The sequence below is a fragment of the Diadema setosum genome, chromosome 2 (assembly GCF_964275005.1).
Source record: "Diadema setosum chromosome 2, eeDiaSeto1, whole genome shotgun sequence".
Lineage (NCBI taxonomy): Eukaryota > Metazoa > Echinodermata > Echinoidea > Diadematoida > Diadematidae > Diadema > Diadema setosum.
Window position 1 is genome coordinate 31,813,505 of NC_092686.1, and position 72,089 is coordinate 31,885,593.

The 72,089-nt window shown below is 38.7% G+C and overlaps 2 protein-coding genes across 2 annotated transcripts; one reads left to right on the forward strand and one right to left on the reverse strand.

The window, feature by feature from the left end:
- Window positions 1–13,313: 13,313 nt before the first annotated feature.
- On the reverse strand, window positions 13,314–44,978 carry LOC140246267 (F-actin-capping protein subunit alpha-2-like). The gene is made up of 8 exons (XM_072325728.1): window positions 44,756–44,978; window positions 36,756–36,819; window positions 34,252–34,303; window positions 25,356–25,419; window positions 23,515–23,721; window positions 21,444–21,523; window positions 20,340–20,496; window positions 13,314–18,600 (listed from the first exon to the last, which is right to left on the reverse strand). Exons 1-8 carry the CDS (start codon window positions 44,789–44,791, stop codon window positions 18,397–18,399), a joined length of 864 nt encoding a protein of 287 aa, XP_072181829.1. The 5' UTR covers window positions 44,792–44,978; the 3' UTR covers window positions 13,314–18,396.
- Window positions 44,979–55,549: 10,571 nt separating this feature from the next.
- On the forward strand, window positions 55,550–64,049 carry LOC140241774 (peroxisome assembly protein 26-like). Its single transcript, XM_072321528.1, has 5 exons — window positions 55,550–55,916; window positions 58,878–59,012; window positions 59,460–59,752; window positions 62,796–62,942; window positions 63,952–64,049. Exons 1-5 carry the CDS (start codon window positions 55,657–55,659, stop codon window positions 64,047–64,049), a joined length of 933 nt encoding a protein of 310 aa, XP_072177629.1. The 5' UTR covers window positions 55,550–55,656.
- Window positions 64,050–72,089: the final 8,040 nt, after the last annotated feature.

A 72,089-nucleotide genomic window follows, 5' to 3' on the forward strand; every position in this document is an offset into this window, starting at 1 on the left:
AATATCAAATGAACACCATGTGGTGTCATTTTTGAATTAACACCAGTACAGTGTCAAAATAACACCAGGTACAGTGTCAACTTAACACCACGAAGTGTCAGGTGAACACTTTTCAACACCATCACAGTGCATTTCTAACACCTGTGGGTGTGGTCCTTTATTGAAGTTTGATCGGTGTTAGATTTAACACCCGTGGTGTTAGATCTAACGCCGATGTTTTTACAGTGTGCGAACAAGAACTCAAATGAAAAAGAATGAAAATCAGCGATCGGGGGTAGGTGGGTGACGGATTGTGAATCGCGTTACATACGGGGCTGGAGTCCGTTTACGTCCTGCTTCCCCGGCCGGAACCAAAGCAAAGGTGAAGGGTTGTTAGACTGTAGCATGGAAGAATCCTTTTCACGTAGTATGTTTGAAACTGTTCATTCTTTTTTTTTTCATTTTGCTCAAAACTTTGGACGCTTTGAATTATGAGAGAATAAAATTTAATATGAATGTTTCTTTATTTTCGTGATAATAATAATAATAATAATACATACAATTTCTATAGCGCCGTTCTCCACTTTGATTAAATGCTCAAGGCGCTTTACAACTGTACATCAAAGCAAACAGATTGAAAATACAAGTACATCACAGTAATAGAAGATGATGAAGAAGCAGAAAAAAAAAGACATGAAAGTCTGTCTTCAAAAGACACTGGTCTTCAAAATGCACTGCTAAACAGATATGATTTTAAATTACTCCTGAAAGATGTTATAGAGCTTGAGTCTTTCAGCTCACGAGGAAGTGAATTCCACAGTGTTGGTCCAGCGTGAGCGAAAGCTCGTTCCCCCCAAGATTTCCTAGAAAACGGAATATGTAAGAGACCTGAAGTTGAGGATCGAAGAGTTCGTGAAGGTTGGTATTGACGAAACAAACAAACATTGTAATCAGGAGCTGTTCCCTCAATAACATGATACACCAAAAGAAGTATCTTAAACCGAGATACATATACATATTCACGCTATAAAGTGTCGTATATAGCGCAAATATTATGGGTGTAAATTTTCGCGCTGCGAAATATTGGCTCTGATTGGCAAGATGTTTGCGCTGTCATTGTTCAACGCATTTTTGTCAATAGAGGCACGAGGAATGGCAGCAGGAAGTTACTATGCACGACATTTTTTTAATTTCAACAGACACGTCTGTAGAAATCAATCTTACAATGTAATTTACAACTTCTGATGACAATAGGGAGGATATAATAATGATTGACACCGTGAAAACATAATCAATTGGGGCAGGATTGCCAAGTCATGATCGCATGCACGCTTCATTATTCCTGTCATAACATTATGATCGATTGCGACTTGTGGTTTTTCCTCAATCATACTCTATTCTAATTCACATCATCACGTGCCAATGTTTTCGTTGCATGCATCAGCATTGATCAGTGGGGTTTTTTTTAACACGTGAAATCTTAACTCTCGATAACTTTCTTAATAATAGATAATATTTTTTTCTTATAATTATATAGGATTTTAAAGAACTATATCATGATATCCTCCTAGACTTGAATATGATGTGTCCTGAATTTTAGTGCCGAGGGGTAGGGGTTTCAGTACAAAATTATGGAGGATATAATAGTCACTTGAACATATCAGCATTCGTTAGCATTATGACATTCATATGTAAACCGCAGTCCCATTTATGGAACCAGTGTATACATATGACTTAGTCTCATGTAATCAGTTTCACGTGAAGACCGTATCAACTGAGTATAAGATTATTATCATGTGTAATGAAATGGCTTTACTCTTGACAATAAAACGTGGCATTCTGATGCATGTATGCATTATGTATAGTTCCCACATGATAAGCTTTTTTGTTCGGATGTAATAGCCATTGTTATTTCACAGGTCAATTTACTGCGTATTCGGGTTCATGGATTGCCTTTTCCCCGAGAACCTGTAGTAATCATATTCAGCTATGGAACTCATCCGTTTAATCTCAATGCCTTTCAATACCAGTAATCCACTTTTTTACATACACAATAGTAATGTTACTTTGTCTGGCGATCCGTTAGCAACCATTCTGGTTGCCAGGGACAGCATTTGTCATGAATGTATATATAGACACTGAATGGTCGGCAAACTAATCTATGCCAAGAATCAGACATTTTCATGATTTTTATGACAAGCAGTTAAAAAAAATCGTAACAGTATCATGTTATCAAAAGATGATCTTATTTCTGTTTGGAGGCGTAGATGGCGGTGTTTAGAAGCTGCTCCTATTAAAAGATCAATATCTCTTTATCTAGGTACTCCTAACTTGCTCCCACTGCCACTTTGTTACGTGGCTCCTGCTGCTCCTTTGGTATGCTGGAGTCCCAACAACTGCTGTAGTTGACCAAAATGTGTGTGTGTGTGTGTTATATATATATATATATATATATATATATATATATATATATATACATATATGTATATATATATATATATATATATATATATATATATATATATATATATATACATATATACATATATATATATATATATATATATATATGAATATATACATATATATATATATGTATGTATATATATATATATATATATATATATATATATATATATATATATATATATTTCAAGCAACTTAAAGGTTACGGTTATACAGAGAGATGAGATACTCCAGTTATTTTCCCCCAATTGTTTACAGAGCTGCAAATATGCCTAGATGATTTATTTTATTCTATTTCATTTATTTCAATTCATTTCCAGCAAAAATGTAATTACAGTAAAATATATGCATAACCTTAATCATGGAACAGGCTGTCATCGAGCATGGGCACAACTGCAGAACAATAAACACAATCATGTACAATGTAACTGCATGTGTCATAATTCTTATTGTTATGATTAATAATGTTAGGCTCACTGCTGTCTTAAATATTTCAGTAATGTCATTATTAACATCATTATCATTTACATCGTCATTATCACCATCGTCATTATTATTAGAATTTTGATTTTTTTGTTACATTTTGCATTTTAAAGAAACAAACACAATAAACATGTGCTATGCTTTCATACATAGAGAAAAAGAAGTTTTGAAACAAAATAAGATTCTACATAATTGTATACATCAGTATTTGCATCAATACATTATATTGTATGATGCATACTTCATAATCGTCGACACTGTTATTGTTGGTATCATCATTATAATCGACATTATGACTACTACCGTACCTCTATTACTAATTACTAAAACTTGTACAATCATTGTTATTAGTTCTTCTCATCGTCATTATTGTCATCATCGCTATACAATCATTCATAATTATCCTGTACCTGAAAAAAAAAATACCTCAAGACAGAGAAAAAAACAACAACAACACCATAAGAAGTGGAGTAACAAATGTAATCTGGAAGCTTTGTAGTTGTCGCTTTATTTCAAGAAGAGTGTTTATAAAAAGTATAATGACTATGAAATTTTGTCATATTCTAGAAAGATGTCGGTTTCCAGTTTTACTTTTTGTCGTTTTGTTAGTTTGTATGCTTCTTTGCTTTTCCTCGACTTCACATCCGCTCGCCAGCATAAAACTAGTTTATTCTGTAGACCCAACGTTTATTGTTTGTCCAACATTGAGGTGGTATACAGTCTTCCCCCACATTGAGACACAGATTCATAACATCCATCCGTCCTAAACGGACTTTAACTTTGTATAGGACATGACGGTAGGATATGGCGCGTGGTTTTAAGAGGAAACTAGTTTATATCCCGACAAGGCTGGTGGAGTGCACACAGTGTATTGCGAATTTGTTTTAACCTCTCTTTTTTTTTTGTTAGTGTGTGTGTCATTGAAAGACAGATTACATCACTTCCCTTCCCAAAGCCAGTTTTGTCAGCCATGGAATGAAAAATAAACTCAAACTTGGGGGTTTCCACTGAAGTGGCGTTTTGTACTGACTCTTCAAACTAACGATCAGACTCGTACGAGCATACATCTGGTTGCAGAGATCTGCAGTGTGTTTTGGTGGAACTCGCCTTATCAATTTCCTTTACCAACATAACTGCGATATCAGTAAATGCTGATAATTTCACCAGACGTATTCTCTTTCGAAGGGACAGTTCAACCTTCAGCCCAATCTGGTTCTGCATTTCACCCAACGCCTGAATTTTTCTGCACGACCGACTGTGAAACATGGCGCTAGCTTCCGTGTTAGGGGGAGGCATGTCGTGGTAGAGAGGTGAGTAAAAACGCACCGTAATATTAGATTCATGCAATTCATCCTGCGTTGTTTTTTTTTCCTTAATAGGGGATGGCTGGTGTATAAAGGTGGTATGTGTGATACAAAAGGCTATTGATATTTGATTCAGTGTACAGTACTACTCATGAAAGGGTCAATATCTGTGTTGCAAAGAGACTCCAAGCTCCCTTATACGGTTATTTCTCATTCTAGGATTGAAACATTATGTCAAACTGTAAAGGATATTTCTACATACAGAGAATATGAGTGGTCGATATACCATAGCAATGCTGTAGAACTTTTCCCGTATAGGTACTTTCCTTATATTTTGTAAGTAACGGAGTATAAAGTAAACAAAATTAAACGGGAGAAAGTGGATTCCCGTTATGACGTATTAAGTCGTCGATGCGGCACTGGTAACAGAATCTGACATGTAATGCAAATATTGATCGGATTTCATTTTGGCATTCCATTGAGTTTCGAGATCATAAAAACATTAGTCATGAATGAATGAATAAATGAATAAATGAATGAATGAATGAGTGAATGAATGAATGAAATGAGTCATGATGAAATCAATGCTGTAGATCTCATTTGCCAAGTATGTCCTATAGACACAAGTTCTCCTGATAAAGTGATAATTTTCACTCGAGATGATAATGTGCCTCTGTACTCAGTCCATTGTTAACAATGCAAAATCCCTCTTTGTCAAGTAGAGTCTGGTCAATTAAAGGATGCATTCAGCTTGTAAACTCGATGAAAACAACTGAAGAACAATATCACGTAACGACCGTAGAAAGTAACTGGCTGATCATCTGAAATTAATGTGTTTATCACAAAAACTCTTTCGTGCAACTTGATGGAATCATGGGGGCACATAAGCGAGGGGTTTCTACATCTTTTCAGAGAGCACTCGCTAAAAGTGATTGTATTATCACCCTGACTATTCATCACCTTCCTGTCAAAATCATGAAATATGTTCCCAGTTGTATTTTTTTTTTTCGTATTCGAATAAAGATATTCAATCTGAAAGAGAAAGAAATACATGTACAGTAAGAAGAAACATGGGATTGTCCATTCAGCTGTATTTGCAAAATACGACTGATGTTCTTCCACGGGGGTTTTTGTTAGTCACGTATCTGTTCGCCGGTTTCAGAGACATCTCGACTTGTACGATATCATTAGTTTTGATTGCTGTTGAAGTTGCAGGATGGTGCATTATAAAAACACACACACAAAAATAAAACTCCGAGATTGAAACAGAAAATACACACAATAACATTCAATCCGTTAGGTTATGCTTTCTTTCTCTTTTGTTGGTTTGTTTTTGTCAATGCAGTGACGAGCATTTTTTTCCTGAAAACAAACAAATAAAAAAGCAACTTATTCGTCATGTCGGAAATTACGTTTAGCAGATTTAGAATCTTTACTGCAAAGTCATCCTGTATTTACGAACTTGTGGATACGATGGTAATGTAATATCATATCCTCTTATGTGAAAACTATTTGTATTCAGTCTATTCGTACGTTACGAGGGAGCCTCATTTTGTGTATATGCGTATGCTTCCTGTTATGATGATCGTACTATGTTGGTATTGTGATTATTGTACAAATCGCTTATGCTACTTTGCAGTTATAGTTTGTATTATTTGGATATTGATTGATTGATTGATTACTTTATAGTCCACTCTGGAAATTCTTTGTACATTGGATATCACAACAAAATAAACATTCAATGCATCACAGGTACACCACAGACATATCACAGATATACGCGTAGGCGGCCTACTTGATATTAGCTCAAACCAGTCCGTAATGTGAAAAAAAAAGAAAAATACTCATTCAAAAATGTTTCATTCAGTGAAACAAACTGATGACAGAACATGGAGAAATATGTTTTTGGAATGCATGTGCAGCTTATCATAATCCTTTCCATATTAGTTCCGACTTCCAGTTGTTTTGCTGGTTGGGAAACATTGATGTGTACACTACGTAAAAGATTACAGGAGAAATAATTAATGAAATCATCGTGATGTTCATTATTATTTCACACTGTATTTTACAAAATGAATAATTTCATTCTTTCAGAATGGTCCGTTATGAGGAAGAGACAGGCGTAAAAAGGATCACGAATTCAACCATGTCGCGTACCTTTCAAGAACGCATGTACAAAATGCGAAGAGATTTTGGGGAGAAAAATACAAAACACATTTTCAACCCATGCTGGTGCAAACATCATGGAATACAGCCTGAATAATTAAAGGGATAGTACAGTATTGGTGGAGATGAGAATTGGGCTTTTAAATTTTTGCGAGATACCAAGAATTTACATAGTACAGAGCATACCATTTTAAGAGGAATTCAAAGTTTATTTGATGAAAATCGGGTTTGGAATGACTGAAACATCCAAAAACAAAGTAAAACAAAGCGATCGTGATAAAGTGTGGGTCCCACACTTTAGTAGAATCGCTCTTTTTTGATATCTCAGACATTTCAAAACCAATTTTCATCAAATAAACGTTGAATTCCTCATAGAATTACATGCTCTTTCATATTTCATAAGAGGTTCCTGATTATCTCATCAAAAATGTTGGAAACCTGAAATTAGGTCTCAACCAAAACTATACGATCCCTTTAATGTAATCATCACGATCCCGCTGGGCGCACACAGCGTAAAATAAGTTGAATAATGCATGTTACTCTACTTGCACCCATGTTCAGAAAAAAAAAAGTAACAAACGTTTTAATACAATGTGATTTTGTTTATTAAAATTTTATACTGTGTTTCACAAACAATATTTTCATTCTTTGAGAATGGCTCAATACTCGAGGAAGAGATAGGTCTAGAAAGGATTACGAATTCAACCCTGCCGTGCACTTTTTACGAACGCATGCACAACACGCGAAGAGATTTTTCGGAAGAAAAATAAAGAACGCGTTTTCAACCCCTTCTCGTATTTTTTTATTCTTTTGGTATCAACTCACAAATGATTCCTTTTTATTCTTTCTCAATAAGTAATGATCCATTTACTTGTGTAATAACAACGCAAAGGCTGCTCGTAAGTTTGATTGATTGGTATGTGATTCCATGCTTATGTTTTTCTTTTCAACGTGTTTTTAGTGACGGTACGATTATAACGAGGAACCGGTTATAACGAGACAATATCGGTGGTCCCACGGACCTCGTTATAAAGGGGTTTCACTGTACTATACTTAGACAATACTATTGCTACTCCTATACTACGACAACTTCTACTACTGTTGTTGCTAATACATTACTACTACTACTACTACTACTACTACTACTACTACTACTACTACTATATCCTACTGACTGCTACTACTACTACTACTACTACCACTATTACTGCTACTACTACTACTACTGTAGGTTTTCCCATCCATTTTCGCACTTTTGTCATTCAATTTCAAAGATTTATTATTCAATTTCGTCCCGAGAAGCAGGTGGAACGCAAATCCTAACTTCAATTTCGTCAATTGTCATTGTGATCGTTTTTCGTCAAACATTTTCGAAGACATAGCATTCACAATCGTCAATTTTCATTCAAATTCGTCCCTCCCGCTGACGGATCGCAGAATGTGAAGATCAAATTCGTCTTTGTTCACACAATTTCATGAATTTTTAATTCAAATTAGTCAGATGTTGTCGATTCTTTATTTTGATGGTAAACCAACTTTAAGCCGACATACTTTTAGTTTCTCTCGTAAACTGTATCGTTACACATTATTCCCTAACCATTTGCTTTAACAATACACAGAAAACAAGACTGCCAACGAAAATGATTGAAGGATAAACGACAGTCAAAAGTCATTACCCTGGACAGTATGTCAGTGTCACATTTTGAACTTTAACTCCTAATGTTCAGGTTTTCGCATCATAATGCATGAAGCAAAGTTTAAATTTTGTACCCTGGAAAGCAGCAAACATAATTATGTTATCCATTCTTTGATATTAAACAGGCGATAATTCTACACTTAAATTTTGTCCTTAATCATGTTTGCCTAGAAATCATTTGTCAGTGTTTGCGTTTGCGAGACGGCGGTATACGTACATGTATGTTTGTATCAGAGTGTACTCGGATTGCTTGTGTGTATGGGGGGGGGTACTTAGGTGTATGTTAAATCCTGAATGTAAAATGTGTACGTTTACAGGGACAAAAATACATGCATGACTTGAAAATTACACCGAGTAGAGATATGAGACGAATATGAATGAAAATTTAACGAAAATGATTGACAAAAGACGAAATCGATCCTGCTGTTTTGAGTGCTGCGAGTGAGACTGACGAATTTGAACTGTAAATGACGAAAATGTATGCCAAATCACTAAATTGAGTGGACTTTCTTTGAAAATGAACGGCGAAAGACGAATTTGAAAGTAGGATTGGCCTACTCTCGACATTCCGCGACGAAATTGAAGTAAAAATTTGTGAAATTGAATGAAAAAGTTTGAAAATGAATGGGAAAACCTATACTACTACTACTACTAACTACTACTTCTACTACTACTTTATACTACTACTACTACACTACTTTATACTTCTGCTCTTACTACTATTATACTACAACTACTCCTTTACCTCTATGTGCCTGTATATTATTATTATTTTACTGCTCCACTGATATGCAACGATTTACAAAACCAGTATTTATACCCTGCGTCTCTCGTGAGATCTTCAACTCCTTTTCTTCTCCCCACCCTCCTTCCTAACAATCTTTTCTTTAATATATCATTATCCAGGTGCAATGATAGGAAATGTGCGATTTCAGTCTGGATCAGGCCTTCCATCACACACTGAATCGTTCTACGTCGTTCGGCGAAGATCAACGAAGATGAATGGCGACGCAGTACGGCGGGGTAACGGCCACCGAAGCGGCAGTCCTACGTGTCTCGCCGGGTTCGGCATCGGACTCTTCGTCGTTGGTGGCGTGCTTACGGCCGTTGCCGCCACCAACAGCAACTTTCAAATGTATTTGTACACCATGGGCATCGCGCTCCTCATCAGCGGTTTCGTTATGTTTGCGGTCGGCGTCACGCAACTATCGGCAGCTGGGAGAAGAATGAGGACCGAAGGTAGACAAGGCCCCTCGGCAACAGAGGCTGGACTCTCATCGGCGACTGGTCCCGCTGGTCCCGGGGCAACTTTCATCGCGAACCAGTCCCGACTGGACATGCCCCCAAGGTAGGGAAATGAAAATGCGGATGATAGACAGTTGATATTTTTTGAGTCGGTATAGTATACATATCCACACAATTTTCTGAACATGAAATCAGAAAATATAAACATGTGGTTTCTTTACACATTCTTTTCCCTAGATATTACATGTATAATGTTTTCACATGACAACAAAGCACTTAAGAGATTTCCTGATGAATCACAGTGACAAGGAGGGATCAATTACAATCTTCATTTTTCAGTTCCAACCTCGTGATACAACATATTAGTGTCTATCTCGCACTGTGATTGGCTATAAGTTTGCGCGTGCATGAGACACGACTTCTCTCCCCTATCAACAAATCACATCTATTGATCCGCGGTCTCTGTTGTAAATTGTAATGCCTTGCGTCACGTCGATATGTTTGCGCACACAAACATGTAATGCAGTTTCTTCTTCTTTCCCCTTCTAATTGCATTCCCATGGCAGTTATCGCTCGTCCCGCCTTTTCATAGCGATCAAAGATGACGACGAGGAGGAGCCGGAGGAAGGGGAAGCGCAGCGATCTCCGCCCCCGTCGTACGGCGACATCTGCGAGGGAACGAACGCCGTGGAGTTCTCTGAAGACGAGAACAGACGTGCGCTAGATGAGATCTCTTCACGCCAAGCTCCTTCTGCAGCAAATTCTTAGAGGACTATCTGGATCTGGGTCTGGATCTGGATTGATTGCGCTGAAAAACTCTGTAGAGAGAGTATCACTCTGTCTCCGCACTGTGATGCAATGTGTAGTTAATCGCAACGGAGGTATGGCGCTGGAGCACATTTTTAAATATATCAAAAATTTTGATCTGTTTTATCTTTACATAGCAGTTCGTTGCAGTCTTTTGTTATTTCATGAGAGAAAGAGTTGGCGAGTAAAACAGCGCAGGCCCTAGTTATCAGGATGACATCTTGGGGATGGCATGCTTCTTGGTGCTTAGGCTGGGTTAACGTGGTCCTCCAGCTAGAGGTCGACGTCGCCGCCGTGTTCAATCGTGTGAAATGTTGCCCTTTTGACGATCTCCGCGATTATGGAAAAAGAACTCTTTGATCAGTACCACGTCAAGCACTTACACAATGATTGACATTTTAATTTCCTTATGGACTACAGTGCACTCCAGCTGTATAACGAACACGGTTATAACGAAATTCCGGTTGCAACGATGTAAAAATTCAGGCCGCAACATTACCCGCTCTTTGATTTTTATTGTGTATTTGTTCGGTTATCACGAAATTTGGATATAACGAAAGAAAACTGCCGGGGGGGGGGGGGAGCCACTGTGTTCCTTTCGTGTGTCCTTCGGGTAAACTTCTTCGGGAAGATTCACATCTTCGTGTAGTCTTCGTGTGTGATTCGGTTGCCATCGTGTTACCTAGATTCTGTGGGCATCACACTTGTTTCGGCCGTTGATTAGCTTTTGACCAATTTAGGGGACAACAGCGCACGGAATTGAAAAAAAAAAATATAATTGTGTCAATTTTGGGACAGTGTGACGAAACCCTTTACCAGCGGAAAGTATCACGTCGATAAAAAGATAGAAACGAAACACAATAATAAGATATGTTAGCTCTAAGTAGATAAACTGGCCGCGTCGACCACTCTGCCTCCACCTTGCTATGAAACGACTGGTTCGCTTTCAGTAACTTGTTAACAAATCACATTTCATCCGCAGTACGCACAAACCTGTTAACTCTTGTAGACTCTATTGTGGTGGGGGGGGGGGGGGGACAAATGCGGCACTTCTTTATAAGTTTGCACGATTGTGTAGTTGTATGTATATTGTATTACATTGTAAAATAAATACAAGATAATCATTATTTTATATCCGTGTGTGTGCGTGTGATGGCAACTTACCAATTGAGGCCTTTGTATATTCGTGCCGTCATTATCCTGTCTTACGTCGCAGGTATGTGTGTGTGTTGTATGTGTGCATGAGAGAGAGAGAGGGAGGGAGAGAGAGAGAGAGAAGTGGAAGTAGAAGTAGTAGTAATAGTAGCAGTAGCAGCAGCAGCAGTAGTAGTAGTAGTAGTATAGTAGTAGTAGTACTAGTGTATACTACTAGTAGTAGTAGTAGTAGTAGTAGTACTAGTGTATACTAGTAGTAGTAGTAGTAGTTGTCGAAGTAGTAGTAGTAGTAGTAGTAGTAGTAGTAGTAATAGTAGTAGTAGTAGTAGTGGTGGTGTGGTAGCAGTAGGAGTAGTAGTACAGTAGTAGTTGTAGTAGTAGTAGTGGTAGTAGTAATCATAGTAGAAGTAGTAGTAGTAGTAGTGGTGGTGTGGTAGTACAGTAGTAGTTGTAGTAGTTGTAGTAGTAGTGGTAGTAGTAGAAGAAGAAGTAGTAGTAGTAGTAGTAGTAGTAGAAGTAGTTGTTGTTGAAGTAGTAGTAGCAGTAGTAGTGGTGGTGTGGTAGTAGTAGGAGTAGTAGTACAGTAGAAGTTGTAGTAGTGGTAGTAGAAGTAGTAGTAGTAGTAGTAGTAGTACTAGTAGTAGAAGTAGTAGTAGTAGTAGCAGTAGTGGTAGTAGAAGTAATTGTAGTAGAAGTAGTAGTGGTAGTAGTAGGAGTAGTAGTAGCAGTAGTGGTAGTAGTAGTAGTAGTAGTAGTAGTAGTAGTAGTAGTAGTAGTAGTAGTAGTACTAGTAGTAGAAGTAGTAGTGGTAGTTACAGAAGTAGTTTTTTACTGTATATTAGTAGCATAGTTGTAATAGTAATAGAAGTAATGTAGTAGTTGCTGCTGTTGTTCGATACACACACATAGGCAGATGCACTCACACTCACGAGCACACGCACACACACACACACATACACACAGAAATACATAATTATGTATGTATACAAAAACTGGTAAACATATATTTCCATATAAACCCATAAGCCTATCCACAAACACACATACAATGTACACATTCACTCCCTATCTCATTCCTCATAGCAAGAGTTTTTACAGCAGTTTGAAGGACAAGTTCACCTTCATATACATATGGATTGAGATAATGCAGAAATATTAGTAGAACACATTAGTCAAAATTCAAAAGAAAATTTGAAAATTATGAATTTTTCAAGTTTTTGCACAGTCACTGCTTGATATGAAAAGACTACTACAGTGTATGATGTCACATGTGTAGAACGATATACGACAAAAAAAAAAGAGTATTCGACAAAATTTCATTTTTTTGAAAAAAGTACACATTCCTTCCGACTCGTTACTGATGTATGCAAAGGGCAATATTATTCCCTCTGCCTTCTGAAAGAGGCAAGTCACGTTCTCTTGTGAGAAAAGTGAAAATATGTTGATTTTCTTTATATTTTCTTTAAACTGTTCTACCATGTGACATCACAAACTGTAGTAGTCTTCTCATCCAGCGATGGCGGCATTGAAACTTCAAAAATTCATCAGTTTTGAACGGACTGTCCAATTTTCCTCAAACTTTCACTGATGTGTTCTACTAATATTGCTGCAGTCTCTCAGTCCTTATGAAGGTGAACTTCTCCTTTAACCCTTTTGTGTACTTTCAATGCTGCTTGGCATGCTACACCCTAGAGCATTGTACACAATGTCCACAGTCCCTGGCACACAAAGAGTTAAAAACAAACAAACAAACAAACAAACAAAAATCAGGGCCCTGTTTCATAAAGCTGTTCGTAAAGTTACGAACAACTTACGAACGACTGGTGACCAGTTCTAACGTGCTATACTTACCAGAATCTCAATAATTCAGAACAAGAACTGATCACCAGTCGCTCGTAAGTTGTTCGTAACTTTACGAACAGCTTTATGAAACAGGGCCCATGATTTGTTCGTGAGATATAAACACAGATTACACACACAAGATGAAATGAAAAAAGGGAAAGGTGACAAGATTCAGTTTGTGTGTGGTACTCTTGATCTCTTTATTTCACTTCCCATGGATGATTTCTTTTCTTCATAGCAAGGCAATTTTTTCTTTTTAGTCTTCAATGCACTACATAACGAAAGCCCTACAATAATTAAAAAAGAAAAGAAAAGAAGAAAAGCGGACAGCCTTGCACTGGCTACTGATCCATACAAAGCTACACAATATATAATACACTTTATGGTGCTCATACAAAATCAAGGAGTCATATATATAATAATAACTATATATTCTTGGAACAGATAAACATTGCAAACATGTGGCATGACAACAGTTCATTGAGATTAGTAGAAGTCTGAAGAACATATGATTTTTTTTTTCTTTTGTTGCTGTTTCCTTTACATCACAAAACATTAAACTCTGCATGTGCCACAGTAATTGATATCAAGATACTTACGGAAGCATCGATTAATGACCATTTGGATTACATGTACAGTATAACCTACCATCTCACTTGGTATGCGTGTGCGATTGCATGTGCATGGGTTTGTACAGGAGACAAGACAACGCGGACAAGGGGACAAAATAAATACCGAATGTCCACATGCAATCTCACTAGACGCGGCTTGCACATCGACGGAAAAGGTACGCGCGGCGGCTGGAAGCGGGATGTGCAATTTTGTCCACTGACACTTTGATGGTCACACAGCTGGTGTGATACATCCATTCTCACAATCAATTTGACGTCAAAGTGATTACGCACTTTTCCCCTTTGAAATGATTTGGTCACTAAACAACATACGGCCAAAAATAGAGAAAGTTAAAAGATTAATCATAATCACCATGAAAAAAAAGAGTTGATATGTACTTTACATGCTACTTTGGTGAGACAAAAATATCCCACCCGGACCTCTGAAACAAGTAACCACGTTGTGCCAACGTGGCCCTGCAACTTCTGTTTGAAGTCTTGATTACTATAAAGAATATCACTTTTCTTCTTTTCCTGTCTGTTTAGCAGAACTGCAAAACTATTTTGAGCAAATAGTTGGGATGTCTTATGTTTTGTTTGTTTCTTTCTTTCTTTCTTTGTTTTTCTTCATAGTAAAGATTCTTGAGGTCTGGGGTCACATGACATACAAGTCACGGTTTTGAAAATTGGCTCTCAGAAAGAAAACTGTGAATTCAAACGGGGCCTAGGTCGCTAGACCATGCCCAGTATGAGCTGTGAGTGGTTATTTAACCGACCCATCACAAAGCTGACAAATCACAAAATCTGAAGGGAAAAAAAAAAAGATTCTATGCAAAAAATGTTCCTGCTAGAACTGCTGTGTGTGGATTCCAAACGCTACCACATGCTTGATGTATGAGAAGGGCGGTGCCCGCTGGTGACAATTTTATCTTTCATCCTACAAAACAGAACATGCTTTGATCAAATACATACACATATTACCCCCACCCTTGGAAAAAAAAAAAAGACAAATGAGGTTTACTGTTTCACACATATATCCATGCCTGATGCGAAGTCAGTCAGTTCCAACATGCATGCGTATCCTGGAGAGTTTTGCCTACAAGTGCGCAGTGACAAGCTACCGTCCATATCAACCTGCTGAGACATGACTGCACTTCTATACTGGTTAAGTGGAATGCTGATTTGGTAATTGAATCGCTGCCTCCGTAGGGAGGCCTGACGTGGAAACAGCTTGGGCAATGTATGTGGGGCAATGTATGTGGGGCAATGTATGTAGGTGGGGGATCATATGGATGTACACATCCATAAAAATGTGCACAAATATGACGGTAAAAAGCAGTTTTTTCCACTAAAGATACATTACGCAAAGCTAATGGCAAAATGCAGAGCTGATACACAATCATTTACTTTGACACCAACCCCACCCCCCTTTTGCTTTCATCAAGCCCTGTCAATCATTACATTGAAAGTGTTAGAACAAATCTATGCCTGCTTTCATTGAGTACACTGAAACATTTACAAAAGCAAAACACTCATAAATATACATATTCTTGTGTCTCTACAGCAAACTTGAGTCACATATAAGTTGCAACCTGAAAGAGAGTGAACTAAGTTCAGAAAGGGGTTTTAAGAGCTCCTACATCGGTGCTGTGAAATTGGAAACGTCTTTTGCCCACAAGAAGGCAGATGACACTCCCAAATGGACTCGCATCCGCACTGACGACCAGGACATAGAATTACAGGGTTTGAAGAAAAGGAAAAAGTATGTCCAAAATAGTCTAATCGTATGAGATCTCATTTGCAGGGGATTTGTAGGAAGGCGTATGGAAAACATGGAGTTAGAGGTCCAAGTTGAGTTGGTAGAGGCATCATGCATTGGCGAAAAAAAGAAAAGAAAAAGAAAGAAAGATATACATGTAGTAACAGAATAGATGATACTGTGTCCCAATAAAAATGTGAAAGGACATTTGGGAACTACTTTTAGTTCTATTCATGGACACCACAGTACTTTCGGACAAAAATGGGCAGATGCTCGTCAGGGTGGCACATATGTTTTGAACAATAGACATAAGAAATACTAAGGGCCTGGAAAAAAAGAGAAAAGAGAACTTCTACCTCAAAAAGTCATGTAATTCTATAGCATAATCACTTGGGTCATCGAGTATTTGTTAGTTCATACTAAAAAATATAATAATAAACAAACCCACCCATTAAAATACAGACTGTGAAGATATCATAGCAGTTTTGGAAGTAAAGGTAGTCATTAGCAGAGGTCTTAACATGACAATGTTTAGTGCAAGTGATGTCTCCTTTTCTGTATCTTCTGACAACTAGCACAGCAATATAAAAGAGATGTTCAAACTATTGTCATATACATCTGCTTTGCTCTTTGCCGAAACAAATCCTGATACCAATCTCACTTTTTGCCAGAGTGTAAGGAATCGCAATATGTATTTCAAATGTTGTTGTTTGCTGTGCGTCTGTGGGAAAATAAACACAAAAACAAAAACAAAAAAAGACAGGAGAAAAAAGGTAAAGGATCCCAGACTGTTGAAAAGGCAAGTATGTAACTTACAAGATCTGCCTTAGATGGTACAAAAACACTGACACTAAGCTTCCAATGCAAGCTGCTCACATCAGTTTTATGCAGTGAGGATATCATATAGCTCCATAGAAGTGACATTCCTTTCAATCCAAGACATTTCTGTTGTTTTGTCTATCTTGTTTGTGGACCCACTTTGCTCATATTTCTCCTCACCTAACCGTTCCCATTTCCAAACAAAGCTGACTATAACCACCAGCGCTACATGCCAAGTACATGTCATGTGTTTGCAGTAATTTGTAGGAAAACATGTTCAAACATCTTATCAATTCTTCCTCTCTATAAAAATACATATTAAACGCTTTTTTCATAATGAACAAAAAAATGTCTTAGGCTACATCCATCAAAAGTACACGATGATTAAGGGGGTGGGGGATTATAAAGTAATGTTTAAGACCACACTTCTTCACATAAGCCAAATTTCCAGTGCTATATTCTTAGAAACATCTTATTTCTTCAAACAAACAAATTAATCCACTAGAGCTAATAATATGTCATGAAAATATATATAATAAATGAACAGAATGGGCAATAAACTTACAACTGATAAATTGTGATGCTCTAAATCACTTGGCGAGCATCACATGAGCATTATAGTGAGAACACACAAAAATGAACATTAATGATACATGCCTGAGTGTGGCTGTTAACAAAATCACTGCTACATTCTATCAAAATGTACGGGGATATTTACTGGTATTGAGTCATCGATACAGGACTATTCACACTTACACTGAAATGCTAACTTGAGAAGCTTTGCACAGAGTTTTCCCCAAACGAACACACATACTAAGTACTCACACATTTTGCAAGTGCGGATCTGGTTGCATGATAACCTGCAGTCATCCAGACTCTAGCAATTTAAAAACTGAAGCATGCCTACGGGCACTTAGGCCACTGATCGTGTCCTGTTCACAATATCGACAAGAGTACAAATAGCCAGCCGGAGATAGGCGGAATGAATCACCTACACGAGTGAAGCGCGTGCCAAAAGAACCACTTGATCTCGAGGCACGCAAGAATTTAGATTAGAGTGTGAACGGTGAAGTGATTTACTTCTCGTAGTATTTACAAGTGAGGATGGCCCTCGCAACAGATTATTGATACTACTGACATGCATGCATGTGATCCTATCCCATAGCATCCACGAGTCTCCCCTACGCCTGGTGTCAGCAACTAGCTCGGAAGCCATAAAGCCACGCTGCACTCTACATTTCCTGCATTAGGTGGTGTCATCTACCAATACTATACTACCACTATCAACACTATCTTTCGGAAGGTTTTTTGGGGAAAAAAAAAGTGCCCATTAATACAGTTTTCATCAAACCTGTGTAGTATTGCAACAAACGCGATGAACATCTGGGTACAAAATTCTGTACACTGGTTTGGTTTTGCAAGCTCGCGTAAAATTCACCAAAGTGGGCGCATGACTATATAACTAATTAGTCGAGAAGTGCAATGTCCTGATCTGGCGCATTTCTCTATAAAAAACAAAAACAAAACAACAACAACAAAACACAAAACAAAAACAAACAGAACAACCTCTCACCGTATGCACACAATGCAGGCACACACAATCGTGTCGCACAGTTCAGCGGCAAGCAGTGCCCCAGGTGCGACCTTGCATTTCGGAAGGCGCGCCCACCGCCTTGGAACATTGCAGACCCATTGGGGAAGAAAATTGACAGTCGTGGAAAGGTACAATAGTGATACAAAAGGACACCTAAAAAAAAATCAGAGCTGCTACATCGTCTGTGGTAGGACAGGATGGCATAGCAAGAACCCTGGCAACAATGCGCTTTAAAATTTTTAAGAGATATTTGGGATGACAAAGAGGGAGGGGGGAGTAAGACACCCTCCCCCTCCCCTCTTTTCTTTTCTTTTTTTTTTTACTATCTTATCTTTACAACATGAGAATGCTAAATTACAAGTTTAAGATGCTGTTATACACATGTGTTTTTGTCTTTTTTTTCTCTCTCTCTTTCATAGTAAAGAAAAGGAAAAAGAAGTAGGATAAGGAGTGTGAGGAGCTGACAGTTCTCATTTTTGGTTGAGATTCTTGCCGATGTCATAATGAAGCGGCTGCTTCCAGTTGAACTTGGCTCTGGTGATGGGCAGCTGTCGTCGCAGGGCCTTGAAGGTCGTGTCTGACATGGTGAGGTAGTCTTCGCCCAGCGTCCTCTGGTACGTGTACTCCTCGTTCTTGATTGCCTTGAGCAGCTCCGCCGCCGTGGCCTCGGCCGTCTGGCAGGGGGAGAGAAGGCACGAGTAAGTTCAGTGGGTGGGCGAATGAATAGATAAACAGATAGAAAGTTACAGCCATATATGCACAGAAAGACAAAGAAATGGTTGGATAGATTGGCAGAAACATGAATAGATAGACAGATATGTACACAGACAGATAGACAAATGGATAGATAGATAGATAGATAGACATAAAGGTAGATGGATGAAAAGATAGAGATAAATAGATTGACAAATAGGTTGATTAATAGATAAACACATAGATAGGCAGATAGATAAGATAGGTAGATACACAGACAGATTGATAAGTAGACAGATATAGACAGATAGATAGATAGATAGATAGATAGATAGATAGATAGATAGACAGAAAGATAGGTAAATAGAAAGACAGACAAACAGACAGATTGACAGAAGTAGGTAGGGTTGCAGGTCACTAAATGAATGGATGGAAAGATAGAACTCCAGCCATTGAATGTCACATTTTTCCATCTGCCTTGAAAGAATTAGAAGCTAGGGTATCTTTTCAATGAAAACTAAAATCTTTGCACAATTTTTTTTTTTTTTTTTTTTTTTTTTTTGTGCAGGGGGGGGGGGGGGGAGGGGGCGTAAAAGACCAATTAATGACAGGATGCTCAGGCAAGCAACATTCTTTAGGAGAGGAAATAATACACTGTAAATCATGCATCCACATCACATCCAGCATAGTGTCTTACAGGGAACGTGGTAACCAAAGTACAGGCCTTGTGATTGTAAAAATGTACTCCAGGTTCTGTAAGCTAGGTATTGTCTCCCAGATCAGAGGTGAAGAAAGAGCTACAGATGGGATTTAGAGCCATTGCACTGTTGCGCCCCGTCAACTAGCATGTCTGTGCTTCCCACAAAATCATGAGATTTACCATATGAACAAGGCCCTCATCTACAGTTTGTTTTGATTTTACTTATTTTGACCAGTATTGGTGGTGAACAGTGTTGACCTGTAACAATCTCTACACAAATGGAATATCATCCATTCAATTTCTATCCATTACACCATATAACATCACTATTTGGCCAACTGGTACACCGAGTGAAAATTATTAATTGGCCAGAAAATGACACAGTAGCTATTACGAACTTTGGTGACCTTTGACATAACAGTAAACTCTTTTAACCCTGTCATTTCAGGAAATCGACTGTTGATCTGTTTCCATCCTTTGAATGGTAACATTACCAATGGACACTCCTAGCTAAGCTATGGCTCAAGAATTACACTTTTAACCACTGTACAATAATCTTTGACCTTTGCCAAAATCACGTTCATGCAAACAAGAGCAAAGTTGATTTCTACCCTGCTCATCCCCTTACATCATTGCTGGAAAATTCTAGCTGAAGTATTGGCCAGAAATTACCTCTTCAAAGCAAAAGCATGTACAGTGACCTTTGAACCTGACCTTTAACCTTTCACCAGTAAGTTTTACATACATTCATAGATGAAGTCACAGCTGACTAACGTCATTTTTACACAATGTCCGGTCACTTTTGGCCTTCGGAATGTTGCCTACAATCTAATAAGCGCACCTACTCCTAACATAGCATACTTAGGTCTGGTACCACAAAAATCAATTGAGTAATTTTTCTCAAAAATCACAAGAATAAGATGTGGGATAGATAGCCTGCACAGATGGACAACCCACAAACATAGTGTCACGGTACCCTTCAAGGTGGAGGCATATTAGTAGATTAGTGCTGAGACTCACCGTGACCTCAAGTGGAACCTTGACCTCCTTGTGACTGACCAGCTGGACGTTGCCATCTTCGTAGTAGTGCACCTGGACTTTGATGAGGCCTACCGCTTCTACCGACCCTCCTGATGGATCAAAGTTCAATGACCACTGCGATCGCCAACGGCCATTCCTGCAAGTTCCACGGATGAGAGATGATTCAAGATGTGGAAGTACACAGGATGAGGTCATAATGTGAAAAAAATATGGCTTCCAATTCGGCCGATGTACCTCCAAGCACAGCGCTCACTTAAATAATTCAATCCCATCCACAGTAAGGTATAAAATGTCTGGCATCAGATGATGAACTAAACTTAACGTTTCACGGAAGCAACTCTTATGATCACATATCAGGTACTTATAGTACAATAGGTCTTGTGCAATGACGGGCTCATTCAAAGAAATCAAAGCCAAAATATAAATGTGGATCGAGTGAAAGCAGCAATACTAGTAGAACACATCAGTGGAAGTTTGAGGGAAATCAGATAATCTATTCACAAGTTGAGAATTTCAAAGTTTCAGAGCCTTATTGCTGGATAAGGAGAATACTACATTTCATTACGTTATTTTGGACAATATTAAGAAAATATGAAGAAAATTTAACAAAATTTCACTTGATTAGCATTGTGGAAGAGCACTTCACTTTCCTCTTTCAAAAAGCAGGGGGAATCATATTACCCTTCACTAGGATGTCAGTAACAAGTCGATGAAATGTGCACTTTACATGAAAAATGACATTTTTGAAAAAAGAGAAAAAACTAGATACTGTACGAGCTGAAATTTTCGCGTACAGATATTTTCGCGGATTGCTATCTGGAGGACATTTTCACGTGTTGTTAATTTCGCAGTTGCGAGGGTCTTACTGAAGTAATTTATTCGCGCGTTGTTATTTTTGCGGGCTGTTATTTTTGTGGTTCAAAGGCGAGACACGAAATTCGCGAAAATAAAACCACCGCGAAAATTTCAGCTCGTACAGTACGACAAACGAGAAGAAGATCTAGACTGTTGTCTAACATGGTCAGATTTCTAGTAAAGTCTGGTAGTACACAGAATAAATGGTGTAGGGAGAGACTGATTTACCAGTAGTTATGTGGCTGGAACATGTGATTTTCAATGCATGCTACCAGGTTGATCTTTTTGTCTGCGCTTTTCCCAAAGACCTGCAAAGAGACGGGAGAGAAGATGCCAGTTTTATTAATTTCAGCATGTTTTGACAGCTATGTTGACAGTGTAAAAAGTGGATGATCAGGTAAAGGAAACATACAAATATACACCAGTACATACCTAATACAAAAACATGCATCTATCAGTTTTGAATTAGAGTACATCGACATTTTTTGCTGTGCTCAAAGGCTGAGGTGCAATGAAAGAAATTGTAGTGAGCGCATAAATAAGACCAGTATGCACTTCTTAATAATGAGGCTTTATGATCAGTCATCTAAAGTTATGACTGAACTCCTTAAATGCAATCTAACTCACTGGATGATAATAGTATCAGTTGTCCATAAAATCAGAGTGCTAAAGTCATCCTCATATGCTGTTGTTAATCAATTAAAACAATGGCAAAATGATTGATGCTACCAATAAGAAACCTCTCTTTGAGTGCTTTATCTTGCCAAGAAGTGGCTTGAAGAGGCTCTGGCACTAACCAAAGCATCTCGCTCCGGGCTGAGCACAGGATTAGTGTTTTCGAACTTATTTCCAAATGCAGCTGAACACATGCCAATGAATGGTAGTATGCAGACAGTGTATTCACATTTAAGCAACATTTCACCACTTGTGTTTCTTTCTGTCCCATATCAGACATATTCGTGAATGGATTTGGCTGAACTGTTGAGATTCTGCATTACATATGCTCCATCCCTTGAGCCAGCCTTGCAAAAATATGATGAAAGATAAAGCATCACAAACACAGACTGTGGTTTCTGGTACTTCATGGATTATGGTGTCTCCCTCTTGCTTTCTTTGTTTTGGCATCTCACAGTATTTCACTGTTGGCCATTAATCGCATGACACTGCACGATCCTGGTTCAACCAGTCAGGACCTGCTTAAAGGTAGGGGATACCTTTTACAGAACTCCCAAAATGCAGCAAAACATTAAATATGAACCTCAGGGGACTTGTTTAGGCCACTGCTTAGAAATTTGGAAGCCAACAGTTATCTACAATTTGAATAATGCACAAAACTCAACTACTCAGTAGTTCTGTGTGTCAGCCACACTTAAGCCTTTTTGTTGCAGTCTTCTGTATTTTTTATCTATAAACACAAATCTAAAAGTATAAGAGCTGATGTAATAACATATAGAGTGTGTGGCAAGAATGTATATAGAAATGTTTGTAAGTTTGGATGAACTTTATTCACAAAATATACATGATGGACACACGTGCAGTGCATGGGTCTGCAAAGGTAGCCTAGTAATGTACTGGAATTTACGGTGAGCCCCGAAAAGAATTCAATTCAAAATCTAACGGTCAATAAAAATGTACTAAATGTTACCTTCCACTTTCAATACTTTATGGGAGTTTCTAAAATGATACTCTCTTCAACATACCATTGTGTTTATACAACTCTTCATTTAAGGCATGCAAATGGGATTCCCTACCTTTAAAAGATTATCACACACCGCAGTCACATTGGCAAAACACAGTGGAGTTTAAGTTTGCAAAGCTTAAGATCTTGAAGCTTTTGCCAGGGTGACCACAAACTTCCCAAAGACTCCTCATGAAACTTCTCGCAGAACTTCCCACTCAAACTTGAAACATTTCCTGGACCCCCGCCAATCTTCTCTCAGTATGGGCTGTCTGAATGCTCGAGCTGGAACTTTGCAAAGTTTGTCATGTGACCAGTCCACCACCTGTCTGTGGGTGGTACCTCCCAAAAACTCTGTCTATGGGATGTAAGTGTGTGCATTGTTCCATCACAATCCTTACCCGTCAGATGGCAAGCACTTTCTTCTTTGTTGTACATGCACAACAGTGACCCTAGCCTGGAGAATTAAAACATCGAAAAGTTTGGCTGCAAGTGTGGATGGACAAGATAACCTTGCGATGACTTCTTGAAGTAAAATTTTCGGGATGTTTTGCCAGTGTGACCGTGGCTTAAGAATCACGGCTGCAGTTGCTCAGACACACAAAACAAGGGTGAACTCACGGTACTGTTTCCGTTTGGGTAGTGCTCCTTGGTGTACTCTCCCACGGACTGCTCGAGGGCGCTCCTCCACGGTTCGGCCGCCTGGTCCACGGTGGCGGGCTCCGGGTCCCTCGCCTCTTTCCTGAGGTGGTCGTACTTGAAGACCTGCTTTGAGCACGGGTCCAGGAACGAACCATTTGGCGTTTCATTGAAGGGTGTGATTAGGCACTGAAAGGGGAGAAGGAAGAACAACAAAATCTTTTTTTTTTTTCAGTCAAGAAATGGTACAATTAATCCAATCTTTACCATACAGAATTCTGTAAAAAAAAAAAAAAAAAAAAAAAGATTTTTAATGATAATCAAGTACTGTTGTTGTTGGTCTTATCAGAGAACATGCATGCAAGCTCTACTTGAGAAGAGCTTAAAGGACAAGTTCACCTTCATAAACATAAGGATTGAGAGAATGCAGCAATATTAGTAGAACACATCAGTGAAAGTTTGAGGAAAATTGGACAAAGTCTCCACAAATGTGGACAAATTCATGACCAGTTTCATGCGTCCTGTTGAACATAAACACTATTTTGTGTGTGATTTATGTCTAACGATACATACAAGTATGAAATTCCTATTATACATGACAGGGCCGAAGCCTGATGATCAAATCCCTAAAACCCCCATTCCACATAGGGCAAGACCTCTGAAAGACCACTGAAAGACCGTAAAAATGAGCTGATCTCTCAATGATCTTCCAGTGAACTTCCAATGATCGCCGAGGTCGTTCATGGTTCTTAAGTGATCTTTCAGCGAAATTCGCATGGTCTCCATGGCCTTGAAGATTTGTAAACGGTTCAAAATATTCTTTTGGTGGTCTTTCAAGGAAACGGTCTTTCAGAGGTCTTTCAGCAGTCTTTTGGGGATCTTTCAGTGAGCCCTAACAGGTCTTATGAGTCTTTCAATTATCTCTCGACAGTCTCTGAAGACTTGCCACATTTCTTGGAAAAGATCACTAAAAAATCATTACGAGATCATTTAGGGATCCTTGAAAGACTGGTCTCTCAAAGATTTTGATCATTGCTCTTCTGAAAATCTCAGGGAGTATTTCAAATGATCTTTCAGTGATGTCTCAATAGTCTTCTTACTGGTATCTCAATGAACTTTTGGCAATCTCTATGGTCCCACAGAGATCTAAACGAAGTTTGCTGGAAAATCATTTTTCTGGTCTTTTAATGACCTTTCCAGGTTTTGTTTGTTTGTTTGTCTGTTTTTATTTTAGAGCCATTCCACATAGAAACTGTTTTTATCTGGTCTGTGAGACTGCTAAGGATTCTGCCAATTTTAACCCCCTGTTCAGACGCAAGCCAGTTTATACCAAAATTCAATAAAGAAACGACGCATAAAGAATTATCGTATAGCCAACAGACCGTTCAGATGCTAATTTTTACCGTTCCAGAAAATGCATAGATGTGCGATTTCTCACTGCGCATGTTGTTATATGAGTGACAGGCAAGGTCACCTTTCGTGCACGCTCCCATTAAGCCCCCCCCCCCCCCCCAGTTATACCGTTCTACACTGTATGGTCGCCATACATTCGGACGCACAATGGACATGATGGAATGCCGATTCGTTATTGAGTTCTAGTTCGAAATGATGCTCTGACCGTCATTTTGCTATATGTCATTTCGTTAGTCAGCGTTCAGATGTATAAATTCATCGAATAGCTATACCGTTCTAGTATAAATTTTTTGCGTCTGAACACCCTCTTAGTCTCTCAGTGGTCTCTCAAGGGTCCCGTCATGTGGAATGGGGGCCTAAAGTATACAGCTGGGGGGGGGGGGGCAGTGGGAGTGGAAACACAAACTTACTGGTTTGTCTGCTCCATCTACAGTCACTGGTGTGAATTGGTCCTTGTTGTATCTTGCAAAGGCACTGCAAAACAAAGTTTGTTTGCGAGAGAGAAGAGAAGTTGGAGAGTGAAAGTGAGTATTAAACAATATTAGACGCATTCAATACGAGAGGAGTGTGATATTTTTAAACAAGACTTTTTTTTTTAAATAAATATAGAGGGATGTGATAGAATCATTCATTACAGTTCATTCAGATTGGCAATGATGGCCTTATGAGACTAACATGCACTAAAGCTATTAATCACACCACCACAGCTACCATGTTGCAAGGTAAATTCAATAGGTCCTCCATTGTTGACATGTTGTAGACACAATCTTACATTTTCATTTTTGCTTTTTAAAACATGGAATAGAAACTTTACCTAGAATTCTGTCAGGAGTCAATTGATTACATTGCTAATGCACTGAACATATATTACCTTTGTACTTTCCTTTTGAAAAAAAAAATTGTGTTTGAGTAATAATAAAAGCAAAACATCTACCAGACATGTTTACACATATGCTTGCAGTTCCCTATTTGCCTCTCTCGTGATAATAATTCCATACACAACCCCAGGGGAGAGTTACAAGACGATACATTCTTGCCTTCTGGGATTTGAACATACATGTATAGGGCTGTTACCGATATGACCATTCGGCAACAGTATCCACAAATATCAAACATCAAGTTCCATTTAAACTCTGTTAGATCTTTTTGTGAGAGTATAGTGAAACTTTGACCTTCTCTTTTCTTCTATTCAAAAGTCAGTTTCAACAGGGAGTTGGATTTCCCTTTATAATGGCACTTGCAATAAGCTCAAAATGGTGGCATGGTTCATGTTTAACGACTTTGTGTAGAGCACTTTGGATGAGAACCCGAAACTCTCATTAAATGCACTCCTAAGAAGGTCATAAATTCCATATCACAAGTAAAACAGCATGGCACTTCCTTCCCTTTTCAGCCCATGTCTTTGGAATGTTCTGGTACAGTAACTGTAATCTGCAGAAGATTACTTTAACCACTGTTCTTTAACGCTTGGCCATAAAGCATAAGTCAGTTTCATATCATATGGACTGTGTGCAAACAAATTTGCCACAGACCAAGTGTCAACAAAATCTACCAATAATGATGATATTTTGAAAGACGGGGTTTTTGCCACATCTATTGTTTTGACCTTTTATGCACTCACAAAAAGGGAAAAATGTATTCATGCATGTTGTTTGTCATATTCTGTCATATGATTGCTCACTAAAAGTGAAAGGAGCAGCATTTTGTCTGTTATTTCCCTCAAAGTGCACAGGGATAGCACAGAGGATGTGCAAAATGATGTTTCTTTTCTTCGACGAAACTACATGTATCAAGAACTTGGAAAGGCCAAGTAGAAGAATAGAGTGAAAGCTGTCAGTTATTGTGTCTGCATTGCCTGAAAAAGAAAGAAAGAAAGAAGTGTGGATAACACAGTATGTTGTAAGTGTCTCTTTGATTGGTTGACAACCATGATAGTATAAACATCTTCTATCAATGAGCATGCTTAAGGACTGCATGTATACACAATATATGTATAATGCATTGTGAGTCCAACACTTTGGTAACTGGAACTACTATATCACCATGAGTGGTTGAATTGGTAATCAAGAAAATAATTTTTAACAACACTGAAGGAAAGAAAAATATTCAAATCATCCCTTTTCCAGGAAAAACTTTAAATAGTGAGTTTGCACATCAGTAAATGATGATAGATGCCTCATTTGTGTTATGGGAAAGCACTATTTCTTAGAGTTGTTTATTTCGCCAATATCACAGAGAAAAACAAAATGAAAAATACTGCGTTTGAGAGTGGGTGACATATTTGCCAAGAGATTGGGGATAACACAAATGCATGTACATAAACACATGTGCACACCATGGCAGATCCAGGAATTCCGTAAAGAGGAGGCGCCTTTACAAAATTAAGGAGGGCGCACGTGCCCCCCCCCCCCCTCATTTTTTTCTTTTTATTTCTTTTGTTTCCACAAAAAAATGAAGATGGGGCGTGCGTCCAGTGCACCCCCCTCTGAATTCGCCATTGCACACACACATCACACATGCTATTCCTTCTCTCTCCTGCATACAGTCCACTGACTTGCCATGATGTGAGCAGTGCACAGACATTCACGAGGCACCCAGATGTTCAAGTGTGATCACATACTGGCGACACATTTTCGTTCACTGCAAGAGCGATTAGGCACATCTCTGCATTGTAACCGTTCAAACTAAAAAGGGCATTGGGTGCGGGCATCGGACAAGCGATTACTGGAGTTGTTTTATCAATTACCCAGACTCCTAGCTCTTCCAGCAGACGCCCTCTGCATGCCCCCTCGTAGTAAGCGTGACAAGCGAGGGCGAGAACACAGTACCAATCAAACTTCAGCCCCGAAGATGTATCGGCTGATGTATTCTCTGTGAAGGTTACACCTTGAGCCACTGACAGGGTTTGTTGTCCTCGTTTTCAAGGGGAATTCCAAGCATTCGATTGAGCATGTCGATGGCCGGCACATCTCCGCGCACCAGCAAGGCATTGCTCACCATGAATTAAAAACCTAAGCATTTTCCATGACCCAAGAGTTGATATCAAGGCTAACTGCCGCTTGTAGTAACACATATTCTTGGAACCTATCATGATAATGTGAATAAAATGCTTCCTCTCTGAACTGTACTAATTGCAGTGACTAATGCATGTAAGGGAGCTGGGTCCTACGACAGAATACCATTTTTTTGCGTCTTTCTTTTTTGCAACCACCACTTCAATACAAGCGTGTAGTGTAGATGTCTGTGTGTGTATGTAGTTGTACGGAGTGTGTATGTATGTAATTGCGTACAGTAAATGCCTTCAATGGACAGACACACACAAAGACACACACATTGCGCTTTTCATAGACACACCTGCCTCACATTGAAACACATCAGAAATGGATTGAAGAACTGCCCAACAGTCAACAACTCCACATGGCCTTCCCTTATGACTTTGGACTCAATGGCTCAAATTCAAAAGGTTGGTTTAAACTTTAAAGACCATGGTACAAATTTAGACCATGGTCTAAAATAAACATGAAATAGGCGTACCATAGACATGCGTGTATTAATGCGTGTTTTCTACTGGAAGTCTGTTGGCGTACGAAATCTGTCAATCGTACTTATGCAGAAGAAATTTGCATAAACCATGGTTTAAACCATAATTTAAATTCTACCACCTTCGTGAATTCGGGTCTATGAGCTCATGAAAAGGTACAGAGGCTAGAGGTGGTGCAGCATATTGTGAGGAAGATAGTCTTCTAAAATGTGACATTTTCAGTACACATGAAGATTGCTACAATTCTTTCTTTTTTTCTTTTTCTTGTAATTGGTCAATTATGCCAATGTTGGTTGCTTCCTCTTTACTTTCACTAATACGTCTCAGATGATCTCTTATGTCAGACCATGCAAAGAAACAGGAAAAGAATTGCAGCATATGGTGCAGTGGTTTTACATGTACATTTGTATGTACATGTAAATACCCACAGGCTTTGACCTTTTGTTGTTGTTGTTTTAAAGGAAGAAAGACCTTTTCATTTGCATACACCTCAATCCATGTATCAGAGCAGAGGAGCTATAATACATCCTGTTAGGTGTGATAAAGCCAGTTACGCTTCAGCGACTCTCAAGCCTTGCATGATAACCTTTTTTTTTTTTCCTCTCTCTCTCTCTGGTGTGCACAGTCAATTTTTAGCAATCTTTTTATTGTGTGTCCTGCTCTCCAGAGCCAAGAAAATCAATCCTGGTAAATTTCCCTCAAAAGCAACAAAAAGTGATGACGGATTCAACAAGGAAGAAGAATATCCACTATGAGAGATGACAAGAAAGTCAGTAGACTTCTAAATGCAACTTTTTAAAGGCACTGTGTGCAACAATGCACCTTACTAGCAACAAGTCTTTGGATACTGCATAAATATGAAGTTACCAAGAAACGGATAATGTGGAAAATGCTTCAAATGCTTCATACACTTAAAATGCAATTTATATGGAAATCTGTGAGTGACTCAATTTACCACAAACTATGCACAATACCTCCGATGATAATTTTAGAATGAACCACATAGAAACAGTTCATTAGCATGGTGATGACTGCTCTCAGATCTACTGCTCGTAACAGTCTAATTCTAAAATTTGCTTTTTTTAAATTTTTTTTAAAATAATGGAGTCATGTTTTATGCATTTGAACATCATCATATAGCTCAGTCTGCAAAGTTTATCAATTTCTCAAATTAAGCCACTGGACATCAATGCTTAACAGTGTCTTTGCATTCTAAATCCTTTGCTACTTTCCCCTCTAACATCTCCAGTGGAGGGGGATCATCTCTCTAGATCTAACATGACTTCAGATTTAGGAATTCCACAGACTAATTTTCTTCTGCTGCATTCCATATAAGTGATACACAATGTAATACCATATCTTACTGTGGATACTGAATATTCAGCACGGGGTGTGGGGTTATTTTCATGTATTTTTTTAGTCCAAAAATGAGAGAAAAATTTAGAATTTAAAACTCTCAAAAGTACCCAACAAAATTAATGAGTAGACATGAAATGCTACTATTGTGTCTGTACGAGAAGTATTATGTCTGTATGGTGTAGCAGTGAACAGCATGTCTCATTCATTCCATAGTCATCCATCTCACTGCCACCCTTCCATAGTCAAGTTCTTATCGTTCTCTGGTTTCTTTCTCTCATCAAGATCTTCTGATACGCTGACAGCCACTTCCTGTTCCCGCTTCCTTTCCGTTCCCCCTGTCATTTATTTTCACCTCATCTCACGATATCAGCGATGTAAACATAAACAACACCGGAAAGTCACCAAGACATGTTTTGTAAACATGATGTACAGTGATGTATCAAATATGTAAATGTGTTGGATTGTTATACTGGAGAACAGTGAATAAAGAACACTTGCATTCTGACTCCAGAGCCAAGCAGTCATCCCTCCATCATTCTCCCACTGAGTCTAAGAGTCTTCTTCCTCCCCCACAAAACATAAAAATGGCGACGAGCATGTAGAATTGCTGCATGTACAACAGCTGCCTCAATCATGGAGGAAAGGGAGGAGGAGATCGACAAGGACAATAAGTAACTCCGAGCTACAGCTGAGACAAATAGTGCCCATGGCCCTTGCACCGCAACCCTCTAACAGACTGTGAAAAAAAAATGACTGCATGCGGGCCTACAGAGAAGAAACCGATGTGCCGACGATGATCACAAGAAAATGACCATGATGAATAAGCGCTTGACACTGCCCGAGGACTTCTTGACCAGTAACATTCTGAGAGAACGATTTCGACATGCAAGAGACTTTACTGACAACCGCGATCGAGCATCGCCGAGTGGACCAGTCGTCCACGGCCCGAGCATCGAGAGTAATGCAGCATGGCCTGACCAGCACTTCACTGGCAACCGTGATCGAGCATCGCTGAGTGGACCAGTCGTCCACGGCCCGAGCATCGGAACCATGCAGCATGGCCTGACCAGTACTTAAACAAGAGAAAACGCGATCGAGCATCGCAGGGTGGACTTAGATTTTCATCCACGTCCCGAGCATCTGATACATGCAGCATGGACAGACTTCAAAGAAAATCACGACACCAGACTGCAACGAAAGGGGAAACCGAGATAACAAGAGTGGACTTAGATTTTCATCCACGGCCCGAGCATCCAATACATGCAGCATGGCCAGATTTCAAAGAAAATCAGATCGGACTGATGACTACAAGAAATCACCATTTATATACATCGGAATAACAACCAGACTGGAGTGGCAACTACATCGGAGTGATGACTACAATGGAGTAACGACCACATCGAAGTGATGACTACATCGGAATGACGACTACATTGGAGTAACGACCACATTGGAGTGACAACTATATCCATACAATTGTGCATCAGAGCGACGACCGTGACTGTGACATCAGTGACTCTGTGACATCAGTGACTACCAGGAAGATGCAAACTAGTTAACCTATGGAATACATGAACATGGAGTGCCCCTGACTGCGAGCGAGAATGTGAAAACTGTAAGTTAACTTTTGTGTAAGATCCAGTTGGGCTTGAAGAAAAAAAAACAACAACAACTTGGACACATAGAAAAAGTGGACTGATAGAAGTGAAGAACACTCAGTGGAGAATTACCAGTGCCACAAGAACTATAAATACACTGTAAATAGATGATGCTGATGACCTTTACGTAGGACTGTGTGAGAACAAAGTGATTGGCGAAATGTTTATCAAAAAAAAAAAGGAAAATCAAAAAAAAGGGAAAAAGAAAGGGGATTCCAAGACAGACTTTGTAAAGAAATCTAATGTCTAATCATTGATGTGCTTGATCGAAATGTGTGATCCTTTCTAAGATGTGTATTCACAGACCAAGTTATAAATGACAAAACTCGCTAATTATGATCCTGTTTATATACTTGTAATAAAATTCACATTTCATTGTTCGTATGACATTTCATTCGAGCATTGTCATATTATCGGAAATGTTCACAAGTATGCTAAAAAAAAATATATATTCACGTTTACTAGCAGACAAGAAATGCAGTCTTCGTACTCTCAAATTTGCCTCCTATCTTCCATTTTACACTCTGTACTCTTATCTTCTGTTTCTATGGTTACGATACGATGTATATGAAAGCACTAGCGCCAAGTTTGCGATACAACTTTGTTGGTATACCAAATTTAAGCATGCAGAGTACATAAAGCTCATAAAGTATATTTTGATGTATTATATCTTCACAAGTTGATGATGTTAGATATCCTTACATACAAGTATATGTAACACAGTGCATGGATTCATATTCCACTGAAGTTTGACATGCAAAGCATAATTTGTTTCAGTTTATCATGACCATGTTTTGCTTGAAAATCACTCGTGACTGTATTCCGTATATTTCTATGTCTATTGCTCTTCCTAAACTCTTGGCTATCATTTCATTTTCAGACAACATAAGCGATGTGTTTCTTTACCAAGAAGGGAAGGGTTTTGTGTCTGTATGAGAAGTATTATGTCTATATGGTGTAGCAGTGAACAGCATGTCTCATTCATTCCATAGTCATCCATCTCACCGCCACCCTTCCATAGTCAAGTTCTTATCGTTCTCTGGTTTCTTTCTCTCATCAAGATCTTCTGATACGCTGACAGCCACTTTCTGTTCCCACTTCCTTTCCGCTCCCCCTGTCATTTATCTTCACATAATCTCACGATATCAGCCATAAAACGTAAACAACACCAGAAAGTCACCAGGACATGTTTTGTAAACATGATGTACAGTGATGTATCAAATGTAAATGTGTTGGATTGTTATACTGGAGAACAGTGAATAAAGAACACTTGCATTCTGACTCCAGAGTCAAGCAGTCATGCCCCCATTATTCTCCTGAGTCCATAAGCATCTAACATTCCCCCACAAAACATAAAAGCTACAATACCTAGTCATGTAAAGTTTTCCATCTTGCACTCTTCATGGATGCTTTAACCTTCACTTTTTTTTTAAAAAGTGTTACAATTACCGCATTTGCTACCAGTGTATAAGCTGCACCTTTTCCACTGGATTACATGCAGGAGAAGGGGGTGTGGCTTACAATAGACGGGTATAAGGAAAATTGGTCTAAGACCTGAGCATTCCATGTAATTATCCAATATTCCTGTTGCACTTACAGCTGTACCCTATACAATTCTAGCATTTAAACGAATAAAAATAATCTATTTGCAGGGCGGCACACTAACCCATTTTTTTTTTCTACTGGTCCGACCCGTCTGTCAGATCACCAGGTACCCATTTTTTCCATTTGATACTGGTCCATTCCTAAAAAAGTTCCTGGTCCGACAGTGATTTTAACTGGTCCTGGACTGTCAGACCAGTGCCAATGTGCAGCCTTGCTATTTGAATATTCTTATTTCAGCGTCACTTGCTCTATATAGCACGAAGCATTTCAAGCAAATGTGCGCCAGTGACCGCTATATCACAGCCTCTGTGTCAATGGCACTGCAACCCCATATAACTAGGCACATGTGCTGGTAGAAAAGTAGCAAGCAACCATAATTTATACTAGTAATTATCTGCAAATATGGTAAGCCTTTGATAAAGAAAACAACTGAAGGATTCAGAAAACTTGCATTTATGGACTTTCATACAAATAACAACCTCTGACTTAAGCTTTCTCTTTTAAACATTGGGGACCTAAAAAAAGAAGGGAGGGGGTGTGGCTTATAGGTATGGCTTATACACTGGAATATATGGTAACCATTACCTCCAGGACTTTCGGTAAACCTAAACAGCAATTAACGCAAGGCACACGCGATTCGCGCTAGTGATAGGTTAATAATCTGTCCCATCACAACAGAGAAGGCAAGGGACCCCTGCTGTGACTGCAATGCCCTGATGATTACGATACGCGGATGATGAATGCTGAATCTGTCTGACATGACGGACTCAAATTTCTCTTATGAATCACATGTGCAAGCACCGTATATGTGTGGGTGTGTCAGAAATATAAGTATGTAACAGTATGTTTGTACATGGGTGTGTTAATGTGTGTGTATGCACGCCAGTGAGCATGAAAAGTACGGACAGAAATTATGCAATATAAATTCATATATACCAAGCTAAAAGTGGCGATTGAAGTACGGCTAATGACAATTAAACAATTTCATGGCAACAGAATGAAACCAAAAGAAAACACACCCATATTCTAAAGAATAACAAAATGACAGACAGACGGACAGGCATGCTAGCACATTTTTATGTTCCTATGTGATCAAGTATCACTTGTCACTTCAAAGAGGATGACAACGCGTGGACTACTTACGCTCCTGCTCCTTCTTTTAGAAGATTGTCGTCGTTAATGAGAATTCTGACATCTGCAAAATGAGAAGAGAATGAATACTGTCACTGAATGAACACAAATTGTAAATATTATTTATTCAACACAAACAAAAGAGTCATAAAATGTCACTTCCTCAAGCATATCTGATAGGATTGGCTACATCACCTCATATCAGCATAAAGCGTACTATATACGCCATATATTTAGCGAGTCTAAATTTTTGCAAATTTGGCACTTCCCAACAATTTCGCGAGTGATTGAATTCGCGAACATGGAGTACTGTACTGAATGGAGAAAATAGAATGTGTGCGTCACATTCATATCGGGATCAGAATCATTATTTTCATGTGTCTTTAATTTTATTTGTATATAGAATGTGTGCGTCACATTCATATCGGGATCAGAATCATTATTTTCATGTGTCTTAATTTTATTTGTATATATAGAATGTGTGCGTCACATTCATATCGGGATCAGAATCATTATTTTCATGTGTCTTTAATTTTCGCGCATAGCACCTGACCCGCGAAATTCGCAAAAATAAAAACCTCGCAAAATATTTGGCATATACAATAACAACCTGTTCTGGTAGTCTAGTCACTGGACTGGACAAATATGTGTCACGGCTCTGTACAGAAGAGAGAGAGAAACAACTGGGCTGAGGTTTCGAGCCACAAAATGGAACCAAAGAAAGATTTGTATAGAGTCGGTCAAAACAGATCTGTCTTCACACAATCCCAGACTGCAGCACTGGGCACTGGAGTGAGAACATCTCAGCGGTGGACACAATTTCTCATTGGTGAGTCATTCACTGATACAGTCTTTTGACCAGACAGCAAGATGCTCTCTTTGCCATTCAAGCCTACAACTGCTATGGAACAGACATGAGTGACTATCTTCAACAATGCTAAATCTTCAATTTAAAGCATACCTGTAGCAGTGAATAATTTCCCTTCTTGAAATTGAATAGCAATTTTAGTCTATGGACATACACTTTGAACTTAATGGTGTATAAAGTCTATGCAATGAAATTGAAATTGCAATATACACAATCAAATGTCAATTTGTATAGCAGTCATGAATACCAAAATGCACAGCAAATTGCTAATTGCATGCGATACAGAAAAATCATTCCCCCAATACATTAAACATTTTATTTTGTAAGAAAATTCACCTTGCTGTCATGGCGATGAAGAAGACCTATTTTCTAGACAATTATTTTCATCAAATAATTATCATGGTCATTACAGTCATTATTATGACTATTATCATCATGTCATCAAATTTTTCATACTCTGAATGAGGCTTACAAATGTATCTAAACCAGCAGTAACACTGTATTCACACGTACACTGTAACAATGACTTGGATCACATATTGCATTCATGATCCTAGATAGCACACTCTAATTAATTGCACGGATAGAAACACAATCTGTCATGACCAATTGTCTTTCAAAGAGTATCACAACTAACACCAGGATTTCAGTATTGGATACCACAATTACATGTACTATTAAAGATCATGACCTAGTATTCTTTCATCGAAAATTGACATATATTCAGAAAAGCTTCCCCTTCTCAATCTCACAACCAGTTGCTGATGGTCGACGCAACCCCCCCCCCCCCCCCCCCCCCCCCCGACTTGCTTCTTTTCAAAGCTCTAACATGAAACAGAAAACATTAAGAGCAATGAATCAAGTACTTAATACAATTAAACACAATGCATCAAAACAGATCATGATGATGCAGAGGTAATCAAACAATCATACATGAGGCCTTTATGATGATTACATGTAAATTGTTGAATAACTGCTTTTAATTGTAAAAGCATTTATTAAAGTTAGCAGTTAGTAAATGGGTGGGGGGCAAGATGGTGGGGAATCTAAAAGGTGCATGTCAAGAATTTGAATCAGGAAGATGCCTATTGCAGACATCCCTGTTTCTTTGGTGCGCACAAGTATAAACAAGCTTTGAATGAAATAATAAAACAGCAAAAACAAGAATAAATTTAGGTATAACATGCTACCTAGACATTATTCCCATTCCATGCGGGAACCTGGAGGTCGGCGTATTAAGTTTATAGGCATTTTAGAATTCAGTATGGAATGGTTAAGTTAGAATAACATCTGATCACTTGAAATTAATATCTATGATGTACTCTCTTGGTACAATGCTGAGTACCAAGCATTGCACAATTGCTCACTGACACACAGGAAGTATGAGTCTACACATCTTTTAACCTACATGTTGTAGATCCATACAATCTGTACTAAGTGAAAGAAACTGTAAACATTGTACGTTATGGAGCATTATGTACAATCAGAGTGGTCAGGCCAGAAGGGTATAAGCTCTTCTTAGTCTCACAAATAGCATTTTCACAGAAATTCACGATGGAGCAAACAAGATTACTTGTGTGTATTTTCTTTGGAAATGAAGATTTTAAAATTTAGCAAAACATTAACCAAAGAAATGCATGATACTCACCATTGAAAACTTCACTGAACTCTCCAGGAGGTGCATGGAGAATGAAGTCTGATGCAATTTTTGTCTAAAATATAGAGAGATACATATTGTCAAGAGTTAACAAACAACATCAACAAAATGCACTACACTCTTTCAAACCAAACAATCACATTCTATGCTCAGGTCTGTGTTTGTTTTATTTTATTTTGTTTTCAACTGCTCTTCTTAGTGATCTTCTTTTTTGTCTCCTTTTTATTCTTTAGAAGAGACAGGCATAACGATGTCTGCTGGAAAGTAATGTCCTTTGAACTCAAACTTCAGCCATTTAGACCAGTTCAGATCTGCTCAAAGGATTATTAACAATTCAATGCACTTCAGCATTGTATGTGGGCAGTTCTAGCATTACAGACATTACATTTCAGGCAAAATTTGCAACTTCAAAAGGCCATGAAGATAACATTTAACATTTTTCATTCTGAACTCATACAACTGACTCACACACATATGAGCCTATATCATAAACTGTGCAAGTTTCACTCCATTTTATCACAAGATACAGCAGTTACATCATAAACGTTTGCCAACCATGGTTATGGACATTACATTTTTTTAGACATATTTTTCACATGCCTATTTATTCATTGAAAGGTATGAGTTTAAAGGGGAAGGCTAGTAACTGATCAGTGGGAATCAGTGGAAATGCTGGGAGATGATTGTTCCAATCCTTATGGGATTCATTCAAGAGTTCATTGTATATCTATTGTTGTGTGAAAATGATTTGCTTCAGAACGGTCTCATATTCAAGTAATGTGCAGATTAATGCTCCGTCACTGACCAGGGACGCTAACCTGGAAGCATTAAACTGCACATTACTTGAATATGAGACCATTCTGAAGCAAATCATTTTCACACAACAATAGATATACAATGAACTCTTGAATGAATCCCATAAGGATTGGAACAATCATCTCCCAGCATTTCCACTGATTCCCACTGATCGGTTACTAGCCATCCCCTTTAAGCACATTTAATTACACTACTTTAAGCATAAGTTGAAAGTTCCAAAGAAAAGTTTCATCGAGAGTAAAGTTAAATTTAGTTAAAACTACTCCACACAATCTTATTTAATTGCTACAAATGTGTAATGGCCATAATGCATCAAAACCGATAACCTTTTAAATATAATGCTGTAATGCTGTTTTAAAAATATCATGCAGGTTCTCGAAAAAACAAAACAAAACAAAACAAACTGTGTGGATGTGTTGTGTGTTATCACATTTTAGCTTTGCATGTGAATTTAACAAACTTTTATCAAAACACAGTGTGTTACAAAACTTTTACATAGGCTACGATGTAAATCGTTATGGACATAACACTTTGAAAGAGGTGGAAATCCCAAAAAACTGAAATGATCATTTTTCAAAAAAGAATCAATTTCTTCCAATACCAAATGTACCAAATGAGTCATCAGCTTTATCACATCATAAAATTATTACCTGAAAGTCATTTATTTAATATAGTAGTGAAAAAAATTCTAAAGAAGAAGAATTTATATGCAAACTATACTAAATTTCCTCCAATGTCTTTGAAAAAGACTTTATATTTCAATAGTAAATCTATACATTTTCCTAATTGGACCAAATTTTTTATCATATCAGCTTGATATGACCCTTAATGAACACTTCCCATAGTGAAACAAAGCTGTTTCTTCATTTTCATTTGGTCACCCTTGGGTACATTTAATATATGTATGTATATGTACATTTTTTTTTTTTTTTTTGAAGGAAGTGCCCATGTTACATACTTCAGCACAGTTTGATGGATTGTGAATACAATGTATGATGTACAGTACATGTACATACTTGTAGAAAAATCAAGCTTGAACAGCACATACATTAAAAAAAAATAGATTGATTCAAAACTGTAAATACACTGCCATTTACATAAGAGGACAAAAATACATTTGTGTACCAACCATATGTCAAGTCTAACCTGACTTTCATGTATTTGCAACTTACTGACAAAGATTTTTAATCACAGCCTTTCTTGACATTAGTTCTTACAAGTACATCCTCATACAGAATGTAACTTTACAATCATACGGTATACCAGAATTACACTGAAATCAATATAAATTATTAAAGTCTGATGCATACAAATAGACAAATAGATAGGTATTTGATACGTTACTGCTCAAATTTAAGAAAGAAATCCATTCTGCACTGGCACTAAATGTAGAAATGCTTCAAAGAAAGAATGGCAAGTTTCAACCATCAAAATGTCTTATTATTAATATCAAGAGAATAATGTATGTTATGATGAGCATTTGTTGTTAAATTGAAAAATGAATGATTGGTTAGAATGGACCATCAAATAATTTGGGTATTCAAAGTTGATGCATCTTGTCAGATACCTCCAAGCATGTAAAAAGATACATTATTTGTTGATGCATCTTGTCAGATACCTCAAAGCATGTAAAAAGATACATTATTTTTTTTAGAATCACTTAAGTTCTTGATAATAAGATATTGTAGCCATAAGTTGGTCCAGACTGTCCAAATCCAAGATTCTGATGCTGCTTGAAATGTATTCCTACTGGATTTGTTTCAGAAGAGCATTGTCAAAAAAGGGTACAATTTTAAGTGATTGACCGATTTTGTTATAGACTGCAAAATGGTAATTTCTCACTAGGTTAAATATTCTTTAGTATCACATATAAGTCATCTAGTTGTTGGAGTATCATCCTTTGTAGCCTCCATAACACAACTCAAAAGCAATGTTACATGATGCACTGTCCTATTAGTAAGCTAATTTATAGTGCAAGATGATGTGAGAAGTAACAATAATCCAACAAAATAATGTAACCAACATACACAACCTATTTCAGGTAATTTGGAGTTTAAAGGGATGGTACTTACTGGGACATTAGGTATCGTTGTGGTTGAATGGGGTTTCAAGTTTCCAACTTTTTATGAGATAAATTAAAAAAACCCAACAACAACATGTAATTCTAAAAGGGATCCAAAGTTTATTTGACGAAAATTTATTTTGCAATTGCTGAGATTTTAATCCAAACTAATTAAGTTCCTAATAAAAGGTGGGTTATTACTATATTTTTGGATCTCAGCCACTTCAATAGTGGTTTCTTAGTAACAATTAGTAGATCTATTTTGCAAAAAGTTAAAAAAGATCAGTCCTCATCTCAACCAATATCATAGTAACCATCCCTTTTATGTGTCTCTTTAAATGCAAATTACATCTAACACTAGTTAGTAATAAGTATGTGGTGGCAATTTACAACATTTTAAAAAACTCTAATTTTTCAAGAAACAGTAAACAGAAACTGTGCCTCCAGTTGTCTCCAGTTCTAAATGTAGGTCCATGTTCGTCAACATGCGAACAGCAACACATGAACTGTGATGGAGAGATGTTGTGGTCTCTAGACATTCTAACGTTTAGCGTTAGAGGTCTGCAACTAGCAACTAGGAGTCAGGACCCTAAGTCTATTTCTCGTGTAGAACATCTCAAAAAAGAAAATGGCTAGCTAGCACTCAAATTATACCGTAAACAGTCATACAGTACAGACATGGTGTTCTACTCCACTATGCTGGGCACTAGTCTTCCTCTCTGGCTCACAAAGTACATGTAGACCAGGTAGATAAGTTGTTTCTTGCTTGGTTTAAAGGGATCATATAAAATGGTTGTGGTTGCGTTCTAACTTCACGTTTCTAGCATTTTTGGTGAGATAATGAGAAAGGTCATTATGAAATAGAGTAAACGACCCGTCGTTCGGTCACGCCCATGATTCGGTCACACGCCTGCATCTGAGTCTCACTAGAAACTCATGAATAAACATGAGAAGTCTCAGTGGGCTATTTGAATGTTGAAGTCCTTGACTACAATTACTACCACGGTAGAGGGGTATACATGTTTGTTCCCCAGAACTGCCTGCAAAATCATCCTCTCAACGCTTGAGAGGCCATTTCCGGTGTTTCTTAAAGGTAGGGGATACCTTTTACAGACCTCCCAAAATGCAGCAAAACATTAAATATGAACCTCAGGGGACTTGCTTAGGCCACTGCTTAGAAATTTGGAAGTCAACAGTTATCTAAAATTTGAATAATTCACAAAACTCAACTACTCAGTAGTTCTGTGTGTCAGCCACACTTAAGCCTTTTTGTTGCATTCTTCTGTATTTGTGATCTATAAACACAAATCTAAAAGTACAAGAGCTGATGTAATAACATATAGAGTGTGTGGCAAGAATGTATATAGAAATGTTTGTAAGTGTTGATGAATTTTCTTCCCAAAATATACATGATGGACATACATGCAGTACATGGGTCTGCAAAGGTAGCCTAGTAATGTACTGGAATTTACGGTGAGCCCCGAAAACAATTCAATTCAAAATCTAACGGTCAAAAAAAATGTACTAAATGTTACCTTCCACTTTCAATACTTTATGGGAGTTTCTAAAATGATACTCTCTTCAACATACCACTGTATTTATACAACTCTTCATTTAAGGCATGCAAATGGGATTCCCTACCTTTAACAGGCAAGTTAAGAATTAGAGCCTTTGGTAGACCTACCGTGTGGTGAGTTGTTATGTAAATTGAGTAAAATTGCATATGGGTAATTCCATGAAGTTGGGGCAGTGTCCATGTAGCATCGTGATATTTGAAAAATACATTTCAGCATAACTCAATATTAATTATGCTATACATTTATTGTTTGTAGGCTTTACATTTGCATTGAGGCCACACATTTTCCTGGAAATTTTGTGCCATTCAGACTCAATTTTGATGAAGTTATTAAACAATATGTAACGGTGTCCTGTAGCATCGTGACGTGTCCATGTAGCATCGTGAAATTTTAACATTTGGTCCTAAGAGACAAATTATGGCAATTAGCTTGACCAAAATTTGATGCAATATGCATACTTACTATATTAGTCAGATAGCTAAATATCTCACATTTCCTGTACACAGTTTTAATTTTAAAAGAAAATTACAAAATGTATCACGATGCTACGCGGTGTCCTTTTTTGTTACATTTGGTGGACACCGTGTAGCATAGTGACACATTGTGTAATTTTCTTGTAAAAGTAAAACTGTGGAAAATAGAATTAAGATATTTAAATGTCTGACTAATCTAGTAATTATGCATGTTATATCAAATTTTGGTCAAGCTAATTGCATTAATTTGTCTTTTAGGACCAGATTTTAACTATCACGATGCTACATGGACACGTCACGATGCTACAGGACACCGTTACTTTTTTTTAAAATAACTTCATCAAAATTGAGTCTGAATGGCACAAAATTTCCAGGAAAATGTATGGTCTCCATACAAATGTAAAGCCTATAAAGAATACATGTATAGCATAATTAGCATTGAGTTATGCTAAAATGTAACACTTTGTGCCCCAACTTCATGGAATTACCCATATGTATGAGAGAGCAAAGATTTTGGTCTTCACTCTACTGCAGCTAGATTGCAAATGGCCGACTGTGGTTGAAGCTATATGAAAAAAGGTAACCCCATGCCCTTAAGAGGGCGCTCGACCTTGATTCGGTCAGGCGAGAGACCGGACCACTTGTGAGCGCGCGTTTGGATTGCAAATGCGCCATCACTTCGTTAGTTTAGCAACATGTTACACACGATCATGCACGAGAAGACAAGTACGAGACAAGTGACAAGTGAGTGTTTCTAATCAGTTGTCTTTACCCATTTCAGAAGCAGTTAGAATTACCTACAAATTTAGATCAGCATTAGTTAAAGTAGTAATTTGCTAAGGAGATTGTGGAATTTGGTTACTTACTTTTCCAATAGGTACTTTTACAAACTATACAGAAAACTACAGACCGATTCATGGTACCGCGCGTGACCGAACGAAGGCAGGCGCGACCGAATCATGGCTTAAAAAGAGGTTGTCAGGAATCGCAAAATCCCAATATATTCTGTGAGAATGAGAATAATTTAGTATAAGAAAAGAATAAAGTACAATATTTTATTCTAGATAAGCAAAAAATTACTTCATAACCGTTCAGAATTTGGCCGATATCGCTAACAGCCCCTTAAGTGACCGAATCATGGCATGTTTACTCTACAAAAGATATGTATGACTCCTGGATGGAGGAATTCAACATTTATTTGATGAAAATTGTTTTTGAAATGGCCAAGATATCCAAAACAAAGGCATCCTATAAAGGTGGGGGTATAATCGTGATATAGTCCCCACCATAGGCCCCACCGCAGTGCGCGTGCAAACGCGGCCTAGGGTTAGGGTATAGGGTTTAGGTAGGGTTGTATTTAGTACGGACACGCAGCGGTGGGGACTATATCACGATTATGCCAAGGTGGGACCCACCTTTTATTAATCTACGATCGCTTTGTTTTACTTTGTTTTTGGATGTCTCAGCCATTGCCAAACCGATTTTCATCCAATAAACTTTTAATTCCTCTTTCTTAGAATGGTAGATCTATGCTCTGTAACAGTTAACAAGTTACAATTTTATAGGCCCTAAGTGGTTTCTTGGTACGTACAGTAGGCGGCCTAGGCCTATTAGGCCTAGTATAGAGTAAAATATCCCGTTTGCGGCAGTTTAAGCATTGTTAAGAGTTTTTCCAACTTGTAAACAAATCAGGCAAATCATTTTCAACCATTTCATATATCATAGACAAGATTATTCATTAACGCAATTGTTTTCATGAAAGAAATTTACCATTGACCAACGCAGTTTTCATGATTTACCATGGCAAAACCCTGCACAATTTTCGCCGATAAGGGCGATATGCGACGTAGTATTTCTGCTTGCGGCACGATGTACAATCCCTAGATGCAATACGCGCGTGCTCCGCGATCTTTAGCTGAACGCCTTCACATGTCTCACGAACATTGCGTAAGCGCCAATTCCCATTGCGAAAGCACGTGAAAATAGCGTGCGCACATGCATTGGCCGCAAACAAGATCGCACTTCTTGCGGTGTTGTTGATGTCTTTCTCGTGTTTTTCTCATTTTTTTCGATGGTAACATCCACTTTCTGAAAAAAATGGCGGCCCACATCGGCTCGCGAAAATTCTATTTTACGTGAGGATATGTTTTCAAAATCCATGAACATCGAGAAAACGAAAAAAAAATCCAGTTTCTTGGACCATTGTTTCTTAACTGTTATGTTAAGAAGTACCGAAAATTTCATTTTGGATGCGATATGTTGTCATCTAGGTGAGAAAATTTCACTTTCGTCAGAGATCGTGCCCATTTTATCGGTTGGTTTTTGTTGATTGCTAGTGTGTTAGTATATGCGTAGTGTGCATGTAACAGTGCAATGCTGTGTTTAGCTGTATATTACCGTGTATGTTGTAGGCCTACCTGCCGCGAACGGCTGCACGGCCGCTTACTGACGCAGTTACTCTAGTAGTATAATTTTATTAGAACTCTACCGCACCGGGTATCTCACAAAAAGTAATAAGAGCTCGATCCTCATCTCCACCAATCCCTGAACCATTTTTTGTGTTACTCAGGTAAGGCCTCAACTATGTGTGTCGTAGGATTCAAGTAAAATTAGGCCCTATTCAGATAGAACCTAACAGTTACAGTCTCTGATCAGAGGGGGTCTACTATTTTCTATGTATAAAAACATCTTCACCTCAGTCATAGCACAGAATCTAGACCCTAGAACCCTCTATACAATAATCCTGCATCTTGCAAGAACTCTGTGACTGTGCCTGTGATTGGATACTTTGTTTCAAACAGACACCATCATCACATAGCATTGTTTTGTAGATCTAACGTAATAGTTGTAGGCCTACACTTAGCAATTATACGGCGGGCATGTGATCATTTCTGGGCTCAGCTCCCGCAATCTAAACCCAAGGCACAAGCAGGAAGTGAATTTTGGTATTGGAATTCTAGCATTTCATTTGCACTTGTGCAGTTGTAATTACGGTTTTTAGGATCCAACCCATCCCTCTTACTTTCTGGTACCTAGAAAAGAATTCTAGATAGTTTCTCTTACCTTATCTTCGTTGGTTATTTGCTCAAAGCCCGACATCTTGCTCGCCTCAGATGTAGAATCTACCGGGAACGTATCGTAGATCGCAGCCTACGCCTGGCTGAATGTAGCGGGCGTTCGCTGGGATGGATTCGAGAATGCTTGCTCACAGTTGATTTCCAACTCACACACAGCTATCTCGTACATACACGCCTTTCTTGTCGAAGTGGATTGTGGGAAATGAGAGCGACGTGTGTCGCCCTCTCCGTCTGTTACCTGCACAACCCGGAAGAAGAAAGGTGATTTTACGACAGGCCGGCCGTCCGTCCGTGCTACTGGTATTTCGTACGCTCAACGATCGCCCCCGCAGCTCGTCAGGCGGCTCCGCTGGATACATTGCGTGCAGATTTGCAGGTAGCCCTTGCGGCCGCGCGCGACATCGCCACGGCCGATGTTTACGAAAGACGGTGCACGAGCGAACAACCTCTAACGTTACATGCACATTACAGTGCGCGAGCATCTTGTGAGCTAGGCGAGAATCCGTACATACAATGCAGACTCGACAGTGTAGTCTGTTATGGAATGCACTGAATGCGTTGGAGCTGTATTTTCAATTACTAAGTATGGAGGAATGTTACGTATTTATCTCAAAAATGTGAGCTGCGTGCAAGAGCCGAAATCTGAAGATAGATATTCTTCTTTTATTTAAGCAATTCACCCCCAAATATGACTCGACGGAGGTAGTTTGCTGCCTGAGCTGACCTGATGTGAGGAGCCAACCAAACGAGGAGATTCAGCCTCCCTTTCTGCATTCCGACTGACTACACCTAGCTAACGTTACGTTAGGATCAAGGACAGGAGCTAGTTCGTAGTTGGTGCTAAACCGAGTAGAAAACCTCTAGGAAACATTCACTAACGTTAAGTTTATTGTGAACGTCGTCAATTACATTAGATCAAATCCGCTACGGAAGCATTCGAAGTGGATGTTGTTGTCGCCCAGGATCTTATCAGCGCGCGGCCAGTCGTTTACGCGAGCCCGGTGTGTGGCCAATGAATGTTTTGTAGATTTAGCTACATTCATGTTCATCGTGTTCATTGTCAACATTGATCAGGTGAGTCAAAAGAAAAAAAGAAAAAAAAAAGAGAGAGAGAGAGAAAAAAAAAATGGATTAAAGGGGTCTAGATTCTACATCTAATCTAGTGAGATCTAAAACACAGTATTTTTTACAAACGTTACTAACCAATGAAAACAGACTTTAAATTTATACAATAGCAATGGCATGCACTCGAGTCAAGCTCCTGAGTCCTGTTATAAAATGAACAAGGTTATATTATAACGAAATTCTGGTTTCTTACAACAAAATAAATATTATGTTAAGGCCACAACATTATCCTCTCTTTGTTTTTTATTGTTTGTTTGTTCGGTTATTAGTATTACAAAATTTTGATATAACGAAAGAAAACTGCCGGTCCCCGAGGACGAAACGGCTCTCTCTGTAAAGTGGAGAACTGGGCCCTTCCATACTGGATGCTACTACTACTAGATGCATGCTCTCCATTCAACTAATACTCTCCATTCAACTTCTATCTTCAAGGTATATATTTTCATGCATTTATTCAAGTTTAGGGAGTTTGCTGATGTTCATATTTATAGGTACATATTCAAGATGAAGTTAAGCAACTCCCTAAAAAAAAAAAAAAATCGCCCGCCCCAACACCATCAACACAGATCCAGATACACTCCATATTATTTGAAACCTGGGAATAAGTCTGAAAGTGATGTTTACTCTCTTAACACATATATGATTTCTTACTCATTCCCTTATTCCATAGTTTGGTTGAACTCAATATTAAATCCCTTCTCACAGAATTGTCCTACAAGACCCAATTTGCAAGACAAGAATTATTAAATTCATCAAGTTTAATTCAGAATAATGCTTTAGGTTGATTAGAGTCGCTGCATGTAATGTGGCTGTGGGTACCCTGATGTACCAAATGAAAATCTGTCATTTGGTTGAATTTTTGTGCGTCTGCCGAGCTCTGTACCCGTGGTTACCAAAAAATGGGATCAATGCAATATACAGCAGAGGTCTAGTCGTATGCAAGAATATCATGCAGCACTATATATAATGTGCTAAAAACTCTATGAAGTGCTTTGTCATTATGGATCTTGGCCTTCCACTGTTCTTCATTAAAAAAATAGGAAAAGATTTTCTAGAAGGTCTCAGTTTCTTTCAAGTGATAGGTGTACACCTCTGCATTGCCTCAAAGTGAAACAAACAAACCACAAACAAAACACTGTTTGGCAAGCCTTTTTTGCCATTATATTCACTGATATCACAGGAAAAGATCAGGAATTAATTAAAGACCTATCACTCTTCTTGCACAGATAGTGGTCAAATTAGCCCACCTAACCTTTTCCCTATCATTTCCATCACTGATATTAAATGTAAGAATAGTTGTAATAACATTGGAGGAACTTTGATGCAAGTTTATTCATGTTAACTTGTTTCAATTTGTCATGCCCTTTTTATCTGTAATGTGGTCACATGAATTCATTATACAAATATGTGGCCTACGTCTTTTTCAATTGTTTTGTGCTATATTTTCTTCAGATGACTTGGATACTCCCCAAAAAGTGTTCCAAACCAAGATCTGCTTGTGACTTCCCTGTCAGCTGATTTGTTGCTAGAATTGTCAGCAAAAAATGTGAAGACCTCCTTTTTTCCCTTTTTTTCAGTCTTTTTTGGTTGCTTTTTTGTTGTTGTTGCTTTTATTTATTTATTTATATGTGCTTTTCAGCTGATGGGGGGAAGTAACAGCAGAAAATGACCTTTTTGGGAGGGTCTAGGGCAATTACCCCAAACCCTTCTTGTGACCCTAACCCTAATCCTATTAAATCCTAAACCTAATCCTAATCCTAATCCAAACTCTAACCCTAAACCTAACTCTTAACCTAATCTTTACTCTAACCTTATCACTAACTTGTATTTAGCTGGTCGGGGGGGGGGGGGGGGGGGAGGGGGGGGGGGATAATTCCTAAATTATACAAGTAATAAGAAGTATAATTAGAATTCTATTAGTAATAATGAAGTATAAGTCGAAGAGGTTAGCATTTCCCAGGTGTTTAAGGCAGTGAAGTCACATAATGAAATTCAAAGTAGGTAAAAATTCCAGGCAGACCCAGTTGGCTATAAATACCCGTGTCAGTGAGCAGTAAGCATCTTTTCAAAGAGAATACGGCTTTAAATAGACAGACCAGCAACACCATGCAGTATTGGGTGCAATGCAGACAATTAGCTCACTGGTCCTTCTCATCATACAGACAAGCAATAAGTAAAGCACAATCATTGCTGTTCCAAAGGCACGGAGCATTCTTATACGTATGGACATCTCAAGTCAAGCAATTAAGCAAAACATCAGTATACAGTATAAGGGCCAACCAGTCTTGACTTCTGTTCAGTGTTGTAAAGGGAGGGCTCAGAACTGAAGAGTAGGCCCTATCGATCAAATGAGATGCTGGGTGGGAACCTCTTCGACTTATACTTCATTATTACTAATAGAATTCTAATTATACTTCTTATTACTTGTATAATTTAGGAATTCTATTACGTAATACTCGTATAAGTCTTCAGAGGTTAGCATGTTCAAAGTTCCGTACAGAAGTCAGTCTAGTGGCATGAGTGAGGGCAAGAGGACAAGAAGGATGATGGACAGTTTTCACAACAAGGTTGAAACTTTGGTCATGACTCCTCATGCATAGAGAATATCTATCGATGGTGACACACATTGTCGCAAACAAGAGAAGAACTCGAGCAAAGTTTGCTTGAGAACCTACTAGTATAAGGTGCAAGGCATAGGTTTTGAGTTTGATATCATTTTGATACCTTGCGTGCTTTAACTGGAGCAGGATTAAGCATGATAGCGCACAGACAAGTTAATCAAATACAATGGACCTCTTGTACCGATTTTCCAATCAAGACATAATCCTAATCATGTTCCTTAATATTCATGTACATTTGAAGGAAGAATGAGACATTAACCAGTTCATATTCGGCATAGTAATATTGCAGCAATAATTAGAGGCAAGTCCATTGCATTTTGGGTTGATATTAGAGTTTAAATTCATCAGTTTGGTGGACCGAATCTCCTAAACGAGTGGCCGAATAATGTGTCGCCATTTTCCAATGCACAACGTAACGTGATTTATGGTCTTGTGTCTTATCTGACTCGTATTATGACATTGTTCTTAACTGAGATACTAATATACAGGTATATACACATACTATCACAATTTACATGTATCTTTCTAACTCAGTAGAACTGAGAATTGTTGAACTAATGTGGAATCAATTGTTAGAAGGTAGAAGGTTCAAAATGTACCAGCGTTCGTCCAGTCAGTTGTGGACAAGATTTCATTATGACCTTTATACTTCATGCGCGAAAGTTTAGAAGTTGCGGCGCTTCTGTAGCTATGAGCTGAGAATGTGATACCACTTTCATATTAGCATCCGTGGATGTCTTACCAGACCAGAGTCTGGGATGAACGTGGGATGACTGTGCTCCCAAATCCTTATGTATATGAGCACGAGGTATATACGTCCTGTGGTACCCTTTCATACTGATCTCGAAGACAGATCAAACTCGGTACATGTTCCCATAGCAACAATACATTCATACCTAATTGTATACCACAGTCAGTACAGTGTACAGGGATGTATACGTACAGCTATTGACAGTATATTAGTTATATTTTAAGTGTTTATACAAGCAGCTGCGAGGGACTGGCTTTCAGCCTCCGCTCCAAGATGCTTGTCGTCACCGATTTGTTGGGATGTTTCGAAGGAATTATGAGTTTGCTTTCTGAACTTGCTCGTTGGAGATGTTCTGTGCATTTAATATACTCATGAAGAGTTGATCGGAACACAGAGTTTAGGGTTGGAGGTAAAAGAAGGCACTTTAATTACCTGGTTAGAGATATACCTTCCATATCTCTAATGTGCAAACGTGGCATCATCTTCCGGTAATGTCATAAGAACTAGATGTCTCAGCATTTGTGTACGTTTTGCCGAAACGAGCTAGGAAAATTGTTTTTGACTCAAGTCACTGAAGGAGTCTATAGTTCATAGGTATCTTGAAACGATAAAAGGTGATTCAAAACAATTGAAACATCCCAAATGTTGTTGTATTTAGGCTTGCGAGGGTCGGAGTTAGATACGCCCTTCATAAGTTCTGACTATAGGGGCTGTTTGCCTATGTCATAGCTCTCGGTTTCAAGTAGTATGGAAGACCGAGCAGGTCTATGAGTTAATCGTGGGGTGGGCTTTGTTGAAAAGCTATGCTATAGGCTTAGATGTTGACAACGTGTTCTGTAGACGGGTTAAAAAGGATCACAAGATTGTTCAGAATACAGACATTGCTACTGTCTTCAAGCACCCTCATTTGTTTTGTTTATTGGTATTGTCTCGCCATGACGATGAGAGGAGCTTTGCAATGTGCTGCGATGTGTCTGCCACTTGTCATCGCTAGCAGAGAGCACCCATGCAGGTGGCTAGTGTGAGCTGGAGGCTCGTCGGTGGGTGAGGGTGTGGGGCAAGAATTTTCTCTAGGAGTAATAGAGGTGGGGCTATTCGCATTTTGAGCGATAATGAGGCCCATGGCTGCCGCCGCCATTGGGGCAGTGAGGATTGCTCAGGTCACCTTGTTCAGTTGAAGCTTGTGGAGGACTGAAAACGTTCTAGGGTAAGGAAAAAGGCATCAAAATTCAGGGCAATAAAACTTGGCTTCCATTTGACATGAGAAGTGTTGCTAATCCATATGTAGAGTTTGTGGATTGTGTGGTGAAAAACATGTAAAATAGTAATTAGTTGTTCATGTCTCTGCGAGACAAGCAGAAAACTTCAGAATTATCTACATCTGTTGAATGTGAAGCTGATATCCAATTGCTAGACACCAATTCCAATGTTGGCCGTGAATTCGTTCGGGTCAGGTATGCTACTAGCTGTAGAAATGTCTGACCGAATTATGAATAAGCACATTTCTTGTACACGAGCCACACAGGGCTTCAAGATCGTTCTGAATTGCAAGAGGTTCACACACATTGCTATGCGGGGAATTCTGTTTGGCACTCCAGACTCTCTGAGCAAAGGAATTGTCATTGTTCAGAATTAACTACTCTCCATACTGGGATGCAAGCATCGCTTGAAATTATCATGCTAATGAAGGTGGAAAGTAATTCTTTGTCTTGCGAGACAGCCACCACCAAAGAATGTTTTGTATCGCATGACTAGATAACGACACCAAACTTCGTGTCGATGTCATCTTCTGCTTTACGCAGAGCATTTATGGATAGTTGATTTATTTTTTCTAGTCCTAAGTGACGAGAATGTAAATTTCTTTGTGGAAGGCATTAGAATCCCGAAATTTGGTTTCGTTGCCATACAAGATTGAATTTCCAAGGGCAGTAACCTTGTCAAGCTTGTTCTGAGGAAAAAACTGAAAATCATTTGCTGGGAATTAATATGAGAACCAAGGAAGGTCTCGACGTGCTTTGGGTTGAAACTGGATTTGTCGAAATCCTTACTGAAACTCTTTAAGGGTGACAAGTTGATCATTGGCTTTGTCAAGACACTCTTCTCTGGTGTGAGAAAGAATATGGATATCATCGAAATAGGTGATTGTTGTAATGCCACTACTCACCGAGGCAAAGACAGGTTTCATAACTTTAAGGGAGTTCTGTGGGGTCAAATTAAGGCCAGATGGAAGGCACTGAAGGAATGCAGTGAAAATACTACTTAGTATTTCCATTCGAAAGACTATGCTTGATGAACAAGGTGAACGGATACGGATAAATATGCACCCTTTGGAGGGGCAAAATTAAGGCCGTAATCAAGCGAAACTGTTCCACTCTGAAGTGTTCGTATCTTACAAATTTGTTCAAGTTTTTCAAATTTATGATTGGACTTAGACCGCCGGTCTTTGGTAGCGCTAGAATAGAGTTGATACTCCATGTGAGGAATCTCTCTAATAGCTTGCTTTGCGAGAATGTTCGGAGACAATTCTTCATGGGTTGCCTTTTCCTCCTCGGTAGAATGTACACTTTGTAGAGGAAAAATTTATTGGTATGGGGTTGAAATGAAATTATTGGCTTCATAGCCAAATACTGTGGCCAATATCCAAGGCTCGGGAATTATTTTGACCAGTCATCTTTGAAAAGCTTGAGATTTCCAGCACTGAGCGGTCTTGGACAGTACTCATCCTTTTTTTTTTTTCTTTTTTTTTCTTTTTTTTTTTTGCTGGCTTGCGTAGAGACATTCATGGCACACGATGTATGCTTATGTGACACTTGTCAATTTTTCTCAGATGTCTTTCTGAACAACTTTCTACCAAGTGGAATCGACTTGCTGCGCAAGTGTTGCTGAGAAGGGTTGAGAAGGAGTTTTAAGATACCTCGATGGTGCATGCTCGGATCATACGATAAGCAAAGCCCGGGAGTGTCAGGCCATCGATGGTGACATGAGTTGTTACAATTCTCGTTGTGCAATTGCATGGATGATTATCCGTGCATGATATGTGAATTTCAGAAAGGATTTATCTATGTGGTAGAAGTCCCTTCACTACATTTTGTTGTAGAAGTTGGGAGCTCACAAGACCCAAGGCCTTAAGGAGGATCGCCCAAATTTTGCTCTCGATTTTTGGTGTGAGAACTGCTTGGGCATTCGATGGCAATTGAGCATTTGCTTCGCGATTTTATAGAGCACTTACTATCTGATATGGGCAGTGTGACTGCCTTCATTAGCAAATCAGCCAATTTTTAAATTTGGCCCAAATGAGATCAGAATTTAAGTTAAAATCAAATTTGGTACCAGGCTTCGAAAGAGTTTGGCTGTAAGGACATGGCATCCGGATCAATTCGGTTGTCAAAATGACCATAACCACAAGTGGTTAGGGCAGAGTCAAGGCCACCCATACAGGGCAACGCAATCAGTTTTGCCAGGAAGGAGGCTGACATGAGAATATCGTCGTCTGTTGAGCTGCCGATGGGGATGGCTAGCTCGCTGAAGTCTTCGATGGGCGGGGCAGCGCCCCTGTCCCCGCGGACATGGCTCGCATGTCCGGACTAATCGCCGGGAGGAGAAGCTCTCCTGCACCAGCTGGCATGGCTCGCATGCCGTTTGTCATTACCACGGTGTGCCGCCGCCCTATCCATGAAGCGGGAGAGTATCTCGGTCTCTCTAGCTGAGCTTCAAGGCGGCCTTCCATGCCCTGATCTCCCCGCGGGGATGGGGGCTGAGAGGTAGCGTCGTCTTCCTGATCACTAGACATTGGAGTTTGAGATGTATAATCACGGAGGTGTCTCACCTCCCTGGTATAATTCACTGCCGTCACACTTGAAAAAGATGCTTACTGCTCACTGACACGGGTATTTATAGCCAACTGGGTCTGCCTGGAATTTTTACCTACTTTGAATTTCATTATGTGACTTCACTGCCTTAAACACCTGGGAAATGCTAACCTCTGAAGACTTATACGAGTATTACGTAATAGAATTGCCCTTAGGGGATAATTGCCTTTTTTTTGTGCTTATTATTGTTGTTGTTGTTTGCTTGCTTGCTTGCTTGTCAGCCTCTTTGGAGAATTGTCATTTGGTCCACCCCCCCCCCCCTTCAGCAAAAAGCTAGATGCGCCCTGCTGACTGATTTCCATGGCTTAATTGTTGGTGACACTATACACAGGCATTCTGCGTGAGACTCAAGCATTTAGGGTCTGTCTCACGATCTCACGCATGGCACCCATTTTTCTCACGCATCTGGTGAAGTCTGCAATTTGGGCCAAAAATAAGGAGCATAGCTCAAAGGATAAAAGTGATAGTTGCAATTGAAGGTATATTTCCCTTTTGCCTTTCAAAATTAGTAAAAAATAGTCACTAAAGTATGCACCAGATTGCATCATTAAGAGCTAATAATTTAAAAAAGCTCCCTACCATGGGAGGGGGACACCCTCCTCGTTCCCGTGCGCATGCGCGCGAGCGCCGAGACGCCGAGTCATAAAAATCTCACTCATAAAAGTTTTTTGAACTTGGCATCTCTGAATACAGCGTATATGGGGGGGGGGGGGGTAGCATATGGGGTGGGGTAGTGAAAAGGATGAACATACTATCCGCTGCATCATTCTTAAGGCCCTAGATATATGCATATATGCATAGGTCAGATTTCATCGCAGAAATTCCAAAGGCATCAGTGAGAGATTAGGCCAACTTCCTGAACGAAAACAGACAAGGCTAAAAGCAGGATGAGTTCTGAAGCAAACAATATAATATGTGTACTCTACTCAGGAAAGTTGGATCATATATATATTGGAATGGTATAGTGGCAGGATGTACATTGTAACATTGCATGATATCTGTACACATGTGTAAAGCCCATATGATTGCTGGTGTATTTAAACAACATGAAATGCACAGATGTTACTATGTTAGGCATATCACTTTGAGATATGTTCCGGGTAGAAGCTCTTAGGGAAGCCCCCCCCCCCCCCCCAAAAAAAAAAAAAAAAAAAAAAGGAGGAGAAATGAAAGAATATAACATGAATAGAAAATAGACAAAATATTCTAAGATGACATTTGAGATTTAAACATTTGAAACGTACATTAAAAGTTTAGCCAATGGCACTTCTTGGCAGAATAGTTGGATCTGAGGGTTTCCTTAATCATTTCTTGTGAATGCATTACAAATTTCTGTCCATTTGTGAGTATAGTAATGGCCATTCTGAATACATTGTATAAATGTTGCACTGACAGCAAAAAGCTTTGTGATACTTGAGGTATCATTAAAGACCCTGTCACACCTTTCTGGGTAAACTACGCGGGCTTGTTACAAGTAGGGATTTTCCAGCACGCATGCAGGATAATTTTCTGCGAGTGGACAAGGATGTTGGCGAGCATGACCAAAACTTTTTCCGGGTGAGTCGCGGGGATTGCCTGCAGAGGTCCACACAGAACACCATTAGGAAGCCCGTAGCTGCCGCAAGTCACAGGCAGTTGACCTGCTTGAAGTATGTAAGTTGCCCGTGGATCTAGATGCTTATGCAATAGGAAGCGCGTGTTATCTGCGGGCATTCCACGAGCGTAATACGGGTGTTTTACTGGCAAGGAACAGTGTCGAAACTGCCAATATCCATGTAGCTGGTCAGTTCTGCAGGCGTGAAGCGAGCCATACAGCAGGGCTCCACACTAACTTTTATTTTTGGTGGCCCAACGGCAAACATCCGACCTTTTTTGATGACCCGATCGGGTCACCAAGATCTTCATTTCTGAAATTTTGGTGGCCCGACGTGCATTTTTGATGGCCCCAGGCCACCGGGCCACCGTCAGTATCGAGCCCTGCATACAGGCAAATTGCATGCATGCTGAGGGTCAGTTACTGCCTCTCCGCTGGTTCGTTGAGAGTCAGCTGCAGCCAAGATAATGACATTCTATGGGACTTCTGCTATATCAAATTCCTTCAGAGGGATTCCTTCACCGAGTTGTTAGCCCTCACTCACCAGCCATACGCCTGACATATGCAGGTCACATGGAATGCATGTATGTAGAATGTAGGTAGCACTGGTCCAGGATCTAGGGGGTAACATGCATGACAAACTTGCCCAAATCCTTGTTCGCCTGCAAAAATTGTTGGAAAATCCCCGCACATAACAAGCCCACGTAGCTTGCCCAGAAAGGTGTGACAGGGCCTAAACTTGGTTTTTGTTTCTTAAATGTGAACAGATGCATCAAGCTGAGAGTCTTCTTTTTCCACCGAGCTGCCAATAGCTGACACCTGGTGGAGCTCCAGCTAAATAGATGAGCTTGCCTGTTACTGGGGCATCCCTCAGGAGCCATCCCCAGCCAAACGCCTGCGGGGCCAGCGGGGCCGCAGTAATCCAAGATGGACATTGGTGTGGGTTACCATGGTAACCAGGTGGATGGGGTGAAGATCCTGCAGGCGGCGAATGACCTGCTCCTCTTCCGACGCCACGAGGAGGTCCTCCGCGTCTGCCGGTTGGGCTTGGACCCCAGCCAGGAAGTGATATTCCCCAACCTGTCCCCATGCAGTGGTCAGCGAGGCCAGGAGGACCAAGGGCAGCATGACCATGCAGATAGAAGGGGTCAGCACATCCACAAACAGATTCACAAAGAAGCCATGAGGTAATCAATCGATGCATGTCCTTATATGTACAGCGCGATGCTCAAGTTTACCACCAGAAGTTTAAAATGCATCATTTACCATAATTTGCAGATGAAACAAAAACCCAGCTTTAGTGCTTCAAACTAGTTGTAAAATGTGAGATAGGGATAGAAATAACCAATGTAAAAAAATGTTCATCAGAATAATCAATGTGAAGTATTATTGAATATACAAAATGTGAACAATAGTTGTAATAAATTTTTTTCTAGAATACACTGTCTGCACCTATGGCTTATTGAGGAAAGATGGTAACATCTTGTATATTTTAAGCTTTATTGCAAAATTTTTATATGGTAGGATGTTTGTAAATGCAACAGACCTACACATATATGCATCAAATGTGATAACTCAAACATTTTTTAAATCACTGCTCCAAATTGTAAACAATACCTGTAAGACTGTTAACTGAATAGCTTATATGTCAATCATGTAGTCTGAATTGATTTTTTGAGTACTTCACCAAGAATTTTGGTTTCCCAAAATACTCCAAGTACATTGTAGTCATAAGATTATTATACCCCCGCCAAACGAAGTTTGAAGGGGGTATATAGGAATCAGCGGGCGGTCGGGCGGTCGGTCCGTTGCAAATCTTGCGTCGCGAACTACTTCCTCAGTTTTCAACCGATTCCCATAAAACTTGGCACAGATGTGTGCCTTGGGTTGTAGATGTGCAAGACATATTTTTTGACAGTACCCAAAAGTACGTTGCCATGGTAACGGCATATTATGGGCAAAAATGGTTACAAATCTTCCGTCGCGAACTCCTCCCACAGTTTTTGATCAATTTTTATGAAATTTGGTACAGATGTTCATCTGAATATGTTAATGTGCAAGACACATATTTCCGCAGTGGCAAAAAGTGCGTTGCCATGGTAACGGCATGTTATTGGTAAAATATAGGGCAAAATGCTTCATGGCAAAACTGCTTCATCAGTGTTCTTCCAATTCTCATGGAATTCATATTTAATGTTTGTCTTAGGATATAGGTCAGCATGACACATTTCTTGACAGTGACAAAAAGTATGTTGCCATGGTAACAGCTCACATATTATGAGCCAAAATGATGAAAAATTTTGTGTTGCAAACTACTTCCTCAGTTTTTGCCCACTTTCCATGAAACTTGGTACAGATGTGTGCCTTTGGTTGTAGATGTGCAAGACGCATTTTTTGACAGTACCCGAAAGTACGTTGCCATGGTAACGGCATATTAATGGCAGAAGATCAAGGAAAGATCTTGCGGATTTAACTACTTCCTCAGTTTTTTGACCAAAGCTTATGAAATGTGGCACACACCTTGATCTTGGTGGGAAGATGTGGAAGACATATTTTTTGGATGTGTCGGAAGCTGCGTTGCCATGGTAACGGCATATAAATGGCAGAAGATCAAGGAAAGATCTTGCAGATTGAACTACTTCCTCTGTATTCGACTGAAGCTCATGAAATGTGGCACACACATTGGTCTTGGTGGGAAGATGTGCAAGACATATTTTTTGGACGTGTCGGAAGCTGCGTTGCCATGGTAACGGCATATTAATGGCGGAAGATCAAGGAAAGATCTTGTGGATTGAACTACTTCCTCAGTTTTTGACAAAAGCTTATGAAATGTGGCACACACAATAGTCTTGGTGGGAAGATGTGCAAGACATATTTTTCGGACGTGTCGGAAGCTGCATTGCCATGGTAATGGCATTTAAATGGCAGAAGATCAAGGAAAGATCATTCCTTGGGTAAGACTGTCGTCACGGGGCGGGGGTATTAATCACCTTCAGTGATATTTCTAGTTAGTTGTCAGTATTGATCAAATGCTAGATGACTTTTATCTTGGTCTGTATGTGTTTTGAAGCTGTGTTTAATTATTAGTTTTATCTTCCTTTGATAAAGTAAAGTAATGGACTAAAAGCTGTCATCAATTAACATATCCCACTCTGCTCAATGCTGTTTTATCAAATATATACTGTTTTGGTGTAATTATTGTGGAAAATGCAATGAATGATGTCCGGTTATTGTGTGTCAATGAAAGCACATCAACATGCTAGTAAAGTTGATATCTCTGAGTGACTAGTGATAATATCAAAGAGTGTATAATCATATAGTACATGGTTTGGTTTACTTGTATTGATAGGATTGTGCTGAAGCAGAATATTTGTTAGTTATATTAAATGTGTACAATTCTATGCATATTTCTGTTTGAATGAGTGCATGCATTTTCATGTACTGTACATGCATGCTTGTGTGGGATCGTTTATTCTTTGTACATGGCATAACTCTTGGTAATTAAATACTATTTAGAGAGATAATCATAATGATGATGCAATAATAGTAATGATAATAATCTAATAATAATAATAATAATAATAATAATAATAATAATAATAATAATAATAATGATGATAATAGTAATAATGATAATAATGATAATAATGATAATAATAATAATAATAATAATTATTATTATTATTATAATCATAATTATAATAATATTAATAATAATAATAATAATAATAATAATAATAATAATATGGAATGATAATAATAATGATAATTGTACATTAATATTGCACAATTTCTGTAGACATATATCATACACAACTACATGTAACAATGAGGTTAAACTAAAGAAAGAAGCTGATTGTAACATACATTACACCTGCACTAAAAATCTGACAATATGGTGGGAATACAGAATTGAAAGGAAAAGGAAAGAGATCCTTCTTCCAGAGACATTTCTGTGTTTGCCAAAGGTAATCTTTGTATAACTGATTCAAGTTCATCTTTATTTTCTCATTTCTATTTCCCAATTCACAGCCATATACAGTGTAGGGATGCTAGAAAGAGACAATGGTGATAATTTTATCGTACTTCCTATATTTGTTACTGACAATATGTGATGTGAGTGAAAGTGTTGTATCTCATTACCACAGGGAATACTTGGAATCTGTATGCATACTGGCCATGCAGGCCTACGCAGAATTAGATAGATGGGACCAAGTTCAGCCATTTCTCCTCTCGTGCTATGGGGAGATCTCCAAACTTCCTCCAAAGATAGTACTAATGTGGTGAGTACCGGTATTGTGAATATATTACTTAATATATCTATTTAAACTCCACTTCCATAGTATGTAATGAAGAATATTTTAATACTTAACTGTCTATCATAAGATGAGAACAGAGCTGCAGCCATTTTACTTGGATTTTGCTGGAAGACAGGATTGGTTGATAAAATAAATCACAGATGGAATTCACCTTAAAGGGCAAGTTCACCTTAATAAACATGTGGATTGATAAAATGCAGACTTGCTCAATAATGATAGTAGAAGACATCAGTGAAAGTTTGAAGAAAATCGGACAGTCAGTTCAAAGTAATGAATATTTGAAGTTGCAGTGCACATTTCTGTGTGGGTAATATTTCCTTGGATACCCTGCCTCATGTGACCAAAGATACAGCCTTGCCAGACTGGCCTTTTTGCTCTGATTATCCCTTCCACTCTCTTTTGCCCACACAGTATCCTGCTCTTCAGCAAGGTGCGGAACTTTGCCGCCGCCGAGGCGTTCTCAGCGCAGTGGTTGCGGGCGCAGAACGGATGGTCCATGAATCAGTACTGCTCGGTCCTGGAGCTGTACATCAAGCGGGTGTACCTCACCCAGGGCAGATGGAGGCAGGCGCGGGAGTACGTGGAGGCCAACGACGTCCTCAGCCCCGACAGGAAGATGAGGTACCTCAAGTTTCTGACTGAGATGCAGCAGCAGCAGCCAAAGAACGGGGCAGGGGATGGATCAGAGAAGTGCTCACGGCCAGGTGAGAGTCCTGTTTCATTTACTTGTGTGTTTGGTTTAGTTTTCTTTTCTTGTGTTTTGGGGGTTTTCTTTTCTTATGTTTTGGGTTTTTTTTTTTTTTTTTTTAGTTGACCACTGAGGAAGCACTTTAAAGGACAAGTTCACCTTCATATACATATGGATTGAGTGAATGCATCAATATTAGTAGTCACATCAGTGAATGTTTGGGGAAAATCTGACAATCCATTCAAAAGTTATACATTTTTAAAGTATCTGAGCAGGCACTGCAGGATGAGAAGACTACTACAATGTATGATGTCTCATGTGTACAATGATATAAGAAAAATGTAAAGAGAATTTCACAAAATATTGTTGTACGCATGTGACATGACAAGCTGTAGTAGTCTTCTAATCCAGCAGTGACTGCGCAGAAACTTCAAAAATTCATAACTTTGGAATGGATTGTCCAATTTTCCTCAAACTCATGATGATGTGTTCTACTATACTGCTACATTCACTCAGTTCACATGTGTATGAAGGTGGACTTGTCCTTAAATGCTTGTGAAGAAGGTATCTTGTTACCAACAGTTGCAAGCCCCTGTCTGACCATGACAGACTTGATGATGCAGATGAAGTGCCTTGCCAACGGGAGCAACTATTGCTGCCCGCAATCTTGAACCAGAGACCTCCTAACTGAGAGTCCGACATCTTATCCACTGAGCTCTAATTGTTCATCAGTTGTATTCATGTTATGTGCCTTGAAGGTCTCCTTGTTTTCTTATTACAACATCTGATCATAGAGAAAACATGAACAAAGTCATTTGGGATATTTAATAAAAAAATGTTTGCTCACACTGCCTCTCCATTTGAATGCCCTTCTTGGTAATAAGAGTCCATGGGAAATATTAATTAGTTCAAATCTCCATGTAAAACTTATCTTATCCACAATGCATGTTGAGGCTGCTTTAATTGCTTTTGCGGTAGGTCATTAGGAAGCTCCTGAGACCATGACTTGGTGCAGAGTGGTGTGAGCAAACATTCTTATCCCAAATGACTCTGTTCATGTTTTCTCTATGATCAGATGTTATGGCGAAGTCGCTCAGTCGGCAACGTATCTGCTTTTTTAAGCAAATGGTTGGGCTCGGGCACAAGTTCAAACCTGAGTGAGTCTTAAAGGCATAATTTACCATTTGCAGAAGAAACAAAAACCCAGCATTAGTCCTTTAAAATAGTTATAAAATGTGAGTTAGGGATAGAAACAACAAATGTAGAAATTTGAATCTGTATAATTGATGTTATTGTTAGATACACAAAGTATTGTTAAATACACAAAATGTGAACAATAGTTATAATAAAAATGTTTCCAGACTAAACCGTCTACAGTTACGGTTTAATAAGAAAAATACTGATATCCCCTTATATTTTAGGCTTTATTGCAAAGATTTTATATGGTAGGATGTTTTGTGATACAACAGACCTACACATATGCATCAAATGTGCTATCTTCAACATTTTTTAAATCACTGGTCCTAGAGGTAAACAGGACCTTTAATGAGCAGCGCTGTATGTCATCATGCTGTTCCCTATAGCAGTCGCAAAAAACTATGTCCCTCAGATTGGACATAAAATGGAGGTTCCGTGTGTAAGAGAGTCACCAGCCACTCACAAAAATGATCCTACTTCATTCATGCGTTGCAAAGAGCAGGGTGCACAATCAGACGAAGTATTCCACCCCAAGTGCTTACAATTGGACCCCATGAAAGACCAGCTAGTGCAGCTGAATGTGTGCTCTCTAGCCGTCTTGTGAGATGGAAAATGAAAACCAAACAAACTAACAAGCAAAAGTCAGCATGTGGTTGTGACTAATATCAATCACTGTTTCGTGAAAACATGTTCTGTGAAGCTCTGAAATTCCATGACATTCTCTTTATATTATATTGGTTACAATTTATTAAATGAAATTTCTCCCAGTCTGTTCATATGACTTTGCTGCATTTATCAGAGCCAACTTATGCAGGGTATGGAATAGCATCTCAAATTGTCATGTAAACAGGGCAAGGAGATCAGACACCTGTGCCTGGCTGGTTAGACTTATCACAAGGCTTTTAAAATTTGTTGTTTTGCCAATGATGAATTAGCTTACAGATTGTTTCATTGTGTTTGTAAAGCACCTCAATGCAGAGATTAGGTGTTTATGAATGAGCAAGTGATGATGTTATTCCTGACATCAATATTTTAATTTGCAGTAAACTCTGCTTTAGGTCTGGCTACTTAAAGCTTGTAATAAGCTATTTCCTGTGCTCCTAGTAAATCCACTGCTCATATCACAGATTTAGAGCGGTTGTCTACGACTTTAAGTCTAAATCAGAACTTGGATGTGCTTTTAGTTTGGCTAGCTGTAATTATGGATTTGTGTCTCGGATGAACATGGTTATGCAAATGCTCTGCTGGAGGTAGGTAGGAAATGCATTATTTTGAATAGTCTTATTACCTCCGCAAGGGAAGGAGGTAATGTCTTCATTGGCGTTTTTTTTTTTTTTTTTTTTTTTTTTTTTTGTCTGTGTGCAAAATAACTTAAAATGTTGTGAATGGATTTGGATGAAACTTACAGGTAAGGTTGAGAATGACACAAGGAACAGATGGTTATATTTTGTTAGAGCTCCAGGAATTTTTATGGATTTTATGATGGATTTTTCAATATTTTGACAGGGAGGGTCAATGAACTTGGGAGTTCAAGCTGCGTATTTTCGAGGTTTGCATACGCACACTAAATTCCGTGCTCTCTGCGAGGCGCCGCGCAGCTGGAAGCTGATGACGTAACTAAAGGCTTCGATATTGGAAAATTGGGCGATTTTCAGCATGCATACATATGAGTGAAAATCACTGATCTCATTTTGGAGAACAAGATCAGTGGTGGAAATGAGCTGCTTGGGTTTGAGCTCTCAGAGTGCTTCTCTCATTTATTAGTGTTTTTATTTATTAATCATTCTCGTATTATATTTTATTCATCTTCTTATCTAGTAATGTGTTTTCATTTTGATTCCATTCCTCTCTCTCCCCCACAGGGAACATCTTGTTGAGTCTGTTCCAAAAGCTTCGTTCTTTCTTTGTGTCCCACCTGAGTCCTACAGCCACCAACGGCTTGCACCGCATCCAGAACCTTGCGATCATCAGCGTCTTCCTTTACCTGCTTTTGTTTAGATCAAATACGAGTGAGTGGCCAATAGCATGCCTACCATTTTCAATAGGATACAAATGCCGACTCCATCAACATCCAGTATACAATTCATGTGTCTTTGAAATTAGAAGCCTGTCTATTGTATACGTGCATGCACAAACTTGGTTGCTCCTTGCCAATCCTTTTTCTCTGTAATAACTTATTTTGTAAAGCACATTTTCTAAAAAAAAAAAAAAAAAAAAGTTAATCCTGTGGACTGGAGGTATCTTTGCCATTGCCAATACAAAATACTTTGAAAAAGATAGATATCAAGAGTTTCTTGAATTAGTCTCCAGGAATCCCTCCCCCTAAAAAGAATAGGAAGTACCAAAAATAAAAGATTAATAGATGACAAGAGAAATTTCAAATTGATGAAAGAAAAGGAATTATTAAAACTAGTATAGAATGTAACAGAATAATTGACAAAGAGTAAGTTAACAATCCACTTATGTGAAACATTTTCACAGTCCAATCTAACGGCCATTGTTCTACAATAGGGATTTGGGAAATTTTGTATTCACTATTCATCAACAATATTAGTTTCAGTGCATGTGCCCAATGACATGCTGAGCAAACCCGGAAAAATGGCAATTAGATAATTAAGGGTAGTATAGACTGTAGTATATGGACAATATACACATGTACAAAGTGCAAACTCCTAATCATGAGCTAATGAAGACTACGTATGACAAGCCAGATGCCTGAGTAACTTATCCAGAATTGAGCTTATGATGACCTTGAATTAAAATTGCATTTACATTAGAGATGAACATAATAACAACATTTTGTTATTAAAGTGTGAAATACAGTGTATATCAAACAGTGGTTTCATGATTATGCCTAGTGCACTCTCGTAGAAAAGAGATAATGTACCTTATTGTCTGTACAAGGACAATGAGATCCAAAATGAGAAAGCCACTTCAATATCTTTATTTTATAGTTCTATAGTGGCCTTGGCATATTATCTGCAGGATTTGATGTTTCATGTGTTATTTTGTTGGCAGGTATTCCCACTGGTGCTTCCCACGCATCCGCGGTGTGGACAAGCGTGATCGGTGTGTGGCGATCGTTGTTCTCTCCGTTCCACGTGATGGTCCAGTAGGCGTAGGAAGGACGATGAACTCTTGAAAAAACAAAAGATGTTTAAAAAGGAGAAAAAAAAAAACAACTGAAGTACTCACCTCCAAAGCATACTTTGTAGAAGCATCATTAGTGCATACTGCACAAGAACCCCCCCCCCCCTTTTCTTTTGCCCTCTTTGTACTAGTAATGCCATAGAGTGTGACGCTTGTACATAGTGGACTACAACAAAAGTTACGTCAAAAGTTTTATATGCTACAGATGTGACGTGCATATGTCATAGATTTGTTGACCTCTCCTTTGGAAACTGGATGGTACTTTGAGAGATCATACGACCGGAACATTGCATCTGAGGAAGGAGTCTTTATATATTTTTGTGGGAGGTTTTCCCCTTTGTGCGGATGAAAGAAAAACTGACGAAAAAGAAAAGAAGTTTTCGAGAAGTTAAGAGCTTTAAGCAAGCCAAGGACAGTGTGTGCTGCTGTAACAAAAGTACTTTCTGTAAAATCTGAGCTATAAAGAAAAGAACATATTTTTCTGCAAGATCCAAAATTTCATGTGAGACAATGACCATATATTAAGTGATTGCTACTCTAAAATAATGTGTATATAGAATTGTAGGCAGTGATGAAGTCAACTCAAATGCCGTATGCATCGGCCAGTCAACAGGTGCAAATGGATCCATTGCCATGGACAACAGCAGCAGCTGCAAGCTGGATTTCTTAGGGAGACAATGATTTGGTCTCTGACACCACAGCTAGGAACATTGAGAGGAAATTAATGCAAATTGACCTTTGTGAAATCAGTCCAGATTCGATACTAAGGAATCACGGGATTGGTTGTTTTTGTGTTTTTTTTTTCTTTTCCTTATTTTTTTGCTTTGAAAACACAAACAAACCAAAAGCCAGAAGTCGCCATTGTACTGAGGTAAATTCACGTACCGGAACATGGTCAGTCTTTGTTCTTGACTAGCTAGCGCACGATGGCTCAGTTTGTCTCGCGTATGTCTGGCATATGTTGTATACTTGGATCTATTGCTTGTGTAATCGATACATTTTGTGTCAGGTCAGAGGGCAACATGAAAGAGTGTGAAATCTCTGCGGTGGCCACAATATTGAGTGTTTGGACTTGGGATATTATTTTGACATTTTTTTTGTGTTTGTTCTTTTGTGACTATGGTGGTCCAGTATTACTTTATTTCTCAAGAATGAGAGGACTATAGACATTGGGCTGAATTGTAGTGTGAATTTAGGCAGTGCTTGAAATTTGTGAAATGTACCATGTTGTTGAATGTCAGAGTCATTTGCCAGCTTTGGCCAGATTGCACAAAAGAAGGTTAAATCGAATGCTTTGTCGAAATCCATGGGTCTGCCACATTTTAGTTATGAGAATATGCCGCCGTTATCCATGGTCACAGAGAGCAGAAAATATTGTTCATTTATGTGGGTAATTCAGCGAACCTCACGTATGTAGAGTTTTGCTGTGTAATGTTGATATTCGCGCTAAACTACATCCATGTTTCCTATTTCTGTTGACACTTGATTGTGTGTTGTCTGCTTCTGTGGTATGACTTTCGAGTGTATGGTTTGCAGATGTTGCGTATGTGAGTGTGTATGTGTGTTCTGGTGTTTCATTGCTGCAAAAGTAAATTTGAAGTATGTGCAGTTTTCCTCTGGCATTTTACACACCCCCATTACATTTGCACAAACTAAATAGTGCAATGGCATTTCTAGTTGCTCCTCATGGCAAACGAGTGATTGCAATTTAGTCACAGCAAACCATCATCATTCCTGATGAGGAATATGATGGCAGTAAAACCTTCATGTTTGATTTTATATGATCAGCCATTAGTGTATACAATGTGAGGGTATCAGTTTTTTAATAGTGACTCTGGATAGAATCTTGATGTTGATATGAACATTGGCAACTCATGGTATTTAACTGTCACTCTTTAAAAAACAGTGCTGACTCTTCATTCGCGCTGTAGATGACGGTAGGAAAAAAAAAAAATCACTTTAATGATTCCTTACCCGCCTGAGTAAAAACTGTGCTGGTTTTCATCTCAATTGATTCAAGGATTTGTTTGTGTAGAATGTGCTATATATGATACACTCATGCTGCGAATAGAGTTAGAATGATTTTATGCTCAGGGTTTGCATGTTAGCAATCACCAGTTGATACACCCATGAGAAGTTCTGCCAAAAGTCAGCTTTTATTTTTTTTTTTCTCCACTCTTTGTAATGTTTAGCAGTGTTGCTTGGTAGATGTGATGCTAACAGGGTCATAGGTCATGGATTTGGGGATGTGCAACATTTAGGTTTAATCAGATACATACTACCTGCAAACCTGTTATACAAGGAACATGGATACAACAAGGTTTCATAAGATCTTTAGAATTTAGGCCTAACTGGTAAAATGCATTATTTCTCTTATTTACTTCGTCTGTTGTAACAAGATTTCATTGTAACAAGAAAATTCTTGCGGTCTCGACTATCTTGCTATAACAGAGTAACCCTGTACATTGTATGAGCCTACCAACAAACAAGGAATGTTGTATCACATGTCTCGCTAGTGTGTATGTGTGTTGTTGAATGGAAATCAATTCTGAATTTCCACTGCCACAGTCTCACTGATAGAATGGTAACAGGATGCCAAGTTTAGACAATACCAGAGGTCACTCTGACGGGTCATTCTGGCCGGTCAAATGTTCAGTGACGGGTCTTAAGAAACATTGGTGCATTGTGTGCGGCCAATGAACTACATGTACTTATATCGGGGGAAAGAAATGGGCTGGATCTCTCTGCCATCTTACCAGGTGGAGCAAGCACAGTCCAGCATAAATTCTGTTTTGTAGTATCATTGCCATAAAAGATGTCTGGGCTGGTGATTCTGAATACCGTATAAGCTGGGGTTTTTTCGCGAGGGTTGAATTTTTTGCGAATTTCACGAATCACAGTTAGACTGCGAATTTAACAACTTGTGAAAATGTCACCATACGCTAAGGTAGTAGTGTGCTTATGAAGGCCTCTGTGTCAATTCACGAAAACAGCATCTCACAAAAATGTCTGTGACCTCCTCATTCGGGAAAATATCTGTACGCGAAAATAACAACGTATACAGTACACTGCATGGGTTAGACACATTACAGTGCACTGCTTAGCCAATGGCCATGTTTTCGTTCATATTCCGCACAGGACCCCTGAATGATGGTGTCACTTCCAATAAGAAAGGGTATGTAACAAATGTGGCGCTTGAAGTAACATCTTAGGACTTTGCACCGAATCTGCTAATCTATTCGTCCTAAAGTACTGGTTATTGTTCCTGCTGGATTATCTCACAAGTATATTGGGATGGGGGTATACTTCATGAATCATTAAGCAGGTCATCATGTAGTTATATTCTGTTTACAGTGATAAGCATTGAAACAGGCAGTAGCCTACCTTTTTTCCATCTTCATCAACTGAGACAATTACATAAAAGCTCGGAAGAAGTCGCCAGTTTTGGAAAGCAACTTTAGACACATTAATAATCTGTAGGGGCCTATTATGAAGTCTGTGATGTTGATACGGAGGTATTTGAACCAGTAAGCTGGTTGATCGATGGAAGGCATTCATCGCATGAAGTTTCTGACGTAGATAGCTGAAATTACTAACGCTTTCGGTGATATTCTTTTGGGGACTGAAAGACAGCTACTGTAGTGTTAATCCAGGTTTAATATTTTTGTTTGATATTTTCTTCTTTATAAAGATTTTGTCATTTGATGAGTTAAGCACATGGAGCTGAAACATTTGAAACTAACATGATAACACTGATGATGCATTATATGAAAGCTGTGCCCTTGATTTGACCACAGTTTGATAATAGTATTTATAAGTATTTATTAATGTAAAGTATTGTACGATCGATCCCTTTGTCACAATACCTGTGTACTGTAACTTGAGGAAGAAACATATTGTAGAATGAATGTTGGAAAGAGCTAGTTTTGAGAATTGATACCCATGAATTTCTTGTCTTTTTCCCTCCTTGTGGTTGTTAATATTTGAAAATTGACAATATCATTTGAAATGTCACAGATATTTTTACCTGTCAGTTCATGCACGATACCCAAAATGCTCTGTATGTTCTCATACTGTTAACACTCACTGGTAGACTCTGCAGCTCTCCATCCGCTCAGCTTTGCTTTCCTGTGCAATACATGTCCCAATGATATCGCAGATTTTTGAACGAGTCACATTGCATGCTGAAATATGACACCAAGGAATTTGTGTTGTAAATGTGTATTTAAGTTGCTTGATATTGTCGATGCTTTAGAATTTCATGATATATGTAGGATAAAATCGCTAGTAATTCTTGCAATATTAACATTGATTTCAATTCATTGGCTGCATGCATTTTTTCTGTTCTTCCAATCTATGCATGATTTTTTTTCTTGTTATTAATGGTAAATATATTGTATGTGCATTAAGGATATATTTCATTTAACCACTTTCCTGAATTGTCGCAAAAATATTTTTCATGAAAGATTAGTATCATTGTTGTCGCATATTTTCTCTCTTGATTTTACAGAGGTGTTTGAGTGCATGGACCACCCTTACCCATATTTATTTTACATAAAAGTCAATTTTTAATTTCTAAATGTATTATATAGGGGGAAGTGAAGAATTATAATCTTTGTGTCTATTGTTTTGCCTGCAGCTCAGGGCATTCATCTTGATATACTTTAAAAGAAAATATCCCCCCATATAAAGAGAATAATATTTTCAATACACATATTGAAATTCAATATTTTCAATGCACATATTGAAATTCATTGATTGAACAACTCAGCGATAATTTGGGCTGAGTCTACTTTTTCTTCCACAACTTCTTTCTCTCTTCTTCTTCTTCTTCTTTCTTCCTCCTTCTTTATTCTTCCATTTTTTTTTATTTCTTTACTGTATTTTTATTCTTTTTTGTTCTTAATTTTGCCTATGTTCACTTGTATTATCATTTCAGTATTACTTTCTGGTTTTCTGTTGGTCTTGAAAATGAGATGGCCCTGGTTTTGGATCTTGCTTCATACTTTTATAAGGGTAATACATCAATGATTGTTCCTTGTGGCGTCCTTTCACAGTGGATTGTTAGTAGGCATCTGACTAGAGTAACTGCTTACTTGAGTTGTCTCACTCTAATTTGAATAGATTTTGAGATAAGCTTTTCCTACTTTCTGCTGCACACTTTCAAGTTACGGTATGAAACCATGTGCAATACGAAAATGCACATTATGATGGCAGTGTCAAGTTTGATTTTCAGACAGTTACTGAGAACGGGGGCGTTTCATCAACGAGTTCGTCGGAGATTTCACCGACAAATTTGCTATCAGCCAATCAGACGCAAGGATTTCATTAGCTTTTAACAGTTGTCAGTGTAAATCCTTGCGTCTGATTGGCTGATAGCAAATTCGTCGGTGAAAACCTCTGACGAACTCGTTGATGAAACGCCCCCCCCCCCCCCCGATATGTATTTAATTCTGAAAGATTTACAAGTTGTTCTTTCTGTGTTTGAAAGAATGCTTGGGAGAAACATTAATTTCATGAGTTTCAATAGATCCTTGTTCCTCACTCAGCCGCTATATGCTTGCTCTCAGCTGTTCCGGGATGCAGATTTTGAGAGCTTCGGCATAACACAATTCTTACTTTTTTTGAGAAAAAACAGATGGAGACTATTCAAGTTTTGGATCATTTCAAAATGATCATCAACAAATAATACAAAAAATCGTCAGTTGTGGGGACCTAATGTATCTGTAACCTCAATGCTTCCTGGATATGAAAACTTTTCAGCAACAAAAAGATTTAGAAGCATCTTCATAAGTCCCTCTTTAGCTATGATTTGTTTTGATTTGTTTTGTTTTGTATTGCATTGTAGTGAGGAGTGACTTACAAGTTCATGCTGCTTGTTTCATTACTAACATACTTGTGCTAAATAGGTATTGTACTTCTGCAAACTCTCAGTTGAATGCTTTTCCTCTTCGGTACAGCAATGGCTATGATGCAACCTGCTGCAGTTGGATAAAATTCATCAGTATCATAGATTCATGATCTCCTTTCTTTTTTTGCCAGATACACAAGAGCTCATGTACAATTTTTGATCTTCATGTCAGAAATGAAACACCAGAGTGAAACAGGTAAAATGGTTCTCTTTTTCAGGAAAAGAGATTGAGATGCTTTTGTTGTCGAAAATCTAGCAAGCGTAAGTTTTTACTTGAATTGAATTTATAAAGCCCGTAGCCAATAATAGGGGTTGTATATTCATCTTGTATATTACATGATGAGCATCTTACTGCTGTCGTGAATGGGCGGCAACTATTTCGGTTGACTTTGTGTTGTTTTTTACTGTAATGGCATTCAGGTTTTGTTTCGCAGCATGCTAGTTGATGCTAGTGAGAGAAACGATGTTAAATCACTGTCAGGGAGTCGGTATGTTACAGCCATTCGATGTTGATATGTTTTCAAATGGTCAGTTTCTGTTTCCTACTTTTGTGGTAAAAAACAACAACACACGAATCAAGCAGGGTGCATGTTAATCATTTCCTGTGCCTTGATCTTTTTTACATCTCAAGCAAACTAATAATTGAATTATTTGTTGTGATACTCATGCATACATTTTGCTATTCCATTCATCCAGCACTAATCATGCATTTATATTGTTATACCAACACAAATTTTTGACTTTGACATGCATGGTTGCTCATGTAAACACTATGTTTGTTTGCGTGTTTTTGGTCAATGTCAATTTGGCCTATGATGCAGATAATTGTACTGTATACAGGAGGAGCCCCATAGGTTCCTTAGACTCATTTTATATGCATGTCTGTGATAGACTGTATCATATGATTGTCAAGCATATACTCTGGTATTATATATATTGATATAGCCATCATCATAATCATTCAAAGCGCGATAATGTTTTGTCGAAGATTTTATCTCCACAGTTAATTGACATGTTTTGTGATTACAGACATGTATTGTTGACCCCGTATCTGTGAGCCAAGTGTGATGAAGATTATCAGAGCGTGTTTTTGTGTGCAATTGATCCCAATGAGGTGTTTCTGGAATAGTCCAAAGTGCTGTCCCCTGTGTTTGGACTGCTATAGGCCTACTTCCTACCGAGGTAGAGTAGTGCATAGTGCATTTTGTCTCTGTTGGTTTGGTTTAAAGTGAAAACATAGTTTTGGTAAGAGTTAGAGAACCCGTCTGGCACCATTTCATATTTGCTTGTAATATATCGAAAGAGTCTACCAAGAAACTTACCTGGCTGACGCGATTTGCCGGGATGATAAGTTGTTTCGGAGTATTTTGAGATCAAAAGGAAACGTCGGTATACCAACTTTTATTCCAGAAGGATCCAGGTTAACTCGGTCTCAGGGACAACTTGGCCCTATTTCTGACAATTTATACGCAGTTCGTGATCGCCATATTCTATACATAGGCGCTTGATAGGTGCACATTAATCTTGCATGCGCGCCATAGAGGTTCTTTGATGTGCGTGTTGTTTCACCTCGGCCAATAACTGCAACCAGCCAGAACGAGAAGCGTTCCCATAGTACAACACTGTATAATCCAGAGGGACATCGGCCCCGCCGTCAAAACAAGGCCAAGTTGTCCCCGAGTCCGAGTTAGCCTGACCCCAATTGGGGAAGTTCTGGGATATGAACATTTTTGGTTAATATTGTCGTTGTTACCCAACGAATATCTTGCCATTACAGCGTTATTCCACACATTTCTTAGGCATGCATACGTGTACATTTTGGGGCGAAATTTGACAATTTTGCAGGCTTACCAGAACTATGTTTTGGCTTTAAAGGAGCCATGCCATGCAAAGGCAAGTTGTCTTGTGTTGATACCCTAAACATCACCTGTGTGGCCAAATGAATATCAAAATATGTGCCATATATTTTATAATAATATTTCTACTATTTTTCTTCACATTACAAGGATACACCGTCAAAAACCCTTCCAAACCAAGATCTGCTAGTGACATCATCTGTAAGTCATTGCTAAAGTCAAAAGATACTGGAATGTTT

Excerpts from the sequence above, each read along its gene's own strand:
- LOC140241774 (XM_072321528.1), top strand. The coding sequence starts at position 55,657 with ATGGACATTGGTGTGGGTTACCATGGTAACCAGGTGGATGGGGTGAAG. Across the intron at positions 59,013-59,459 it reads CCAAAGATAGTACTAATGTG|TATCCTGCTCTTCAGCAAGG; the intron begins GTGAGTACCGGT and ends TTGCCCACACAG. Across the intron at positions 62,943-63,951 it reads TTTGTTTAGATCAAATACGA|GTATTCCCACTGGTGCTTCC; the intron begins GTGAGTGGCCAA and ends TTTTGTTGGCAG.
- LOC140246267 (XM_072325728.1), bottom strand. The coding sequence starts at position 44,791 with ATGTCGGGCTTTGAGCAAATAACCAACGAAGATAAG. Across the intron at positions 34,304-36,755 it reads GTTCAGTGAAGTTTTCAATG|ATGTCAGAATTCTCATTAAC; the intron begins GTGAGTATCATG and ends CTCATTTTGCAG. Across the intron at positions 20,497-21,443 it reads TTCCAGCCACATAACTACTG|GAATGGCCGTTGGCGATCGC; the intron begins GTAAATCAGTCT and ends TGGAACTTGCAG.